At 40.3% G+C, this 70,538-nt stretch overlaps 6 protein-coding genes across 17 annotated transcripts in view; 3 read left to right on the top strand and 3 right to left on the bottom strand.

Annotated features, from left to right (window-relative positions):
• The window catches only part of LOC117430884 (ecto-NOX disulfide-thiol exchanger 2-like), a 117,754-nt gene extending 112,319 nt beyond the window's left edge, over window positions 1-5,435 (top strand). For 6 of the 10 annotated variants that reach the window (XM_059001493.1, XM_059001500.1, XM_059001495.1 and 3 more), the window contains 3 exons: window positions 771-879; window positions 2,295-2,380; window positions 3,073-5,435. In XM_059001493.1, coding sequence (XP_058857476.1) covers window positions 771-879; window positions 2,295-2,380; window positions 3,073-3,204 — 327 coding nt within the window. In that variant the 3' untranslated portion in view covers window positions 3,205-5,435. The remainder of the gene's footprint in view (window positions 1-770; window positions 880-2,294; window positions 2,381-3,072) is intronic. The other 4 variants (XM_059001499.1, XM_059001494.1, XM_059001496.1 and 1 more) reach the window with 3 other exon arrangements.
• Window positions 5,436-11,128: 5,693 nt separating this feature from the next.
• Window positions 11,129-38,483, top strand: LOC117430794 (ATP-binding cassette sub-family C member 5-like). Of its 3 annotated transcripts, XM_034051275.3 has the most exons (29): window positions 11,129-11,518; window positions 13,240-13,418; window positions 14,867-15,022; window positions 20,019-20,166; window positions 21,076-21,309; window positions 22,027-22,200; window positions 22,527-22,674; window positions 24,194-24,342; window positions 24,716-24,823; window positions 25,033-25,392; window positions 25,574-25,645; window positions 25,916-26,040; window positions 26,447-26,519; window positions 26,872-27,075; window positions 27,291-27,416; window positions 28,166-28,277; window positions 28,560-28,744; window positions 29,339-29,485; window positions 30,282-30,411; window positions 31,200-31,353; window positions 31,859-31,987; window positions 32,678-32,864; window positions 33,795-33,884; window positions 34,637-34,826; window positions 35,468-35,627; window positions 35,731-35,809; window positions 36,004-36,117; window positions 36,486-36,650; window positions 36,816-38,483. In XM_034051275.3, exons 1-29 carry the CDS (start codon window positions 11,474-11,476, stop codon window positions 36,921-36,923), a joined length of 4,251 nt encoding a protein of 1,416 aa, XP_033907166.3. In that variant the 5' UTR covers window positions 11,129-11,473; the 3' UTR covers window positions 36,924-38,483. The 3 variants fall into 3 exon arrangements, with proteins under 3 accessions (XP_033907166.3, XP_058857071.1, XP_058857072.1); XM_059001088.1 differs by lacking the exon at window positions 11,129-11,518 and having other exon boundaries at window positions 13,291-13,418; window positions 14,935-15,022; XM_059001089.1 differs by lacking the exons at window positions 11,129-11,518; window positions 13,240-13,418; window positions 14,867-15,022; ... (15 more) ...; window positions 30,282-30,411; window positions 31,200-31,353 and having other exon boundaries at window positions 31,863-31,962.
• Window positions 38,484-39,681: 1,198 nt separating this feature from the next.
• On the bottom strand, window positions 39,682-43,003 carry LOC117430815 (tumor necrosis factor ligand superfamily member 10-like). The gene is made up of 5 exons (XM_034051313.3): window positions 42,696-43,003; window positions 41,624-41,770; window positions 41,024-41,069; window positions 40,599-40,691; window positions 39,682-40,280 (listed from the first exon to the last, which is right to left on the bottom strand). Exons 1-5 carry the CDS (start codon window positions 42,873-42,875, stop codon window positions 39,874-39,876), a joined length of 873 nt encoding a protein of 290 aa, XP_033907204.3. The 5' UTR covers window positions 42,876-43,003; the 3' UTR covers window positions 39,682-39,873.
• Window positions 43,004-44,704: 1,701 nt separating this feature from the next.
• Window positions 44,705-55,068, top strand: LOC117430638 (E3 ubiquitin-protein ligase Siah2). Its single transcript, XM_034050912.3, has 2 exons — window positions 44,705-45,352; window positions 53,385-55,068. The coding sequence occupies exons 1-2, from the start codon at window positions 44,909-44,911 to the stop codon at window positions 53,934-53,936; spliced, it is 996 nt and encodes a 331-aa protein (XP_033906803.3). The 5' UTR covers window positions 44,705-44,908; the 3' UTR covers window positions 53,937-55,068.
• Window positions 55,069-58,866: 3,798 nt separating this feature from the next.
• Window positions 58,867-62,091, bottom strand: LOC117412280 (RNA-binding motif protein, X-linked 2). Its single transcript, XM_034020503.3, has 6 exons — window positions 61,978-62,091; window positions 61,025-61,140; window positions 60,631-60,682; window positions 60,399-60,528; window positions 59,914-60,097; window positions 58,867-59,562 (listed from the first exon to the last, which is right to left on the bottom strand). Exons 1-6 carry the CDS (start codon window positions 61,980-61,982, stop codon window positions 59,036-59,038), a joined length of 1,014 nt encoding a protein of 337 aa, XP_033876394.3. The 5' UTR covers window positions 61,983-62,091; the 3' UTR covers window positions 58,867-59,035.
• A 2,723-nt stretch (window positions 62,092-64,814) lies between these two features.
• LOC117430221 (glucose-dependent insulinotropic receptor-like) lies at window positions 64,815-67,640 on the bottom strand. The gene is made up of 2 exons (XM_034050057.3): window positions 66,594-67,640; window positions 64,815-65,322 (listed from the first exon to the last, which is right to left on the bottom strand). Exons 1-2 carry the CDS (start codon window positions 67,561-67,563, stop codon window positions 65,306-65,308), a joined length of 987 nt encoding a protein of 328 aa, XP_033905948.2. The 5' UTR covers window positions 67,564-67,640; the 3' UTR covers window positions 64,815-65,305.
• Window positions 67,641-70,538: the final 2,898 nt, after the last annotated feature.

Raw genomic sequence — 70,538 nt, 5'->3', positions numbered from 1 at the left:
CTCCTAGGTCTTTTTCATAGTTCCCTTCTTCAATTTCAATATCGCCCATATGATATTTATAATACCCAAAGCACATTTCTGGAACTCTTCAGCATTTCAAAGGCAAAGAGATGAGCACTCCTGTAGGTTGTTGACGTCAATATATTTGCAAATGAAAAATAAATATTAAACTGTGGTGTGGAATTTTAAGGGCAGCATGAGCAAGGTCTTTCTTGTTTGGACAGTGAATATTTTTATAAATAGGGAAGGGTTGTGCAGACAATCCAAATTTTGCAATTCTTTTAAAAGATATATGGCTGAGACACAAAGGGAAATCCAATCTAAGTGTGTCAGCTGCCAAAGCTAATTTATTCCATTGTATCAGAAAATGTAAAGCAGAACTAAAAGTGAGGAATAGGCAGATTCCCTAATGCAGCTTGGACTGGGGGATTAATTCTTTCAATACATTGTATACAATTCTAGGAACAGAAACCGCAGACCAGCAAACTAATCTAATATACTAATATGCGCATATGTGCCCATTTGACTTGATTTTAGTATATTGACATTTAAACTATTTAATTACTTAGCCCAGGGTATTCTTTCTGTAAAGTTACTGAATGCTGAAACAGTTTTCCCTGAGCAACACAACTGTTAAAGCATCTGATTCTGACATTGAAGTCTGATAATTCCAGTATTCTGGTGAAGGGCTTGTGTTATGGGAAGTATCGGAGGACTTTGGGAGATTCACTGTGTTTATGCTAAAACATAATTTCACTCTGTTTGTCTAGCAGGACAGCACTGTTTTAGAAGTTGCTTCTGCAAGTCAAGAGAAGGAAAACCAACCAGAGAAGGGTCCATCCAGCCCAGTAAAGTCTGAGAGAGAGGCCCTGCTTGTGGGTAAGTCTAGAGCAGGAGGAGTGGAAGAACCTTGTTAATTCCAATCAATAATAAAACCACAAAGTGTTCAGTTCAGCTGAGTTCACAAGAGGGGGTGATGTGAACAGTGTTAAGCCTGATGGATTATGCTTTTTCTGAATGCAACAGCTGCTTGTGCCCTGGGTTACCACAGGGATGGCCTAGACACACTCAAGCTAACATGGAGTCTGGATAAAGATGCCAGTTAAACTGTCACTGGAATTGATCTGTCATAACAATCACATTTCCCCAAACTGAAATGATGTGCTCTGTGTCAGTATCCCCAAGCTCTGCAATTAATGATTGCTTTGTCAAAGGCTACATCAGGACACTCAATAAAAAAAAATACAACTACGAGTATGCCTTGTTTAAAAAGTAGAACACTTAATGGGAAAGTCTGTACAACTGCCTGCCCCAGCGCTTCCTATGAAGTAGTAGTGATAGTTAAGAGGCTGCAGGGTGCTGCTGGTTTCATAACCCAGCACATGATTATTTTATTTATTGTGTCGATTCCTTTGGAGAGTGAAACTCATTATACGCCACAGTGATTGCTGTGATTAGCTCCAAGGCAGTTAAGCAGCTAACAGGCTTCTATTTGGAATTAGCCCACATCAGTCACAACGCAGCGGAGGAGAGCTGATGTAAAGATGAAGTTCACCTGTCCTGCTGACAGGTCTGTTGTCTGGGGTCCTAATGTCTGCATTTCATTTCCTGTCATTGCTTTATCCCTCCTTTCTTTCACAATGGAATCCTATATTATTTTATTCTTTCCAATTACAATGTTGTAGAATTGCAAATGATTTCCTTTTACAGATGGTTTCACAGGGTCAGCCCTGTTCTACTGTACCTTGCTTGAAAATAGCTTTATTTATTTATTTATTTATATATTTATTTATTGTCTTGTGTTTCCCTATTTCTCAATTTGTTTTAACTTTTCTGCTGATGTACTGTGTTTTCAGTAGTTCACCCAAAACTGTACGTCTGTAGTCCTAAAACACAAATATAATCAACCCACAGCTGAAATAAGTGACATGATTTATTGCATTTAGCACATATTTATTTATGATTTTTTTTCTTTCACATCCTTCTTTCAAGCCGCATAATCGCTCTTGCGTGGAACAATTTCCATTCTTACCCCACCCCAAAGGCAAACTGTCAGCAATGTGCTCTGAAAGGTGATACAAAATATCACCTTATATATTTATGGTAGTGAATTCATATAATTGAATTAATTTTAATGAACTCAGTTAATTCAGGTGTTGATGTGCAGTTGCAATCAAAGCAACTGAAAGAGGAGTAGTACACATTGATGTCTGACACATACCTGACCCATAATGTCTGCAGAATCCCAAAAACTGTGTAATTAATACCTGTGGGATCCTGTCTTTTGTTTCCAGGAATAATCTCTACGTTTCTCCACGTCCATCCCTTTGGAGCCAGCATTGAGTACATCTGCTCTTATTTGCAGCGTCTGGACACCAAGGTAGGCAGCAAATTTATTTGAGCAGCTCACCACTTTCTGCATCGTCCTTTTCTGCTCCTAGGTTACTGTAGCCATAGGAACAAATTGAAAAGAAGGTTGCATCTTTACAGGGCTACCTTCTAATTACAGTTTTCCAGATTTAAGTAAATTCCAGTCCCAGATCAAACTTCCCTCCACAGATGTGATCTGCGTCTTAAGTCATGAAATTAAGCATAACACATTGGCAGTCAAGTGGTACACACCAAGAAACATGTTCATGAAAACACTAGCTCTCTGCCGTGATGTGTGTGGCTTTCAAACCCCATCACACATTTTTGCCAACAAGGTAAAAACATAGAGAAGTGGAGCCAGGAGCCTTGATATTTAAAATTCAACTCCATTTCTGTGGTGTGCTTTTTCTCATCATCTAACTCCAGAAAGGATGCATTACCCCTGTAGAGCCTCACTGTGCCACACTGCATTATCTTTGCCTTAGATGAATTTGAGTTTGTTCTTCAGAAACCAGAGCTGTAGCTTGTCAGAATCAAGTTGTACTTGTTCACAATCCCAGGTGATCCATCACTGCAATACGATGACCCTGTCATCAGCATGCATATTAAAGATGCAGGGTTGTAGACAAAGTGGTAAATAAACAAGAAAGAAAAAACGAGTATAGTTGATCTCCTTTCACCTGTTCCTCTCTGTGTTTTCAGATCAGCACCACAGAAGTGGAAACCCTGCTGGGCCGCCTGCCAAACACATTCCGGCAAGAGATCTCAGGCGTGGGGGCAAGCCTAGAGAAGAGGTGGAAGTTCTGTGGCTTCCAGGGGATTAAAATGACTTAGATGTTAGTGGTTAGATTTGTGTCCCACAAAGAAATGAACTGGGCCCAAGGGGATTTGATTCTGGTGGTCAGAGAGACTCGCTTCAAATTGCCTTGGCTCAGCAGTGATGCTAGAGGCCCGCTTCACTCCCAGGCAGGTTGCTATAGTGACAGTAGTGTCTGTGCCTTGCAGACAGCCCTGTTTGTGTTTGAGAGGATGTTTATTTCCTCAGGACTGACAAACGGGGAGAAAAATCAGACACCACAGTTTTCTTTCTTTCTTTCTTTCTTTCTTTCTTTTTTATTAACTTTTTATCATTTGAAAACAGTCAGTTGACAGGCTTATTTTCGTATTGTTCCTTGCTAATATATGTATATTTTATCTTTTTAATGTACATAGTGTTAACTATGTCTGAACAGGATGAACAGAAACAAATATCTGTGCTCTATATATTGTATTAAAAAAAAAAAAAAAACTGTTAACTGTTGGTTTTGTTTCTTTTTTTGTTGTTTTTGAAATGTTCTCCTAGCAGGCATATACCTGATTCTGCACAATAGGAACTTGCCATTTTGGGTTGGGGATGTCTTTATGATTTTTTTTTTAGGCTGTACATACATACATACTTTCTGAAAAGTACTGACTCCTGAGCCTGGCACATGTCTTATAAGAAAGGTTGAGGTAAAAAGAAGGACTAACAGTCCATGTGGTAGCCCCACACTTTACTCACTAATTTCCACAACCAAAACTATCTGTCTACACTGCAGTCAATTTCTCTAACCACAGGGCTACTCTACTTCTGAGCATTTCGGATGTGATGCTCCAACTGCTGTGCCCTCTGGCTACCCTCGTTGTATAGCACATTGAAAAGAGATTAATGACTGGCTGGCTGGCTCTCTTCTCACTGCATTTGATTGAAAATTGAACAATTATCATGCTGCTGATACAGTATCTGCTGAATAAAATGCCCGTGTCTGCAGATTTGGGATGCTTCGGGTTATCATTTATTATTTCTCATAAGAAGAGACTGTCCTTTGTGTATCCAACCCTCCTGACTCCTACCTACAGTAGGAGAGAAAGGCTGCAATTTAGATTAATGAGAACTCGCTGTACCCTTCAAGCTCCTCTGCGGGGAAAAAAGTTGCTTAAGTTCTGTATTTGTCATTTATGAGCTTTGGAGATTTTTTTTTTTTTTTTTTGCTTTGTTTCATTCAATACCGTCAAAAACCAAATGTAATAGTGTTATTCAGATAAGGCTTTTTCCACACTGCAGAATAAGATTGCATTTGGGGGCATTTTAAACAACCCGAAAATGTAATTCACTAAAACTGCTTTGTAAAATTCATTTTGGCAGCTAATGTCTATTGCAGTTGTACAGGTAATTCGGTGGCTGTTTTAAGTGTAAAGCTCCAGTTTGTTTTTTGATGTCAAGTAGTTTGTTGCCTGGCAAAGAGGGGGGGAAAAATGTGTCTAAGTTTCCTTTTAATAAAATATATAAATATATATAATTTGAACTGAACTGGAACTGCTCTTGTGAAATGTACTTTGCAAAGATTTGAAACAGGTTTTAGTCAACAATGAATCAATGAGATTAGAGAAACAGTAATGTGAAAGAGTTGCCGGGTTTTAGACAAGCACATTCATTTGGCTAAATCCACTTGCAGTCTATAAAATAGCTACCTGTGACACAATATACAATGCGATACCTCCTTTTTTATGTCTGGCGTTTATAGGATTCTTTGAAGGAATGCTGCCATCTTAAAATGTGATATTGATTTTTCAGACAGCTTAGGGGGGGATTGGTTAGATGGGAGGATATTATGGACTTGTAGTTAAAAACTGATGGCTGGGAGCAAGCAGACATGTTTAGTTGTTTAATTTGATCAAATCAAAAACCCTAGTAGGCAACGATACAAATGTAACACACGTGTTCCATTGGAATGTTATTCCAATGGACATTTCTAGTTTTTACTTCATATGCATACTGTAGTTGGCATTAGCTTGGTAGTGTGTTTCATTCCCAGCATCCCTAGTTTAGACAGATTTACAGGTGCGCGCACACACACACGTTTACAGGTCCAGTCAGTGAGGAGACTGCTCCTGCTCAGGTGCTTTTATCAAGTTGCGGTCCCAGTGAAAAGTCTATATAAATCTTACAAATGTTCAGAAAAGTTATGACAAACTTTGTAAAGCCAGAGATTATCTGTATTGTTGAAAATTGTATTTTTTAGAAAATAAAGTAATTTTGTTTATGAATCTCAAAATGTTTTTGTTAATGTGTGTATCCTGAGTGTTTGAGCTACAACAATCTAAAGAAACCTTGACAGACGTAGCATCTAACACCATACAAATATCCACACAGTAGCCTGAATAATAGTAATTGAAGACACAGTAAGATTATTTCAGTAGAATGAAACAGAACAATCAAGATTGCTGACATGTGGAAGATAAATACAACACCACTGTTTTTAAACAGCTGAATCAGTGTGTTTTATTTGTTATCTTACATTGAAAATGCACATTCTTACAAATTTGTGTAATTAGTCATTTCATCTGAAAAGGAACACTGTCACAGAGTAAGAAAACTGTTCCAGCCCAGTAGCTGGCAATTTCAGTCAACATAAACCATTTTTATACTTGGATACATTCCTGGCCCATTTTGAATTGTAACAAGTTTCAACCAAACTGTAATGAAATAAATGTCCTTACAGTTCAAAGTGCTACCGTATTAATTAAATATGTATTAGCATAGTAGTTACCTAATGGGTTTTGATCTGAGGCTGTTAAACTTAATAAAACAAAGAAATGTATATAAAATCAACAGCGACAGCCAAAAAGCTCAAACTAAATGCATGAATAGTCCCCCTGTTAGGCTTGATTGATAGCCTCGTTGTAAGTCTTATTCCCAAAGGGTTGTAAATGATTTTTTTTTTTCCAGCTGTTTTATTGGAGGCTAAAAGCTCTTAAGTTTCCCTTACTCTGAGGAAAAGCTTTGTTCATTGCAGATTGGTACATGTATGTGGTGTGACCAAGGCACAATGTTTCATTTTATTCTAATTCAGTGATTCATTTTTTATTTATTTTTTTACTAATATTCAGATGATACATCTTGAATGTATAGTATGTGCACATTTCCAGACTTACAGTATAACTATAGTGCCAGAGGACAACACAGATCTGAATGGCTCCACTGCAGACCTGCAGGTGCCCTATCAGCCACAGGGGTCGCTGGTGCGTGGTGAACCGTGGATTGCCCTGCTGACCTAAGCCCTCCCTACCCGGGCAGCACTCAACCAATTATGTGCCGCTCCCAAGGAACCCCTGTTCATGGTCGGCAATGACATAGCCTGGATTCAAACCTGCGATCTCCAGACTATAGCATAACACTTAATAAAACTGGGACAGGTGAATAAAGCGGAGATTTCAATATTTCTGCCGAAAGGGGCATTGTCCAGCACAAGAGGGCATTACGTCACACACAATAGCTACAGGTGTAGACATACACAATCTTGAAAATGTAAAAATAAAATTATACACTAAATGCAGTAAAATTAGAAGGTTTTAAAGGCTTCTACAAAGTAGACTCTTTGCTATGTTTGTTTTTTTTCAGAGGAAGCTGCCAAGGTTATCACTGCAAGCGGGATTGAAACCTGTGCCTTCTAACAAAGTCAAGTGTTACAGAACTGTAAAGAAACTGCTTTAGTTCTCCAACGTCAGCTCAATTCTCAAAACTTTCTTGTGCATGGCTAAAGCAATAGTGAAAAATCAGTGAACTTCAAACAAGCTCCTGCTACTCGTTCAGATCACGGATTTACAGGGAAATTGTTCGGGAAGGCTTGATCCAGCCTATTGATCGCCTGCGTTCTGCACATTTCCCAGCTCAGTAAAGTGAGACCAGTTAAATGAGTTTCTGGACACTTTATTTATGGGGTGTTCTGAAACCTGTCAATCGCACGCTGGGACAGCTAGCTTGATCACATCACTAGAAAAGCTTGCTGCCTTGCATACATAAAAGCAATAAGGATCCCCACTCCCGAATCTCATAAATATGTTGAAAGATTTGGAAGAAGAAATTCCTTGCTTGAAATCCTGATCAGTTATATCATACTGTTGGACACACACACAAGGCCAGTCTATAAAAGTCTAATTTACCCTTGAGCTGTAACTGTAAGCAAAGTTGACTGTTCAGATCATGCTGTACTGCTTAATCTTACACCACAAATATAACAATTATTGCGCTTTTATCCCATGTAGTACTGACCATATGCTAAAATGGTTGTGCTGCATTTCTTCTGGGTAAAGAAAAAAGATAAATACTGCTCTTGTGAAATTGGCTGGTGAATTAGCATGCAGAATGCACAGGCACTCTCGCTCATTTAGAGATGTCTGGTAAGCATACTTTGTCAAGAACAGTCATTTCTTGCTGTGTAGAAAAAAAGCACCAACAGGTGTGCAGTCATTTTATTAATATTTATTTAATATCAGAATGATTTGTGTTGCCAAAACAGTTTGTTTTTGTCTTAGTACCTTTATCCAAGCACTATCCAGTAAACCAAAACACATTTATCATATAAATCACTTGCCTCAATTGTGATTTCACACTCCCTCACTGTACTTTTGCATTTTTCATGGACTGTTCTTGTCATTTTCTCTTCCATTCTCTGTCACGCCACTCCACAAATGCGTTTTCCTAAAGCTTTGCTGGGTAAATGCCAGTCGGATCTGAACAAAAATTATTTCCCAATTCAAAACTAACAGATTAGCCCAAGCACTACTGTAAAATAACATAAAACATAAGAGTCCCTGTTGAGCTGTCATAATGTCTTAAAAGTAGGGGCCTTGTTTCAACTTCTTACCTGTGATTTGTTTCAACATTTTCCATATACTAACTCACAGTTCACATTATTTAACAAGCAGCACGAAAAACAGTTAGCTGTTGCTTGCATTATGGGACCATTTTTATTATTTGGTTTAATATGCACTATTATTTAGAAAGGTGACCTTGATAGGATGTTGTTCTGGAGCGTTGACTAATTAATGGCTTTAGAAGCCAATTCCTTGACTGCAAGTACTATTACTGCAAGGGTAAGCGTGTCCCTTTGTCACACTGAGGGTTCAGCAAGCAAGTAATGGTTGACTCAGAACAATTATAGGGCATTCTTTGCTTCAGAGGTACAACAGTCTGTGCAAGTTAAAGTTCAAACGAAGTCTAAAATGTAGCAAACAACCTTTCTCTGGTAAATGGAAAGTCTACTTTGTCAAGAGTGGTATTCTTTAAATTATAACAAACTATCTTACATCAAATCTTTTTTCATGTCAAGTGCAAAGTCAATGGACAAAACCCATGTATCTTATGTGCAAGATACACAAAAAATATGTGTGTTCCCATTTTAAACCAGCAGATGTCAGTATACCATAATAAGAATATGCTTGACAGACACCCATCTCTCAAAACAAGCCATCAAGCGTAGTGGTATTGGGATATAATAATGGTATACCTAAAGGATTAATAACTAGCCCAACAGTGGACTGAAGGGGAGAAGTGGAGCAGGTACTAATACCAAAATAAACTTTTAGTAGGAAAAGGGATTTAATTACTTTAGGGACTGGGGGGGGGGGGGGGGGGGGGGGTTGACTGCTGTTTGTAATTAACAACCCTAATACTAACAATCTATTATGTAGAAATCTAATGTTAAAATGGGTGGAAGCAATAAATCATATTTGAGCTAGAAAACAACAGCATGATTAATGGCAGCTATTTATATCCAATACTGTTTAGATAGTGAAAATAGACCTCATGAAAACTCCATACCCATCCATACCTAGTCCAAACCATCTGCTTAATTATTGAATTGAACAGTCCACTTATACTGTAGGGCTTGAATTAAACACCTGAGGACCTGGTGAGATCTTTCAAATATGTGTTTCAAGTAGAGTCAACTAAGAAATGATTACATGGCAATCAATTCCACTCAGCATAGCTTCCAATATACTAATGTGTCATGCAAAAGGGTTTTTATTATTATTATTTCTTAGCAGACACCCTTATCCAGGGCGACTTACAATTGTTACATGATATCACATTAATTTTACATGCAATTACCAATTTATACAGATGGGTTTTTACTGGAGAAATCTAGGTAAAGTACCTTGCTCAAGGGTACAACAGCAGTGTCCCCCACTGGGGATTGAACCCACAACCCTCTGGTCAAGAGTCCAGAGCCCTATCCACTACTCCACACTGCTCATATGTGTATTTATGCTCATTTAAACTTGCTCATACAATTAATGGCAGCTCTATAGCAATCAATGTGAATGCAGTCAGATTGCTTTGCTTTCATTTTCATTATTAACACCCTGACAACTTTTTACACTTATTATAAGAAATTAAAATGGACCTTTCCTTTTCAGTATTTTATATGTGTTACTCGAGGACAGGAAAAGATGACATTTTTATATAATTGGTTGTTTTGGTTTCCTTAATAAGACACTACATTATCAAACTCAAACAGCCAGGCTGTCATTAAAAACTGTTGTTTATGAAACAGAAAGTCGGTTATTTGACAGTTATTTCAAACCATTGTGCCAGTGTATTGTGATATAATGGCTCAGCAACACCATACTTTTGTTGTATCTAGATCACCATTACTGCAGCAGTTTTGTTTTTTTTACAAACAGAAACAATGGAACCAGACAGAACTGTAAAGAGTTAATCGCTGAATTGTGATTTGTTGTGTGTTAAGAGCCAGATTTATTAAGGTATTTAATTTGAAATTTGTATTATTTTTTGGTGTTATGAAAATAAAATCGATGCTGTGTTACAAAACTATAGTAACAAGTATCTTAGAAGGGTAAGGACTCGGTGTGTTTGTAATTCTGTAACAAAACAGTAAACAATATAAATATTTTTATAAACTCCAAAGTTAAAGAACGAATAGTTCCACTGCTTATTTACTATCATAATCAATAAAGTAAGAATTAGAGAAACTATTATAGAAAATCAAGTAGATAAACGCTTCAATTTTACAAAGTTGTGTGCTTAATCAGAACAGCGACTGAATTAAACAATCTATCAGTTATAAATTGATTATGTGGTCCTTTTACAATCTATTAAAGCAACTCTAAATATTATTTCCAGTGTTAGTCTTACCTATTGGGCTATACTCGTATGGTGTTTTTATCAGATGCCTAAAGTATGTATTAATAAGTATCCGTTCATGTGTAAATAAGAAAGAGGATGATTTCAGTAATTCATTTTCGTTAAAACGCCCAATGCAAATCACAAAGGCTCTAGTTTTTACGTGATAATGACCTCATAAAAAGCAGGCATTGCTATCACAAGTTTTATTATTTGGTATTGTAATCCAGAAGCGTTAAAGAAAATTGTAGAGGAATATTCTGGGTAAGAGAGTGAAATATTATTACCACAAGACTAAATCCCTGCCGACCCATTCTTTAATGTACACAGACCACGTGCAAGGTATAGTGGGTTTAATTTATAGAACGACAGACATATATATGAATTTCAGTTGAATCAGATAAGAGTTACCTGGTTAAAGTAACGGTTACTGATTAAAAAAAAAAGATTTTTGCTTTCTCAAAAGTTGTGGTAGACTATATAGCAGGGGCTACATTTTGGAATTATGCTAAATATACTAATTACTACATTCAAATAGTACATTCAATACTAAATCTAACGTGACGTGCCGATGTCCTATGTGCTGGTATTATTATTATTATTATTATTATTATTATTATTATCGCTTTGGATACAGTACGGTATTTATGTCTCATGTCGACTAAAAACAGACAGCCGCCCACAAACCATGTGCTCATGTATATGTGTTACCAAGGCGACGGGAGAAGCTACTGCGCGGTTGGTTGGCTGTCAATGACGTTGCAGGTGTGTAAATCCAAACTAGGGATTCTGTAAAGCAGAAATTGACACTTCAGTGAAGGAAGGGACTGAGCTTGATGTAAATTGACGGGTGCAACAGGAAAGACTGGGAGATAAGAGTTACAATTGCACCGACAATGCTGCATCGAGATTAGTTTTGGGGGAAAAAAAATCAACATTCTGGAAAGTCTTCTACTAGTGCTGTGTCAGAGAGTAATACAATATTACGAATACAGTTTTCAAAACTTTGACTGACTACAATTTGCATTAGTTGATGCTAATCCAACACTCGGAGGACGGCTACAGATACTGCATTTACCATAACAGAAGTACCGTGGTGGGAAGTGCGCTGTTTTTAAGAGAAAGACAGGTTCTTGCGGACTGTGGTCTGTACTAATGGAATCTGGAGAATGTAAAAATAATGAGGACAATACTTGTAAAGTGAGTACCCCTTCTTTCTTTCTCTCTTTCTCTCTTTCTTTTTAACCCCAACAACAATAAAAACACAGAAGTATGCATCTGCATCATATATGATATAATAGTTATGCAGTGTGCTGTGTTAAAGCGTTTTAATTATACAACAGTAGCTACTTCCTCGTAATTCAATTCCGCACTGTACTTCCTTGTTCGGTGATCCCTGTAGATATGAAGCCACATTATGTGGTATCGTTTCTATTTATTTTTTATTATTATTCATGCACAAAACCAGGGTATATAGTGACCGTTATTTGTATTTCTGCCAGTAGAACTTTTTCAGCTTAATAATTGCTATGTGCCTTTTAAAAGTTGCGAGCCAATGAAAAAAGTGCATGGAAAATTGCAAAAGGGGAAGCTGTGGCTTGGGTCCTCGAGTGGGAAACAGAATGTCCATCATAAAAAGTGCAGCAGTGGTGTATTTATTGATGAGCCGAGATGACATAGACAAAAAGTTAATCGAAACCAAGTTGCTTCAAAAGCAGCTTTGCCAGGCCTGTAAAGATGCAATGGCCGCTATTAAGTTGTAATGAAGAGCAGGTGTGAATAAGAGTGTTGTTTGTGTGTATATAAAAGTTTCTCTTATGCGTGACACAGCAAAGGGGGACTGGGGGATTCAAACTGGTCAGGCCAGTTTCAAAAAGACAGTGTGTTTTCTGTCTGGCTCAATACTGGTGCACAAAAATAATTTCTCAGAGGTCTTCCTAAAAAAATGGATCCATGCAGTATATAGTTTTTTTTCTGATATTGGTTCAGTCTTCCACAAGTGAGTTGTTCATACCTGAACAATTGTTCATCCTTCCAGTACTGTATAGCTGAACACACAACACACTCAGAGCAATGTTGTATCTGATGCTGACCTCAAATCATCATTGTGCATTCCACAAAAAGATCAGGAACACTTATGAAAGACGTGCACATAGCTCATATCTAGTGTTGAGTCAGTAGCAGGCTTTAGCACTAAAAGCTGGCCACTTTAAATAGATAAGCTGTTTATACTTGCACTTCCCCCTGTCCTAAGAGGGCAGTCAGTCCAGTTACTGTGGGTTGGCTTCATTAGTAAATAAAAATCAAATAAAGAAGATGTTCAAGGGAGTTTGTTTGCAGGCTTCATACGCCCCTCAGTGTAGGTATTTGTGGTTATTTCCAAAGTGAACCCAGAACCTCTGGGTCCTGTTCGAACATGGCTGGAATGTTTTGGTGTGTATTTTTGACGAGTGCACGAGGTCCTGTTATAAATCACTTAGCTTTTAAAGGAATGTATTCAGGTTGTTCATTGAAACAGAAAACCTCCTAATTAGGGCAGTTTCCTGAGGGTTACTGTGATAACATTCCGTTTACTCCTCATTTCTAATCTGTTGTAAACAATGTCTGACGGATTGGGTGGAGGTGGACAAACCTGACAATGCAAGGTGGATGACTAGTTTGTTGGGGAATGCAAATCAGAAAGACTTACAGCACAAGATCGATACAGGTCTCTCCGATTGCCTACCAGCAAGTTAGACACCTGCTCCCTTCTGTATGAGTTTATTGGAGAATTGTGTAGCATTATGTATTTTCTGTTTGACCTTGTAGATGTTTTTTCTAATACAGCCTACCTAATTCCAGGGCTACAAAACCACTCAGCCGTGTCCCAGCCTGGCCGCCCCTGGTGACTGAGCCTCTGCTTTTCTCTTCCCCCCTCGTAGAGCCGTTCCTTCTACCCCGATGCCTTGGAAACAGCCAGTCGCGCTGAGGGCCTGCCCTTCCAAACCTCCGTCCACTCAGACATGCGCATCCTGGAGGAGGAAGAGGAGGAGGAGGAGATGAAGAGGGGGAAGTATCACCAGAGTCTGCAGCTTCTGAAGCCCTTCAGAACCACACACAAGTAAGCCTTGGAAACAATCATCCAACCATTAGCATTTGGTGTTGGCCGAACACCAAATTGATACAGGCCGAAATAGGGAATGCAGTTTGAAGTCTGGTCCTTTTACATGACTAGACTTAAAGCAGTAAAGCTGTATTGTTGTTGAAGCAGGAATCGAAAATACCTGCAAAACAGGTACTGTTACAGCAACACCCCAAAGACTCCTAGATTCTATACACAATGTTCTTTTCTTTATCATAAATTGGTCCCTGGAAAATATCTTTGTAATAAATAAGGAAGAGGGAACACATTACAGTGAAACTAAATCCCAGACATAATGAAACAGCATTTCTATTTGTCAGGTTTTATAGCACTCAACATAAAACAGCCCTTTATCTTTTTGAAGCCCTTGATAGAGTCAGGGTCGACAACAAAGCAAATAGTTTGTTCCTGATGGTGTTTTTTAACTGTTTAACTGTACTGTTAAAAGGAATTTACATCATTTTCCAGGTTCAGTCTCAATCTTTACAGGAATGACGATGCCAGTAATTCACTTTGCATGCTTATCAATTATTCAGCTCTCCTCATCAGTGGAGGAAATAAAACTCCTAGGGCTTCATTCTCAATTGCTTTGTTAAAAAAAAAAAAAAAAAAAACTGAAAAAAAAAATACCCATTGTTTTTTTTTTAGTTTTAGAATTATAATTTGTGTTTTTTTCCTTTCAATAAAATCATGCCAAATAACAGCTTGTAGTAAAACTGCAGGTATCTTATGGTATTCAAGGATACTGGTGTAGCTCTTGCTACTACTGCAAAAGAGTCTGTTTACATTCAACTCCAAAGGGCAATCTTATAAATATTTCAATTTAAATGCATTTTCAATCAAGGCTGGTCTTCACTAAGTGCTGTGTGTTTGGCATGCAGTGTATGAGATACCTTAGCAAGCTTGCCTTGAAGAGCTTCTTCTTTAGACAAACTGGCTGAGCATTTCTCTAATGTGTAACTTTTCTGCAAAAAAAGGATTGTGGATCCATTTTGTTAGGATAGGTCAGCTTAATTTGGGGGAAATGTATATTCATTGTAAGACTATAAATGCATATTTGTCACTAAAATTTTGCATAATATAATTCTAGAATATGTCACAAAACCTCAATAACAGTGTCTACTTTGTCTTTTTGAGTGTATTTAACAAAAAAAAAAAAACTTTTTACAATTAATAATCACTTTCATTTGAAACAGTTTAGTTAGTATGGCGTTCAGCAACCCTCTTTCATGGTCTCACATGTCAGGTTACTCTTAATACAATTCCAATCCATTGAATATAATAATCTTGTGCACATGTTAGTGGGATTATAATGCACCTCAGTTGTGCCTATTACAGTTTGGAGACCCTCTACCCTACAGAATTCGACAGCTGCTCCAGAGAGCAGGTAGATTACACATCCTGTTATGAATTTACGGTCTCCTCAGGGATCAGCACCCAATAGACAACGCAGGACTCTTCTCCTTCATGACTCTCAACTGGCTGTCTCCTCTAGGCTGGAAAGCCTACAAGAAATCCTCCCTGGAGATGAGTGATATCTGGGGGCTCTCGTGTCACGAGGCTTCGGAGACAAACTGCAGACGGTAAGACGCAGGCTTCTCAGTGTGCCAGGTATTGTAAACAAGGGCTGTGCTGAGAACTGTAAAGGGGGTCTGTTGGCTACCTGTGAATCGTGTGATGATGAAGGTGATCCCAACCGGAACGACAACAGGGAGCTTCAAAGAGAAGTCAAAGTGATTAACAGCACCACTCCTTTTTTTTACAAATTCCGTTTTTAAAAATTGAATATATATATATATATATATATATATATATATATATATATATATATATATATATATATATATAGTGATGGGGTAAATGGCAGCTTTAGGACCCTGCATTTAAGTGTTTTTTCAGTTGGGCTAATTGGGATAATCAGAACCCCTTTAAACGGGACAGGGAGAACCTGTTAAGAGTGTGTTTGTGTTTTGAGTTTATTTTGTTTTGATTTGTTTAATAAACGCACACCACAGTGTTTTCATTACATATGTATATATATATATATATATATTAGCTCAAAGAGCCAGGTGCCCTATGTTGCAATTTGTTGTACATGTCTTTCTCAAGGGCATCATGAGCACTTAAGGCATTCTAAAATGTTTCTCCATTAGCGATGAATGGAAATCAGTTGATATTACCTGGTTAGTGGTACACAATTGCATTTCTTAAAATGAATATTTATTTTCAGATAAATTATAGACACTGTGCTCTTTTTCGGTAAAACCGAAAAATTGATAAACTGCTTTATTGTTGTAACTGAAGTCCATTGTGTTCATGAGTTAATTCTCTTTCAGACTCCCTTTTTAATTCTGTCAGGATGCTGTTATTTATAGAGTAGATTAGTTATAATGTCCTGTTCCTGCAGACAGCTTATGTCATTAACATTGTACCACAGTTACTAATGATTTTTATACTGTGGTCACAGCTTTTAAATAGCTGCTGTTTAGCCTCTGTAGCAGAATTCTGGGTTTCTATTATAAAATGTATGCAACCTTTGTTACTCAGAGAGGCACCACAGACTATAGGGCTGTAGTCATGATTACCAATAAATGCTGCTCTTCAGCTCTGTGACACTGAGTGTGAGGACACAGCCTCTTTTCAAAGGGCATACATGTTGGAAGTTTAAGTTTGCAGCACTGGAGTCTGAACTCAATCATCACAGATCTCTATATTGGTCATGCTGATGTTGGTTTGAGTGCTGCAGTGTGAATTATTAAGCAAGAGCTGGGGGGAAAAAAAGCAATTAAGACATAACTGCAGACAGTAATATTTAAAAATTATATGTAAAATGTTATATAAGTATAAGTAAAGCATAGCTGTATTCCTGAGCTTTACATCAATACACAATCCCATATACTGTGTTTTTCCTTGATCCATTTATTCTATGCTAATGCATGAAGGGACACGTGAATTAATTATTTATGGTTTATTATACCATAAATGTGATATAAAGTGCAATAATTAACAACATGAAAAACTAATTATACTTCCAGCAGCTAGCTGGTCAATTATATTTGACTTTCCCAGGGTGTTTTGTTGACTTTACTTGGAGCTGACGTTGGTTTGCCTAAGCCTGATAAAGCATATCAAAAATTACTGGTTATTTAAGTGTTCTTTTGTTTATGATGAAAAGAAAACTCACATATCATGACGGAGCTAGGACATTTTTCATACACAAGCACACTGGCCTGCCTTTAGCATGCATGGGCTTGCACTGGCTTACAGAGAACCCTATTTTTAAAGAATTTAGAAACAGCTGGGCTCAACCTGTATTTGTTGGTATATTTAAACATTCCCATGTATGGTACAGCTGCCACTTAATCCCTGCCTGATAGGGCCTAGAACGAAGATTGCAGAGTGCCGTCTAGATAGTTGCAACTCTCACTACTACATCATAGAGGAAATTCTTGTTGTTGTTTTGTTGATGAGATTTTCTAGCTTTCTGATTTGCAACATATTGTTTACAGCAGGCATTGTAGCCTAATTCTTGGTTCAGGGTTGGAAATAAGACTCCTATTGCATAGCACTTTCATCCATCTCAGGTTTTACTATGAGCTTGATTTAGCCACAGTGTATAGGTAACAAGCTCACGTGTGTCGTATTAAACCTGTAGTAAAACCAGAAATGAATCAAACTGCTATGCAATGGGGGTCTCTTATTTCCACTCATGTCAGTTCCAAGTGAGTGATTGTCTCATGGAACCCTTCTAGTTCTATTTAGAACCATTTAATTATATATTAAACCAATTACGTGTAATTCAGCATATGAAATGGTGGTTCTATAGAGCCCAAACTAAATTAAGGCTCCAAAGCAACCTTCTGCTTATAAGTTTATCATGGTAAACAACAAGGAGGCTGTGTGGTCCAGTGGTTAAAGGAAAAGGGCTTGTAAGCAGGAGGTCCCCGGTTCAAATCCCACCTCAGCCACTGACTCATTGTGTGACCCTGAGCAAGTCACTTAACCTCCTTGTGCTCCATCTTTCGGGTGAGGTGTAATTGTAAATGACTCTGCAGCTGATGCAAGGTTCACACACCCTAGTCTCTGTAAGTCGCCTTGGATAAAGGCGCCTGCTAAATAAAACAAACAAGACACGCCTTTTGAAATACCATTAAGAAACAGAAGAGCTGCAGCAGCTTTGCAGTTGCTTGTTTTGAATGATTTTAACTGGAATAAACCTGTTTGTTTGTTGGATGTGTTTGCAGCTTGGCCTGGGGCAAGAGGCACAGCTGCAATCAGCTTCACACACACGGTTATTCATAGTAACAGCAGGGTCAGATTGGAGGGAGGGAGTGTGACTAGAAGCTCTATATAATGCATGGCATAGAGTGTTGCAATAGAGAAACGAGAGAGAGTAAACACTGCAAGGGCTATAAGGATATAAAGGGCAGGAGGAGGGGAGACATGAGAGGGACTGACGTTGTACAGTGCGTCTGAAATTCCACTGTGCTTATAAATAGGAGGACTTCTTAGGTCAGTTGCATAATAAGAGCTTCCTAATCGCAATCCTATCCATCTAAGAATAAACTGTGTAAGAGCTGGGTTGACTGCAGTTTATCTATGCTTCATATGATTAGTAATAAATACACATCTAGGTGAAATGTGAGAGCACTTTAATGGTAATTGTACACTTTTAAAACCTTTCTGAGTTAAGGATCCGTGGATCAAATTGCCTTCTATTGCTCAGCTTGATCATAGTGACTGCTGCCAAGGAATTAGATTCCCTGCCTGTAAACCCATATACTCCAGGTAATGATTTATGACCGACTAAATGATCTTCAATGACAATGCACTGGAGCAACAACAGCAATTGTACGATTCTGCACAAAGACCACCTGCAGGGTGGCACTGTGGGAACATTTTCACTTTTTGGCATAGGCTGCTAGTGGAATCACAAAGGTATGAATTACACACATTAACCTTCAACAGAACACCTCGTGGAAGATTATAATTACAGCAAATAATGCCGGAAGGTCAAGTAATACATTGCAGAGCTATAGATTTGTCAATCCCATTATGTTGACCTTGCTGGTGATTTCATGGTAATACACTGACTGGTGTGTCCCAATCGTATTTTTCAATTGTTCTGTGGCGTGTTGTTGCATGTATTGTTAATATTTTTGTTATTTTTTAAAGAAACATTAACAGGCACATTCATTATCATTCAATTCTACAATTATAGTGCAAATACAAGAAACAATGAATGATAGTAATCTACACACTCTGTAAATAAGGACATCTGATATTAGCAGAGTCAAATTAAGAGAGATTCATATACACAATTTTTTGGTTTGTTTTCAGTACGTGTTCAAATGTCCTGTAAAAAGACACTGTTGTCTATATTTTCTCTGTACAGACAGAAGAGGTGAGATACAGGCTGGTTTTTACATGGGTTCTATTCAATCTGCTTGCACTTGAGGCCAGGTGCTGCTGACAAAAACTGACCCCTTTTCCCTGGAAACACGACTCATTTGCCAGAGGAGTATAAATAACACCCTGGTAAGCTGCAAGTCACTGCGACACCTGTTGGCTACAATAACCTGCCAGCAGCAACTTGAAAGGTTGAAATGAACATATCTTGCTAGGGGGGTGGCTAACAACACAAAACAATTTAGCAGTGGGATATGAGACCATGGGTTGCTTTCATACAGCGTTTGCATGTTGTATTATAGGATTATATAATACAACATGTTGTATTATAGAGGCCAAATCTGAAATACATGGTCTGTGAATGCACTGTGAATTCTGAAATAACCCATGTACAGTTGGTTGTTGCCCTGTAAGTCTATTTTATATGGATTTGTGGTATATATACAAAATAAACTGCTAGGGTTGTTTCTAATCATAACATACTTCCATTGAAATGAAGGAAAAGGGTGCTGAAGGGAATCCCTTTGGGGATTAAGGGCAGCGTCTGATTGAATTGACTTTGCATTTGAAGGGAATTCTGAATAGGTATGATTTTTCCAGCAGGTTTATGTCAACCATAATGATATAGAGCAGAAGATACAGAAAACACTCAGTACAGTTCGACTGATGTCATGAATGGGACTTGCCCAGGTTAGGAGGGGCTGTTTGTAAATAATTCTGATCATTTTTAGTCACAAAAAAACAACCCCATAACTGTATAATTGTAATTCTGTCTCATAAGGGCGTCTGCTAAGAAATAACTAATAATAATAATAATAATAACTGTATAATTGTAATTATTCTGTCTCAGTCAGATGAAGCACAGAGATCCAAGCACTGACTCATCTCCCTGTGAGGCACGCCCAGGCTTGTCAGACTTCTTGGTTCAGATATATACAAGCTATTGTGTTCGTGTGTATTTGTTTAAGGAGGTGTACTTTGCAGCTGCCTGGTGCTGTACCTGCCCTGTGGATAAACAAGAAGACTTCAGTCATAAGAACTCCATTCAATACAGATTATTAAATGCAATGGGGTTGTTTCATAAGTATCACTTGAGCCCATAAACTCCTGCATAAAATCAACAAGGAATTTAAAAAGAAAGCAATCTAAACTCGTCTGTTTGCAGTGCAGGTTTGAGAAGCTATGGCACACAGAACTGAAGATGAAAGGGAAAGACAGAGCCTCGCTCTCCCATGTCATATGGAGTTTCTGCCAGACCCGAATTCTGGTAGCCATCATCGCCCTGATGGTAACCATGGTTACTGGATTCATCGGCCCTGTAAGTCAATCATCATTCTCCTGCCTCTGCTCGTTCTTCTCTATTAGGATGCCACTGTTTCATGTGAAAATAAGAGACATTTAGTATGATCAACGCTCTTTGCATATGAGATGGAGAAACTGCAGCAACAGACACTTATACACAGTGACAGGACCTTCAAACATGGGCACAAAATAGATAAACTCATCCAAGAAAAGCTTTTTTGCTTTCCAGCATAATACTCAAAGTATTTATTATTGTTATTAATGTAAAGCTACAAGGATTTAAGAGAGCACCAGTATGTCACAGCTGTAAGGCTACAATAGTGCTCTCCTTTCAGACAGCAGCCTATTGTTATTAAGGATAATTGAAAGTCTTTATAGTCTTTTTTAAAAGCTTTTCAGAGGTCATGATTGAGTGAGTGCCACAGCTGCTGTTGCCATGGCTGTGCTCCCAGGTTGTGATGCTCTCTGAGCAGTAACAGGAAGCAGTTCAGCCTCACTGTAAAAAAAAACAAGAAGAGAAACTAAAAGGAAAGGACAAAGCAAAAGAAAAACCATTTAAAACCAAAAAATGCCAAATTTATATACCTCTTAGGGTGTATTGCCTGGCAGCGTTAGAACATTTTTCATTTTTTGTTTTTTATCTGGCACTAAAATACAGTACTGTAGATGCGGGCAACTTTTACCTTGAAATGTCTTCACAACTGCAGTTGTTTAGGGGTCAATACTGGTAGAAAAACTGTTTTATTTGTGCCTTCCTCTGATGTAAGGTCCAGTGGGTATTTGTGCTCAAGTATAATATACATAAAAGCTCTCTCTCTCTCTCTCTCTCTCTCTCTCTCTCTCTCTCTCTCTCTCTCTCTCTCTTTTTCATCCTTCACTTTCTCCCCATGACCTCCTTTTCTTTTCTTTCCCCTCTCCCTGGCAGGCTGTAATAATCCGCAGCCTGCTTGAGTACTCTCAGAGCTCACAGACTCGGCTGCCCTACGGTCTCACCCTGGTGGGCGGGATCTTCATTGCTGAACTGACACGCTCCTGGTCCTTCGCCCTCATGTGGGCACTCAACTACCGGACAGGGGCGCGGCTGCGCGGGGCGGCTCTCACCTTCGCCTTCGACAAGATCCTCAAACTGCGCAGCACCAAGGACGTCAGCATCGGAGAGGTCGGCCCCTATCCAACTGACATTTCAACATGTCCTAAATGACTATTACATTCTCCACTACCCTAAAATGCAGTCTTGGTTTCAATATGCAGTAATACATTGTTCTGGTAACTGCTATTTAACTGCTGTCACAAAATTTAAAAGATACAATGCTATAATCTAATCTCACGCCATAGTTTGACTCTCTTTCACTCCATTTAAACAAGGTGTTTTTTTATTATTATTTTCCCCTTTCATCCCCTTTCATTCGGATTAAATCCATTCGGCACCAGGAAGTTGCAAAACAATTGCAACTTCCTGGTTCCGAATCTCTTCCTTTACTTACATTTCTGTTACATGCTCTGGTTGCAGCCAGGGGATTATAGTGTAATTGACCAACAGCACAAGACGTGATTAGCAGGAAATAGAACCGTTTTTAATCTATAGGGTGGTATTGAAACATGGTCAAATGCAGGATGAAAGTACTGTATAAAAACCAAGCAAAGAACGAAAAGATATTCAACATGAAAAGGGCAGGGTCAGGGTGGGGGCAAGCATTCCTCAGTGTTATGTTTAAGTCCTTCAAGCAGCACAACCTGTTTTAGCTTAGTCAGTGAATACAACATTGACTGGCTTGTTTAAGTAAATGAGGTACTGATCCCAGCTGTTTAACTGCAGGGTGTCAGATGATAAAAGAGAATCGTTTTGCAGGTGTTTAACCCTGTTTGTTGTGTGCAGCTGGTGAACATGTGCTCAGGTGACGGTCAGAGGCTCTTTGAGGTTGCCACGGTGGGCTGCCTGTTGGCCGGAGGGCCTCTCGTGGCTGTGCTGGGGCTGATCTACACCGCAGTCTTCCTGGGACCCACTGCCCTGCTGGGCTCGGCCATTTTCATCCTCTTCTACCCCTCCCTGGTAGGACTCTTTCTAACAGTTATGGGTGCAGAAGGTATTGCATGTTCTTGGTTGCCGATGCTGAATATACAGTAAAAATAATTCCTGTGGATAAGCACAGATCATTTTCCTAATTTTATTTATTTATTTTTGCCGGGAAAATTGAGTTAAATACCATAAAGCACATACAACAGTAAGCCGGAATATTTGTCTGCTTGACTTGAGTTTCTTGTGGTTCTAAAGTTATGGATTAATTTGTTGAGCATGCAATTGTTGCAAACGATCTCTTGAGCCCATGACGTTGTTTATTTGATTTTGCCCTTTACTTCCCTCCCTCCCTCCCTCAGACGTTTGTGTCGCAGCTGACTGCCCATTTCCGTAGGAAGTGTGTGAGCGTGACTGACAGGCGGGTGAGGATCATGAACGAAATTCTCAATTGTATCAAATTCATCAAGATGTATTCCTGGGAGACTCCCTTCGCTCAGCGCGTACAGAGTGCGTATTTCTTCATGCCCTGTTGTATTTCAATTACACTTGAAATATGCATGCATTTATATATGTATCTACAAATATGACTTAAGCAATAACACACGACGAGGCGAATCCAAGTGCCTTCAGCCACCCAGTAATTTTTTTTATCTGTTGCACACCCTGTCCTGTGTTATTGCTTACTTATAAAATTTTATGGGAAGACTAAGCGCCCTGATAGTTCTTAACCACTTGTAGTGGTGGCGAAATTCACTTTTAAAAGCTGTTGACCCAGAAGCGCTTTGATCTTTATACAGTTAATTTAAGTTTTAAGAATATGATGAGGTAAAAAAAAAATAATAATTCCGGCCCATGTGTTAGTGCACAAATTCTTCGCTAGGTTGCCCATAACATTTTATAATGATTAATGATATGCCTTTACAGCCTCCAGGTGTAGAGACAGTGTAACTGTGCTGCAAATCTAGAAGCTAAATAAAAGAAAAGTGAGTGTTAGACTGCATCCCTAATCTGGCTCCGTATAACAATACCGGTTCAGTGGGTGTCCTCTAAAATAGATGTGTGATGTAATAGATGGATCTTCACCTCTACACAAGCCAGGCGAGGGGCAGCGCTGCCTGCTGTATCTGTACACCAGTCCCTTCATGCTCATTCCTCATGTCAACCCTGGCTGAGGAATGGGAAGCAGTTTGACTCAATGATAAGCACTTCACTGGTTTTCTACACGTCCCCGGACAGCTTTGTAAATGAGATGAAGAAACATCTCAACAGCCTTTCATCCCTGTTAACAAAGAAACCAACGCCAGACCGTCAGGTTTCAGTGTTCACACTGGTTTTGTGTTTGTTTCTGTAAGTAGGTGGAGGCAGAACATTAGCCGATTGATTGATTGATTGATTGATTGATTGATTGATTTTCACTCAACTATATTAGTGAGCAATAGAGCACAGAGAGTCATTAATCTTGAATTACACATGATTAAAAATCTTGATTCATATGTGGAGGAGCAGGAACATATTCAATAATCACAGTAGCACAGCTGTCTGTTACTTACAGTACAAATCTATTAGCAGATTGCTCATATATTAAGATGGCAGTGGGAGAAATGAAATAAAAGGACTATCCAAATGCTATTATACATACATGAGCTGTAAAAGAAAGTGATCTCTTGAGAGCTGAATTATATATCCACTGTCTTGGTTCTCTCAACACAACTGTATAGTTTCAGTCTCATACACCAGAAAATAGGAGGCACTTTTTAACACAGAGAATTGTGAGGGTCTGGAACCAACTCCCCTGTAATGCTGTTGAAGCTGACACCCTGGGATCCTTCAAGAAGCTGCTTGATGACATTCTGGGATCAATAAGCTAGTAACAACCAAACGAGCAAGATGGGCCGAATGGTCTCCTCTCGTTTGTAAACTTTCTTATGTTCTTATGTTCTTATGTTTTGTACATGTGTACTGCTGCACCAGTTCTGTGGACATGCTTCCAGTAATCATCGTCCTGCTCTCCTCCTGTCTCTCACAGAAATCCGTGCAGAGGAACGTGGGATACTGGAAAAGGCTGGCTATGTTCAGAGCATCACAGTGGGTGTGGCTCCCATCGTTGTGGTGATTGCCAGTGTCTGCACCTTCACCCTGCATATGGCTTTGGGCTTTGACCTGAATGCAGCACAGGTACAGTTAGAGGAGCACACATCTCATGTGTGAAAGTGTACTGATTAAAGCTTAAGAACCCCAGCTTTATAATAGGAAACAGTCTATAAAATATTAAACAAAGAAGTATTTTATACCTTAAATTCATTACACCTCTCAACGTTAGCAGCTAATGGTTGCACTACATCATTGTGCACCAAAGTCATTGTTTTATTAGGTTTGTTTCCCAGATAGCTTCCCTAAGCCTCAGTCAAACCTTGAACCAGTCCAGCACTCTGCTTTATTTTACCTATAAAGTCTTGTCTAAATGAAAGGCCACGTTTTAACTTCCTTGCATAGTTTACAGAAGTTTGAATTGGGGTTTTGATATGACATTCCTGTTTTCTTTTCTCAGGCCTTTACCGTTGTCACTGTCTTCAATTCCATGACCTTTGCCCTCAAGGTCACGCCCCTGGCTGTGCGGGCCTTGTCTGAAGGCTCAGTGGCCATCAGCAGGTTTCAGGTGAGGTAGGAGGGATAAAACGGAGAGCTCCAGGCATATTTGGTCAATACCTGATACTGCAACAGCTTTTGGCCACCTGGTTAGACCTTGAAATGCAGAAATGAAATCAGAACTGAGTTTAAATTAAAACAAGGTTGGAGAGGAATCGCAGACATGCTCAAAGGAAATACCTACAACTAAAATACTGTGTTTGAAATATTTGTGAACAGAAACTGTTCCTGATGGAGGAGCGTGAGGCTGTCCGGATGAAGCCGGAGGATCCCGAGAACGTTGTGGAGTTCTGTGGAGCGACGTTGGTCTGGGAAGGGGAAGGGGGAGGGAGAGGGTACAGGCATAGGACCTCCCCAAAGACCAAGAGGAAGGGGGGGATTGAGCAGGTCCTGATTAAAGAAAAGCTGAGCCTGTACATTGAAAAAGAAGGGGGGAAGAAAGACAAGGGAGGACAGAACGCCCTGCCTCTGGTGTCCAACATCGAACAGGACAGTCCACAGAACACAGTGACCGCAGGGCAGTACCACTGCCCCCCTCTGCAGAAAACACTACGCAACATCAACCTGCATGTGAAAAAGGTAACTACCTCTTGTGTAATAAAATATAAATCTCAGTTAAAAAAAATAACAATGTGGGGTGTTTAGTTGCCAACCTGATGATTTATGTCTTGTCAAATCAGTCTTTGTACAGCATCTAATCAATAACTGCAGGTGATATTAATAGGTTCTGAGTGAACAGTGAATGCTTTTCTATTTTCAGGGCAAGCTGGTGGGAATCTGTGGCAGTGTAGGAGCTGGAAAAAGCTCCCTGATCTCAGCTATCCTCGGACAGGTAAGGCTCAAGCCCACCTTGGATTTGGTCAGTGTATTCTGTTCATTTTGCCTATTTTCTACCTGGTTGAAATATTAATATCATAATTAGTGAAATCAGTCTAACCTACTAGTTAATTCTAACATAAGACCTCAGCAAGATTGTTGGTTTTAAAATTTGGTAAAAAAAAAAAAAAGAAATAAGCAGTGGGCTCCATTTGCATTTCCAGCAATTATCATACCATAGTTGCCCGCCCCCTACACATACCCACTGATAACCATGTGTCTCTAGATGACCCTGTTGGAAGGTACCACTGCTGTGAGTGGAGAGTTCGCCTATGTGGCTCAGCAGGCTTGGATCCTGAACGACTCACTGAAAGAGAACATCTTGTTTGGGAAGGAGTGTGACGAGGACAAGTAAGAAAAAATAAATAAAAACCTGTCTGTGTGCTGTATGATTTAAAAGAAAATTCCTACCCTTGATTGGCTGCCATGCAACATTCTTCAACCTGTTTCCATGTATTATAGGCAAAAGTCCCAGTAAAGATAACCACAACTACAAAATGCAACAATTATGTCGGAACACGGTTAATGTTTGCCTGCTTTATATAGTTTTACAAGTTTTATGTGAGAATTTTTAGTTTAGGGTTTGAAGTTTATGTGTGAAAAATGAATTTACTGTTTGCACAGGCCTGCTTCTTTCCCTTAATTTGAACTGTATTTATTTATTCTTTCCTTCTTTGTTTTCAACCTAACCCTGCTCTCCTCGGTAGTAGATGCCGCACTGTGGGTGACTACCTGACTTGCTTCTCTCTCTCTCTAGGTATAAAGATGTGCTGGAGGCCTGCTGTTTGAACCATGACATTTCTAACCTGCCATATGGAGACATGACTGAGGTAACTTTCCAACAAGCTACCCGGTTGCAATTCTTCCCATTTCAGACACCTGTGATTTCATCAGTTTAGTATTTACATTCCTTTTAGAAAAAGACAATTTGTTTTGAAAACCTTGTTAAGCCATTACATTAAGCAATTCCTCTTCTTCTTATTCTTCACCTAATATTAATTTGGACTTTTAGACTGCACTCTGATATCCACATAACTTCCTATTTCTGTGGTTCGTTGCTTCTGGTGTGTTAACAACAATGTTTTTCATGTTTTGGATATCATAAAGGATCAGTGGTTTTCTGTTTGTCACAGATGGTTAGCCACTTCCTGTTCCAGATGCCTCACTGTGCTTTTGTTTTAGATTGGCGAACGAGGGGCGAATCTCAGTGGTGGTCAGCGTCAGAGGGTCAGCCTGGCACGAGCGCTGTACAGCGGCCGCAGTGTGCTACTCCTCGACGACCCCCTGAGTGCCGTGGATGCCCACGTGGGGGCTCACCTCTTCCACAGAGCTATCCGCGGGGCAATGAAGGGGAAGACAGTGCTGTTTATCACCCACCAGCTCCAGGTAGGGCAACCTGGGGAGAATCGTTCTAGCTGTCTTCTGAATTTGCATGTCTAAAAACATTTCAGTAGCATAAAAATGAACTACTGCACGCTGTTCATGTACCAGCATTGAGCATATAGTGGCTTAAAAATATGTGTTGGGAAGGCAGATATTCTTGCATGTTCAGATACAGAGCTGAGATGTTTCTTGGTGATTAAGCTGTTCTTCTCACACAGTATCTGGAGGATTGTGATGAGGTCCTGTTTATGAAAGATGGATGCATTGCAGAGCAGGGAACACATAAGGAGCTGATTAACAGTGAAAGCGACTACGCCACCCTCTTCAATAGCATGCAGCAAGAAGTAAGACTTGTTTTCTTTTTTTTGTTACAGCAAAGCTATAAAATAACTGACAAACATGTAGGTAATTTGTATTATAAGCATAAAAGCTGCAGCTTACAATATTTCTTACTTTGTCAATGGTTGTTTATTTGTATTAAAATTTGCACGTTTTTTGGTAATCGTAGAACTTTTTGTTGACTGTAAATCTGTAGTTGTAGTGAATGCACTACCAAAAGAATAAAAAAAATAGTGCAGGCATATTTGTAAAAACTCAATTCTAGCTAAATGCAATTAGAAATGTCTATAGAAGGGTAAGAATGCATGGTGAGTTTGAAGATCAAGGCAGTTATTATTATTATTATTATTATTATTATTATTATTATTATTATTATTATTATTATTATTATTATTATTATTTATTTATTTATTTATTTCTTGGCAGACGCCCTTATCCAGGGCGACTTACAATTGTTACAAGGATATCACATTATTTTTACATACAAGTACCCATTTATACAGTTGGGTTTTTACTGGAGCAATCTAGGTAAAGTACCTTGCTCAAGGGTACAGCAGCAGCGTCCCCCACCTGGGATTGAACCCACAACCCTCCGGTCAAGAGTCCAGAGCCCTCACCACTACTCCACAGTTATAGTGTTCAGACAGTGTGACAGACAGAAGGACGAATAAGGCAGCGTATAGCGGTCTCCATTTTTCTATGGGACCCTAAAAATGACTGTATATTTCTTTCTGTGCCTTGACTGCGTTTCTAGAATCTGATCCGGAAGAACATGAGAAACAGGCCGTTGAAAGGAGAGGAGACGGCCGCGAAGCCGCTGTCTGTCAGCAAGTCTGTCAGCATTGTGCACCAGAGCAAAGAGGAAGGTAAGAACCAGCTGTCTGCTTTCAACTGTATCTCAGGAGGAGGAGAGATGGAACTGGATTTATGTCTGAGCTCTTCAATACGTGCCTCTGTCTAATTGACTAGATTCCAGCCTGTTTTATCTCGTAACCAAGTTCATAATGATTTAGTGGGCCACCATTGTTCAAGCATTACATTTGAATAAAAATTCTGCCTTACAATAACCTAACAGTAGAACTATTACTATCATTGCACAGATTTTGATTAAATAAACTTGAATGTCTCTCTCTCTCTCAATCCTGCAGGTCAGCTGATGCAAGCGGAGGAGAAGGGGAGTGGCTCTGTGTCATGGTCGGTGTACAAGGCATACATCCGAGCAGCAGGAGGAGCCCTAGCTTTCATTATCAATATTGTTCTCTTTCTGCTGACCACAGGGAGCATCACCTTCAGTAACTGGTGGCTCAGTTACTGGATTAAGCAGGGCAGTGGGGTGAGGCTCCTTCATATATTAACTTTCCTGCTACTGCAAAAAAAGGGTTGACCCTGGGCTTGGTTAGTTTCACATGACTACTAAATTAAGCAGGATTCATGCTTATTGTTGATAACAGTTGTAGGGGTGTTGACTAGCTTAGCTAAAATGAACAGTACTATGAATATATCTCAGTAATTAGCAGTCACATGGAAGTGATTGTTTCAGCGATGCTGAGTCTTGCATTGTAACTTCTGTTTGTGGCCCTGCAGTATTTCAATTGAAAATTGATACATTGGCTATCACTGTAACTATAGGTGTTTTCATAGTTCCCTCCTCTACATGAAAACGTGTTCCACTGCCAGAAAACATTGTGCCAGTCTTGGCAGGCAGCACTGTAGAAACACAAACGAAGCACAAATACTCCACTCAAGTCGTTCTGCATTGGCATTTGAGGTTCCCCCACACTTGTGGGATGCCTTTCTTATTGAAAAAAAAAAAAAAAAAAATGCCTGCATTTCTATATTTACTGTCTGTGTAAATGTTTTTTAAAAAGTGTCTGAAATAAACTGCAGTCTGTGCTAAGGTATCGTCCGTGTTGCTCTTTTTCCTTAGAACACCACAGTTGTCTTAGACAACGGGACAGTGGTGAGTGACAGCATGAGAGACAATCCACACAGTCACTACTATGCCGGGGTCTATGCTCTGTCTATGGGCACCATTCTCCTGCTGAAGGCTGTCCGAGGGATCGTGTTTGTAAAGGTATCCTTTCCTTCAGAGGCAGCACCTGGGCTTACTATAATAGAATATTGATTGATTTCAATTCTATTAAAGGGTTGGATCTCATTTACTCTCAGCAGTATCATAAGTGATAATTATACTGTTCAGTGTAAATGTATCACAGTAAACCCTTAATCCATGTGTAACAGTCTTGAACGTATACTTATTATAAATAAGTTGTCATACCAATTTAGACATAACTAACTTAATATCATGTAGCAGGTGACAGTGTTTGTCTGTCTTTAAACTTGTCTGATAGGTATACTTGCCATTTCTTGGTACTTTGCTCTAGGGTGCACTTGTAGAAAGGGATTTCTGCTGTTACACTACATTTTCCCTGCTGATCCTAGACACCAAAGAGGAATGTGCTGTATTTGGGTGGTGTGCTCCATTCAAACAGCTCCCTCTTTAATGTCAAGCCGATTACTTCTTTCACAATAGGCTGACCCTGCACCCATTTGGCACTTAACATCCCTCAGGCTTTGTAAAGGGGAAACTACTAAGCTAGATTCAACAGCATTACAAAAAAGTAGCCCTATATTCACGATTCATGATTTTAACACATTGCCTGCAGGCTAAATCCATGTTTATACACACCGTTTATTCATTTGCATTTACACCTTGGCAGACTGAAGGGCACAGGGGTGAGCTCCCTATGGGTGAACGATTGGATAAGGAGCTACAGAGACGGGCAGGGTGAGGGGTGACTTTCCAAATTTCTTGTATGCTGGGGCTGGCATAATCAAGTGATGGAGCTCTTTGTTTCTGTGCCCCACAGTTCACCCTGAGAGCTGCCTCCAAGCTCCACGACCTGCTGTTTGACAAGATCCTTCACAGCCCAGTGAGGTTCTTTGACACCACTCCACTTGGACGCATTCTCAACAGGTTCTCCAAGGACATGGATGAAGGTGAGCCTCTATCACAGAATTGGGCAATCCTTATGTGCTGGAGCCGTACCTCACTGGACTGGGATCTTGACAGATCTCTAAAGCTAGGCAGAGTGCATTTATAGTACTAGCAGCACTTTTGTCTCCAGTTTTACTAACTAACTGAAAATCACTTAAGACAGACAAGCACTTACACATTGTCTTGTGCACAGTAGTTGTCTGCCTTATAATTTAAGCTAATACGTTGTGTCTCTTCTTGTATAAAATATGTCCTGTCATGCTCAGAGGACCACGAAGTGCCTCTTGCTACTCAAACTGTGTGAAACGAGGCATCTTGTACAATAAGTTGTTCTGTTGACTTTTTATAAATCATGCAAATGAAGATTGTACTCAGGAATAGCTTAAAACTAAATATATTTGTAATTTTGTAAAACATAACTTTTAACGCCACCTCCCCCCCAGTTGTTCAGTCAGAAAATCAACGGCATGTGTTTTTAAAAGTTTGTAGCAATTTCGGTAACATTTTCTTAAGAGAACCTAGTGTCAAGTTCATCAAAATTTAAAGAAAGAATGGTTAATATGCTGATCCATATTACAAAAGGTACCAGGTATGTTTGTTTGTTTGTTTTGTTTTGATTGAACATTGGAATTAGGTGTGGTGTTCTATGCACGGGATGACATCTGTACACAGGACGAGATGTACTGGAATTTTGCCAAATGCTTCACTGTGATTGGTTGGTTTCTGATGTGTGATTTCTAAATGTCTTGTGACTGGGTGTTATGGTTGTGTCTTGTGCTCCCTCCCTCAGTTGATGTCCGGCTGGCCATGCAGGCTGAAATGCTGCTCCAGAACATCACTCTGGTCCTGTTCTGCCTGGGTGTCGTCAGCGCAGTCTTTCCGTGGTTCCTCGTGTCCATGGCGCCTCTTGGTCTCTTCCTTTTCCTGGTCAACAGGACCTCCAGGTAACCTGCTCTTACCTATCTAAAAGTACTGTACAGTAAAAAGCCCCTGGAGATGTCAAAGCACACACATGGTTGCCTTAACAATTGCACAGCTAGGGGGCTCCTGAGTGGTGCATCTGGTAAAGGCGCTCCGCACGGAGTGCAGGATGCGCCCTATAGCCTGGACGTCGCCGGTTCTAGTCCAGGCTATTCCATTGCCGATTGTGGACGGGAGCTCCCAAACTAAATTTAAAAAAAAAACAAATGCACAGCTAAATTAGGTGATAAGACACATAATTAGCATTGGTATATTTAATACATTTTTGCTTAGTGTTGACTTAATTAACTTTCTAAGCTGTCGACGATGGAGACACCTGAAATGTGTTGTCTATCTCCTTTGGCAGAGATTACGTGTGACACTGACACCCTGTTGAAAGGTGTATGCGTTGCTGATAAGTGGTGTTTTATTTTTACCTGGTTGACCCGTGAAGATCTCCCAGCTAACTGTCCCGGTGTCTCCTGACAGGGTGCTGATCCGGGAGCTCAAACGACTCGATAACATCAGCCTGTCTCCCTTCATCTCGCACGTCACCTCCAGCCTCCAGGGCCTCCCCACTATCCACGCCTATGGTAAGGGCACTGCCGTCCTGCATCGGTAAGAGCCCTGTATACATTACAAGCATAACACTCATGTGTTCTTCATAAGCTTCATTGCCTCTGTTGAAGCATGTTTTTCAACTTCATAATAATGCTATGAAACTGCTAACAAACAAATGTCCAGCTTGCTCATTAAAATATTCCTGTAGCTTACTGGCATAGTCTTGTATTTGAGTATAGGTACTGTTAGTGGGGTAGGCTGCTTCATAAGTTTCGTTTTATTCAACTACTAACTCTACTGATAAGTGAAAACATATAAAAAAAATAAGTGAAACAAATTCTGAAAATAAATCTAATACAAATTTACTGTATTAAATTCACAGCTGAATTTGTTGATAACAGACAACCTGGTTAACATTACTATATTTAGTCCATTTTTGCAGAACGTACTCTTAATTAATGATCACATGTGCACGCTGTGGGCGTTGTGGTGACTCTTCATGCGATGGTTATGTCCCTTTTGTGGAGGATGTGTTTGGCACTAATATCCCCTGTTGTAAAAATACACAAGTCAAACAAATGCTAAGAAGAAATGTAGTTTTTTTTTGGTGTTTTTAAAGTTATGGCTGAACAGATAAGCACAGATATATGGAAATGTCTGCATTAGTGCTAGGCCCTATAGACTTCTGAGTCATCGAGGAGTAAAACACTAGGGACGGACTGACAGACAGACTTGTCTCATTGGCAGGTATAGAGAGCTGCTAGACTCCAACCAGGCCCCTCACTTCTTGTTCAGCTGTGGGATGCGCTGGCTAGCCGTGCGGCTGGACCTCATTAGCATTGCCCTCATCACCATGGTAACACTGCTCATTGTCCTCATGCATGGACAGATCCCGCCCGCGTACGCAGGGCTGGCTATCTCCTACGCTGTGCAGGTAAACCACCTGCCTCCCTGCCAGTCTGACGAATCTGTTTCATTTCATTTCACGCTTTATTTCTGCTCCTTCCCATTTGTATTTCATTTTCAGTCATTAATGCTTGGGGTAATGTTTTGGGTGAACTTTGTTACGAGCAAATCCAGTACTAGAAAAACAGTACCTTCTAAATGGTTAAGTAAATTGGACCCACTTTTTAAGGCTGGAATATGCAGAATTGGTATTTTTCTGCAAAGGTACTGCAGCTATAAGACATTTGTGTTTTACAACTTAATTACATTCAAACTTGAATTTACACAATTATGTTACCTGTTTCTGATAATTATTTGCATTCAAACGTTTTTTGTACAGGGATATTGTGTGTGTGTGTGTGTGTGTGTGTGTGTGTGTGTGTGTGTGTGTTTGTATGTGTGTGTGTGTGTGTGTGTGTACCTGCTTTTCCTTTAGGGGTAACTGCTATTCTGGCAGTGATGTAATCGGCCTTGCTGAGTTGAACTAATGGTCTGCAGTAGTTTCTTAAACTACATCTTTGAATTTGTTGGGTTCAATCACAGCCCTTATAAGGGCTTGAGACGAAATCCTGGGCTAAAAAAAACCACTGAATAATTTTGCCCCGCTTATTAAATTAAAAATAGTCAGAAGAAATATTCTCGCTATGCAATCTAGTTTAGTTATTGAGACCAGTGGTGCTGCAGAAACTGTGGCAGTTAACAGGAAAAATATCCCATAGGTGTAGCAGAGATAAACTGAGTCCCTGGAAGATTTGCTATCATTTCAATTAATAAATTTTTTTTGTCCTGAAGTTTCTGTTATTCAGATGTGATCAGTTACTGAAACGACAGCTTTGATTAGATTAAAAGTAAGAGATTCCGAAATGTATTTGTTTGGGAAGAAATTCTTTAAGGTCTCGCCTGTCTGTGTCTTTCCCAGTTGACAGGTCTATTTCAGTTCACCGTCCGCCTCCTTGCAGAGTCCGAGGCCAGATTTACATCAGTGGAGCGGATCAGCCATTATATAAAGGTACAAGCGCAGAATTCAGGGCCACTGGGAAGGGATGTAGAGACCAGTGAAGACATGGAGCTGGGCTTGTATAACCATGACTCCAGCCGACACAGCATAGAACAAAGGAGGAATGGGTTTGGTTTACATAACAGGCAATAACACACACACACAAATCTAGAATTTCCCCCATACCAAATATACTGTGAGTCCAGTTTTCACATTTCATAATGTTTCCCTTTCATTCTTTATTTGTGAGATTTATACAACAAAATATTTTACTGTGTTTTGCAAAAAAAATGGCAAAGTAAGATTGGATTCAAAGTGCCTTATGTATGAGGGTTTATTTTCAGTTAGTTTGTATTGAGAGACCTCTAGTGGCCAGCATGGAGAATTGAGTCTTATAAAGGTAACAGTTTTAAATCCTGTTATAAACTATACAGCTACTTCTGGTTAACTGCCTAGCCCTTTGGCATGATATTCAACGTGTATTACTGTATCATGTAATAATAGAAAACAAACTGTGTACAGTTTAAAGGGTATTGTGCTTAATTTGGTTATGCATTAAAACAGATACTGTTCTTGCAGTAATCAGTGTGTATTTTTAGTAAAGCACATTGTATTATGTTCAGAAAGTACTGTATTGTTTTTGCAAACCAGTCTGAATTCAAGTCCTTCTCTAAATCCTAGAACAGGGGTTGGAATTCATCTAAAAAAAATTCACTTTACCAAGGAATTGCTCAAAAAATGTTTTTTTTTATATTTTTTTGCAGAATCTGGAGTGTGAAGGTATTCGGCACGTTCCTGACTCCACCCCTGCCCCCAGCTGGCCACAGGAAGGAGGAATCCGGTTTAAAGACGTGGAAATGCGTTACCGTGACAAACTGCCTCTGGTTCTCAAGAAACTTACCTTTAGCATCAAACCCCAGGAGAAGATAGGCATTGTGGGCCGCACCGGATCAGGTAGCTGTACTGAAAGACACTTCTGTTGAGACGTTTGTCTGGTGGACTAAAAAGTTTTTTTGGTTTCACTCAAAAGATGGCACGTTTTCTTACAGGGCATTAACAGATTTCTACCAGCATCTGGCTTTTCACAGAAATGTGCAGTACAATATGCTACCTACTGTAATATACTGAATGTACATCAATCCATATATCCAGTATCGTCCGACACTAGGGGGCTAACAAAATAATTCAATAACTCTTACCCATTGCTATAGAAGTCTCAGATGTGCAGTTCTGAAAGAAACACTTGGTATAGAACACATGTATTTAATTATAAAACAGGATATCTGGCACTACACTAAGTTAAAGAAATATCTGTTTGCAAGCTTTGCTTTCAGGCAGTGCTGAACTTCTTCCCTTCCAATAAAAAACAGCTGCTTCCCCTTTTGAGTGACCCTGACGACACAGCTGAGAGGAATTCACCACAGAAGTAAAACAGTAACAGACACAGAGAACCCCTTAAATAAGGCTCACAGTAAAACTTGGAATGGGCCAAACTCTTTGGCAATGGGAGTCTTAATTCCATCCCTATGATGCTGACCTCATTTAGAGCACTTCTGTCTGCAGTTTGTTTGCAATGCCGATTCCTGTGCCTGCAGGTAAATCCTCGCTCGGAGTGACCCTGTTTAGACTAGTTGAGCTGGCCGGGGGTTCCATCACCATAGATGGCATCAATATCGCACAGATTGGCCTGGAGGACCTCAGGAGGAAGCTGTCCATTATACCACAGGAGCCAGTCCTCTTCATTGGCACCGTCAGGTACAGGAATGAACACAGTATATGCTATACGTCCTCACTGTTAATAATTAAAGTCTTGCCATCACCCTTCCAGGTTAATACAACACAAAGTGTTCCATTGCAGGCTCAATCTGGATCCCTCAAGCCAGTATTCGGATGCTCAGATTTGGGAGGCTTTGGAGAAGACTCACATGAAGGCCAGTGTGAGTGCAGGGGACTCCCTCCCATTTCTTATTGTGTGTCAACAGACTAGCTTCATTCTATTGACCTGCGCCACATTGCTCAGCCTGCTGGGAGAATTGTACTTCTTCTAAATCTTTTGGTCAGATCGTTTGGTCAATCTTGCGAACGTGTCTGTCTTTTTGTTCTTACATTGTGCCGTGTGTGACCTCCTCAGATTGCTCAGCTGCCAGAGAGGCTGGATTCAGAGGTGCTGGAGAATGGGGAGAACTTCTCTGTGGGGGAGCGGCAGCTGCTGTGTGTCGCTCGGGCTCTGCTCCGGAACAGTAAGGTAAGAGCATCTCGTGAGCACTGAAATCACAGTGTTTTACAGACTTCAGTGTCAGTGTGCTCTGGTAGTTTGTGATAAGGAACTGAGTCATTGGGGAGTATGTGGAGCAGGGTTGAAAACCTTTGATCTGGTAGTTCAAGCTGAGGAATGGTGTATAATCTAGCAGTTTGAGTTTAAGGGATGAGAGGCAGCATGACCTGATGGTTGTATGCATCTGAGGGAATAGTGCTTCAAGAGTGATCTAGTAGTTTGTGTTGAGGACCGGACGACATTGAGAATGGTTGGTTGTTTAAGCAAAGGGCAAAGAAAATTGCAGACGTTGGCATAGCTTAGGCAAATCAATCCACGCAACTGCTTTCTCCTCCCAGATTTTGCTGCTGGATGAAGCAACAGCTGCCATTGACACGGAAACGGACGGGCTGATCCAGGAGACAATTAGTGAGTCTTTCTGTCACTGCACCACACTGGTCATCGCACACAGACTCAACACCGTCCTCAACTGTGACCGCATCATGGTGCTGGACCAAGGACAGGTATGAATGCAGTTTGTTCATTCACAAAAAAAACAGAAATCTCCAACGTAAAACGAAACTGTAAAGAGCAATTAAGAAGAAACGCTGGTCTCAGTGCTGCTTCACTAAGGAGTTTCTAAATGAATATTTGGTCCGGGTTTAAGCCTGCAATTCTGTTTGGTACAGGTCGTGGAGTTTGATGCCCCTTCTGCCCTTCTGTCCGATGAAAACTCCAGATTCCACGCCATGGTCAATGCAGCGGAAGGTGGAACGAATAAGACAGAGTCCAGTTGATGGCTTTGCTGAACAATAGTCAAGTCCAAGATGCAACTCCCAAAAAGTGGCTTTTAATGTTGTCAAGAAGTTATAATAAGCCAACAGCAGTACATTCTAGGCTTCCAATGTCTGTTTTCAGAATCCTTTTTTTTTTTTTTGTAAGTTTCAAAAGAGTGCAAGGATGTAAAAGGAAGCAGCCTATTAGGTCATTTCTGAAAAAATAGCCTACCTCTGAAAATACACAATGCACCACAACTGAGCACAGTTGTGGTGCATTGTGGTTGGTATTTCATGGCAGCGATTGTTAGTTACCGCCTTTTAATACAGATTTCTTCCTTTGGGGTATGGAAGTCTAGCATGCTTTATGACCGTTTTAAATGAAAGGCCAGCTCAGAGATAGGATTCTGAGCCACAATGGGTGGATAGAGGAGCAATATGTAGGGTCTGACATCCATCATGCAGAATTCTGTCCTAGAGTTCAGCCTGTGAATTTGATTGTGCAATTAACTTTAACAATTCTTTATATGATACAGAAAAAGACAGCACAAATTAATTTTGCACAGATTTGAGTCTTATTCTGTTTGTATTATATATATATTATATTACAAATATAATACCATGTTATAATTATTTATTTTCTATTAAAGCATTGCACTAATAATGATTTGCAGTAAATAGCTTTGAGATTTTAGTCTAATATCTTTAACAAGCCCTTTCTGAGACCTATTGTTTGAATACTTGAACGTTTTTATATCTTTCGAACCTGGGCTCTATGAAATTCATGTACAAAATAATTTTGTATCTTGGGTGCTGCACATGCCTCAGGGGAAAAGTCACAAGCAATGTTTCAACTGGTCTGCTGGAGAACAGACTGGGTGTGTGCCTAATGTTAAAGGTACAGCAGTCACAATGGAATAAGTACAGGGTGCAATATTCTTTCTGGCCACTGGATGGCACTGCTGTATACACTTGTTGTTTTAATTCTCTCAGGGGAGGAAAAAGATACTTAAGGGCTGACCCATGGCAGTGGTCCAGTGAGCTATTGAAATAAATTCAGCCTCAAAAGCCACCACGTTAGCAGGGGTGCTTTCAGATACTGTTCAGTTTATGAAGCCCCTCATGCATAACTACATGTAGGCAAGAATGTATAAGGTAGTTTTGAAATGGGTTGCGTTTGCAAACACACAGGGATGCAGGGATCTAAATACAGTACAAAATAAGTCTTATTTAGTATTTCCTATGCTTAAGTATTTCCCCCAAAGGGCTCTATTTTTGTATGTTCAATAATGTCCAGTGATGGCTAAATGTTGAGTGCTATACCACCTGCAGATATATAATTGACAGGTCCTTCCCAAGTGGATCTATGCTATCCTGATGTACATGAAGCAAGTATTACACAGCATGGCATGAATTCTTCAAAATACAGTGGATTTCACTCCTTGTATTTACTGATTTCTTGTCTGCTGCAATATATTAGGGTGGAAAAAAGCATTTATAATGTGAACGTGCATTTAACCAGACATATAGAATGTGAACAATTAAACAGGCATGCATTTATTGTCATGCACTGAGCTGCTTTATAAAATAATGCTGGAACACGTTCCCTGTAACAGACTATGAATACAGTTGTTCAGTTGAAAGGGCAAAAGAAAAAAGAACTATACGCTAAAATACCAAATGTTTATTATTATTATTATTATTATTATTATTATTAATTATGCATTCAATTATAAAACGTTGCCTTGTAAAGAGTTTGTAGGGGGGTAAATTTGCAATTATGTAATCAAAGTCTATTAAATAATTGCAGAAGCTTTTAATAATAAAGATATTTTTCATACACTGTGAACTGTTTTTAATATTAACCTATTATCCACCATATTATATTTTTTGATGAAATCATTTTATAAAACTATAACATCTGGAAAATTATTGTATACCAGCAGATAGATATAGATAGATCTAAATGTAGAGAACATATATAGAGATATATACAGTCAGCCTCGGGTAACTCGACTAGTGGATAACTCGACACCTTCGCTTAATTCGACAGAGCCTTGGTCCCGGATTTTCTCCATATAAAATATATGCATCCTGCCTCTTAATTTTTTAATTCGACACCATGCTTTACTTGTAACTCGACACTTATTACTATTAAAAAGACTAATGAATAACTTGACACTGTCATTTCACGTGATTGACCACTGACTGGAAATGGATCGTTCATTCATTCACAACTACCAAGTGCAGCTGGTTACAGTGTCAGTTCACAATGAGCGAGAATGGTTTGAAAAAGATGCAACATCTCTTACTGGATGATGCAGAAGTATAAAGAGAAGTCAACGCTGTGTCTTAATTATTTGGGAAAAATTGACAGAACACAAGATTCCAGTCCGTAAAGTAAACGGGAGGTGCCCACCTGATGACCCCTGCGCAATGCCCCACCCAGCCCAGTCCCGGCGTTTGCCATGCTGAGGCGCTAGGCAGGCCACACTTTGATTGATCCCTGGAGCCAGTATCGCCACCATTGTGTGTGCTGATGTGCCAGGGAGACCGCAAACAGGCTGATCCCAGGAGCCAGCATTACACTTCAGCCATCAACACCGGGCCATAGGAAATCCACATTACTTGGGGAGGTAAAGCACTGAAGGCGCACTACTATCTCATTTTATCTTGGCAAAAGCCGAGTCCAATATTAACATGAAGTAAATAACAGCTACTCTCATGTAATAAAAACTACTGGTGTTTTACATCACAATCAAAGAAACAACACAGACAGTTTCTCCCAGTACAGTTTTTAATATATAAACCTGAAAACAGAATCTTCTTTCCAGCTAACTCTCACCAACATTTTTTTACTGAATCCATAAGTATCCTAAACAAAATAATAATATATACTATTATTACACTTGTTGGTCCTTGTTATGCACCCCCCAAAAAACAAAAAAAAACAACTATTATTTCACACACGTTAAAAAACCATAAAGGCCCCGAAATAGGTGGACTCCTTATTGAGACGTACAGTGCTGATGTCAGTCACCTTCAAGAAAAGTCGGTCTCCCTGTGCGAGCTGAAACAGGGCTCCCTGGAAGCTGGAGAACAGGTCAAACTCAGCTCCTGCGTCCCAGCACTTGGTGCCCACAGCCTTGGAGAGCAGAATAGGGTCCTGATAAGAGGTTTTCCGGTAGATATACTGCAGGAAGGGCTGGCTCTGCTGGTCCTTGCCTCGTGGACCGACTCGGAAGTAAACTTGCGAGTAGATGAAGTAAACGCCATCCCGCGGAACGACTATTTCGCCATCCTCGTATCCCATCATCCCTTGCTGCAATGCCATCCCCTCTATGTTGTCCCACTGCAACTTATGACCTCCTGTGTCCTCTGTCATCAGAAAAAAGACCATTCTAAATGGTGGCCAATAAAGTCCACATTAGATATTACATTTAGAAGCATTACACCTGGTCCGTCCCGCCAACCCCCCACCCCTCCTCCTCGTTTTCCTTCTATAGCATGAAATATCTGCATATTACAAAGTGAAGGGAGAAAGTAAAGAACCAAAAGATCTTAAACACAAGAAAAATGGGACTGGTGGTAATGCTGCTAATGCCAGCAAGAGGTAAGAAAAAGGATTTTGAAAAAACGAATTGAAGGTTAAGAGTCATCCTTCTCCATGTTTAGATTTTTAGCTGGGTTTCTTACCGCCAGTTAGCTTCACACGGAATTGTCTTCCGAGGTGATCAGGTCCGAGGTGAATGGCTGGTTTTCTGAAATGGGTCAAAGACACATTTTGTGCTGTGGAGCAGACAGAATTTAATTAGGCAAGGAAATCGTGCCCTGACAAAAGTTTTTCTCTGTCCATAGATAATCTAAGTTTCATGATAGAGTTACAAGCCCTTGTGTTTACCCAGCACTGTCCCTATAGAGCCCCAGCTGCCTGACATCCTCCTGTATATACATAGCACTGCTTCTAAACAGTCAGGGTTAGAGGAAGACACAAAGAGATACAGGACATTCACATCACCTTCATTTATAGCTTCCGGATAAACTTGATGGGGTTAACCTCTCAAAGCAACCTCAGCTGCTCAAAAGCACCTTCAGCATAGACATTTTAATGAATTCCTTACCTGTGAGTTCACGATATAGTGTGTTCCTGATATCTGACTTCAATTGCTGAATTAAAACAAAATGTTTAAAAAAACAATGTTTAGATTTATAGAAGAGCCAACAGGTTAAAATTCTCAGTTTTAGTTCAAGAAATTACTATCATTAACATCTCCTATTCTTTCAATGCAAAATGGTCCAACTAATGTTAATATAAATATACTTATTTAAATATATATATTTTTTAAGCTAATGGAACACAATACCCATTACTGATCATACAATAAGTAAGAAGGGGTGGTTTAATTAACTGTTTATTACCATTTATTTCAAGGTTAACAATTGCACTGTTCAATTCAGCATGATTGGTATTTTCCACAGCAGCGGTGCCTACAGTGTCTTGAGTTTATATCCATTCAGTGTATATGTAAGGATCTCCAGTACAGATATGACCCCATCAGCTTGGAGTTCAGAATGGATTATTAAAATGGCCTCATCCTAATCTAAATCCCAAGCATGGGATCCTAACATACCATATACTATAAATGTCATATCTTTGTTTATAAAAGTGCATCTTAAATACAGCCATTGAAACCAAGGCCAGCCCCCATATGTAGGCTTACCTTATTTATACTGTGCTCTGCTTCCCTAAGCCACTGGTCACAGGCAGAATCTCCGGAGTTGGGCAATTTCCTTTCCAGGAAGTCTTGATCCACAAGATACTGTAGACAACGCAATGGGTAGTCTCCTGATTTCACCAGCTCTCGAGTCTGTGTAAGATGGAAACTAACTATTAACATGGACTCTTAGGTAAATGGAAACAGAACAAGGTCCTGCAGATCACTGTTTATGGACCCCTATTCACATTTAAAATACTCCAACCCTGAAATCTGGGGTTATTCCAAATAATAAATGGAATCCAGTATAGAACACTGGCTCTGTATAAACCAAACAAGACTGAGTTTCCAGAGGAGGGTTCTGTATACTGTACAGTTCCGACAGAGCAACCCCCCTTTTACATAACCCACTGATGATTAACATCCAGCAAACTTACTGTACAGTATATATTGCAAAAGGAACTACAGTAATTCAAAAATGACATACTGAATCATCACCACTTATTAAAAAAGAAAAAAAAGGTAGTTGGCCAATGAACACAAAGGAGCTGTATCCTTTATTCAAATCATGTTTCCTAAACCTTTTTTTTTCAATTAACTTAACATTCCTGACTGCGGTACTGTATAAAACGTGAAAATGTAATATTGTGGTGGATCCCTTATGTATTTCTTTCACCTTTCACTGATCATGACAAGCAATATACAAGACAAGTTTAAGAATTCCACAGCCTCGGCCTATTAGGAATACTGACTTTCTCGTTTCAGGCACAAAACTTAGTACTGTACTTGCAATTAATAAATGCATTTAAAACTCATCAATAAAACAACAGCTACCAGAAAAGAAATACATACTACAGGTACATACGAAACACAAACACACACACTCCGTAGTGTATAGATTAAAGAGGAAAGCAGTTTGGCCATATACAGTTTGAAGAAAATATATGCACGAATTACAATATACAATAGATCGATAATATTTACAGTGGGGAAAAAAACTGTCGCGAAAACTAAACTGTTTACAGACCACAGGCATTTATAGACCGGGACTATTTTTTTTGTTTGTTTGTTTGTTTACCTGTTTGATTTCCATAGCGAAGTGAAAAAACAAATAAGCTGTCCCAAAGATTTCTGCACCAAGCAATAAACTCAAAACAATCACGAACGTGTTCCATTTCCCTCCAGCTTCCTTGTTAAAAAAGAATAGTTTTTCTTTCAGTTGACGATAGTTGTGTTCTGGTGGAGTTTTAGAAATCATGTCACCTTAGCATTATCAACACACAGCAATGAAAAATCGGTATAAATCTGGGAACTTCCCAAACACTCCCCGTTGGAAAGCCCCTGGTGACAGTTCCTGCATGACGTAGTGAAGCTGAGCCACACCACAGCCTATGAATATGGAAGCCATCGTGTCAGAAACGCATACCTAATACGCGTATTGATTTCGACCAATCAGAATACATACAATAGTACGTGTTGAAATACGCTTAAAAAAAACAAGAACAAGAAAAAATGCAGATCATGGCGCCGAGAGATTTTCGTCTACAGTGCAAATATGTCAGACCTGCTTTCAACGCTTAAAATTACATTAGCTACCACGTTATTAAAAGCGATTTCTAAGGTTATGAAACCGCCGGTTGATGCTCGGGAGGGTACAGATCCAGCTTTCACTAGACTTTATCCAAACCAAGTCCATATAGCGCCACAAATTAGTACGTGTAATAATTAGAATTACAACGCGTACTAAAGTCAAATTAGAACGTGTACTAAATATTTGAAACCCGTACTAAATAACGCTTTTTTTTGTTTTTGTTTTTGTTTTGTTTTTTACCCGGAAGGCCTTCAATACAAAAGAGCTAGGCTCTTGCATCCGTGGTTTTAAAGCTCATCTCATAGTATGTTCATGGTAGATACCAGTACATACCGTATCTGAAATAAACATATGAATACATTGTCTGATTGTTGTATGTCCATCGCGAATAGCAGTTAAGACGAGGGGCCTTTCGCTGGTCCTGTACCACTGTTGTACAGTTAGATTAAGGGGTCTTGTTACTGTATATGACAAGAAAAAAAACTTACTACGATTGCAGAATATTAAAGACAGCATGTGTGCCTTACCCTGGTAGCCATGCACATAGACAACAGCACTAAATGATTACTAGTCAGTTTATTATTATGAAAAACTACAAAATAATCTAAAATAACAGTATACCATTTAAGTTTATCTGCATTTACCTTTGTATATTTAATAAGGCAACTCCGCTATGTAGGAAGCGTCTATATCACATGGCTCCATATGGATCCAACATTACTGATATGGGCAGTGAAATATTTTATTTCTAACAATCCTCACCACAACTAGTAAGCCTGACACCACCATATAGGTTAATCCAGGGCGACCATCGTTCTCCTTTTGCAACAAGGAATCAGAAACTGCATATGATTACCTTTTTCCAGAGCCAGTAATAGTATCCATTAACTCTATTGTTAGTGCTATAAACAAGCGAGTGAGAAAGAAAAAAAAAAGCTTAGGTGCATTTAGCATCCATCAAACTGACGAACATTTCAGTATATTAACATTGTTCAAGAGAAAGTATTCATAGGATACAGGGCAAACGTGTACCGTGCGAAGTCCAAGTGATCTCTCAAAAAACAAAATGCATACAATTACAAAACTAAGTGGAATACGGAATTGCTGTGTTCACTGTATTGATCCAGAGGTGCAAAAGAAGAAACGATGTTGTTGAATGACAATGATATTTAGCATTTTGAATAACAAAAGCAGTTGGTATAGCCTATTAGACACATTCAAACACTTCAGAAAAAAAACATTTCCAAGGTTGTTATTATTATTATTATTATTATTATTATTATTATTATTATTATTATTATTATATTTGATTCAAAGCAATGTTGGAATTGCAGTAGTTGTAGAATGGCCCTTTAAATGCACCTTGTGCGCGCATTTTGTAACTATAAAAAAAACTACAGATTCCAGAATGCACCTGGTTGTAAAACCAGTTTAACCCCGCCTATTTTTTTATATTGTGGAGTGGAACTCAGGGAGCGTCTTGTGAGTGGCTTAAAGGCTGCCAATCTCAACAGGTGCGTCCAATCGGCTTACTATTCTTTAAGTAGGTTTAGCCAATGAAGAGGCAGCGGCCATGTTGTGTCCCAGGAGACTCAGAGATTGTTGGGGGAGCAGGGAAGCTGTCCCTATCCGGAGTTTGAGGTGGGGGATCCGGGCTGCGAGACTCTGCTGGAGCACCAAGTAGAACACAATTGATCGCCATGAGCCGGCCGTCCTCTGCGGGCGGCGGAGGCGGAGGACTCGGGGCCGGGAAAGCAGGGAGTGGAAAGCACGGTGTGTCTGCTGGGGCAGCCGCCGCCGCTGCAGCTGCAGTTGCTGCCGCCGCCGCTGCTGCAGCAGCGGCTGCGGCTGCTGGAGTGGCCGGATCAGCGGCCGGAGCAGGCTCAGTTACTCCGGCTGCCGCTGCTTCTTTGCCCACCGCAGTCCTCCCGTGCCAGGCCGCGGAACTTACTGCTCTTTTTGAGTGCCCGGTGTGTTTTGATTACGTGCTGCCACCGATCCTGCAATGCCAGGCCGGGCACCTAGTGTGCAATCAGTGCCGACAAAAGCTGAGCTGTTGCCCCACCTGTCGCGGGCCTCTAACCCCCAGCATCAGGAACTTGGCCATGGAGAAAGTGGCTTCCACTCTCCCGTTCCCCTGCAAGGTAAGACGACAACCTTCGTCTGTCTACGTATCCAGTAAAACAAAAAAAAAGTTGTTCTAACTTTTGTGGTCAGCCAGCACACTAAGGTAATGACAGTGGAAAAAGGTTTCTCAAAAACAGTGTGACAATAGATTAAACAATATTGTGATTTCTAAAACACACCTAGTAAAAGCCGAAAACGCTAATCGTCTAGTACGATACTGAATGAAGTTAATGTTACCAAAGTTTGTTTCGCTTTTGCATTTATGCTGTCTTGAGGACATATATGCAGCAGGGTATTTAGGCGTCTTGTTGCCTAAATTCTTTTTGGGGGGTTGTGGTCTTCCCAGGACAGCTGTTAGTTGAGAAAATCAACTTGACATTTGAGGAATGTGTCCAGTAACGGCTCAGACCTAAGAAACGGTCCTCGTGGTGTACTTAATGAGGCAGGGAATAAGTGGATCAGCCTATAGGCATTTATTAAATTGTATATTTTTTAAGCTACAGTAAGCTTATTTGTTCTCCTACAGCGCTGTGCAGTTCTTCAGTGCTGTTTCGGTTTTCCCTTGACACTAGCAGTGTAAACTAACTCGTGACTTTCAGAAGGTGAATGTCATCACAGCAGTGTTTGATCTCCCTCAGGCACTCGACAGAAATGAACCTACGCTACTGTTTTGCTGCAGCGTCTCTCGTGTTCAGTTTTACACTCCTGAGAATTCCTCTGTCTGTTTAGCACATTTTGCATCATTTACCTTTCTGTGCAGCCAAGCGTAAACAGTGCTTGTTGACAGTCTACAGTTTTTTTTTTCTTTCCTGTAGGGGTTAGAGTAAATTATATAAAAAATACAAAATCTCCTAAAATGCATGTTTGTTGGAATAATTGTGCAATTAAACAATAGAAAGCAATGCAATCCAAAGTGGTTGAAACACGAATCTGGAATGATGTGACCTGGGCTGGTAACTGTAGTTTGTATCCTTTTATCTTTCCTACCCAACAGACATTATAACAAGCTTACTGAGCCCCCAAACCACCCACCCCCTTACACACATGCTGTTTAAACTAGAGTGAGATTAGACATCTGTGTGGAGGAGGAGCGTAGCACTGGTATTGCTTACTAGAACTGTTTAAGACAGTTATGGGGCATGTGGGGTTGCGTTTCTGTATAATCTGAAAGCAAATCAAACGACGGCCTCTTCTGTAATTGATTTGTTATAGGATTTTGATTACATTACTTAAGCATTAGGACTGCTTTTATCCAGACTGGTGGCATTGAGAAACATGATCTCTGCTTGTGTAATAAATGTTTCTTTCCCACTCGCTTGCAGCACTTCTAATGCAACACATTTCCAGAAGATATCTTTACTGTGGTAAACATATTTCCATAAACCTATACGAAGAATATTAATGCAGCTGGGCAAAGGTTATTTTTGAGGGAATGCAGTCTCCAGTGGCATGTCAGGATAGGGGTTAAATGTTCATACAGTACAAGTGGTGCTGCTTAGGACTGTATTCTTCCTCACTCACTGATTCATGTGTTTGATTTGTCATATGCATTTCCTCCATGTTAATATTAAATGTAATGATCTTTAACTAAGTTCAATTAAAGCAGAAACAGTGAGACTCTTATTTCTAGATTGAAATTCTGGGGCATTGCTATGCAATGTCTTATTTACATCCCTAGATAATACTACAGCCCAGTGCTCAATATGCATTTGAGGGCAGAGCAGCTAGAAAGAGACAAAATCTGCAGCATGGAAGGGACATTTTTTTGTATGGAAAGCCAGCTGGTCCCTGCGTGGGTCCAGGTTAGGAGAAATACTAAAGATTGTATGTGGAGAGATGTTCTTTGTGTGTGTGTGAGCTGCATGTGAACAGCCCACTTGTGCCTGCATCCCCTAACGTTGTCTGTGTGTGGTGGGAGGAGGTGAGTGAGTGTTGCTGACAGCTCACTGATTGAGGGCTCATCTGCTGTACATCTGCAGAGATTGGGGTGAAGCCCTTTTATCAAGTCTAAAAAGATTGAAGGTTTATGTGTCTTTTGTATGAATGTGTGTGCATACTTCTTTTAAATACATTTTGAGACATTTATATAGTTGCTCAAACTTTGAAGGGAAAAGCACAGTGTTTGTTAGAGTTGATTGTCACTAGCTGAGACGTATTAGAAGGTAACAAAGGTAGCATTTTATAAACAAGTAAAGCAAACCCATGACTCTGGAGGTATGCCTGTGTCTTGAATCTCAAGAGTAGGTGTGCTACAGTAGTAGTAGATCTAGACTGCTGGTAGATGAAAGGTTCTGAATGTTATCCCTGGCTGACTGATGATGTTTGCAGTATTCTATACTAGAGTAGAGTTTATGTAACTATGCAAGGCACACTTTATAGTTGTGCATATATTTCTTGAATTTCTTATCCACTTGTCCTCTTGGTAATGGCATTCTTCATCACAGAGTGATGGTATTGGAATATGGGGCTAAGCAGATTGTGTCTGTTATGGTATTGCTGCCGTTCCTGTTCTTCACTGTAATGATCTTAATTCTGGTATACAAGGGTTAACGCTGTACTTGTGTCCCTATGAACAAAGTGAAGGAAAAGACCATTTTCATATGCACACCTTTTTCTTCTACTTGTGTCGGTGCTACTGGGCTTTCTCACCTAGTCACACTTGAGCAATCGATCCACTTCTACCCTACTATCCATCACCATCATCACTGCTGTTTTTTGCATTTTTCTACTGCATACTTGAAGCCTGAGCAAAGTGTACGTGGAAGATCTTTTTGTAGACTGATGCTGTATTTTGATAATGCTTGCTAAGGACCATCATTTAGTGCAAATTACTGAGCGTATCATCTGGGAGTGGATATCGCTTAATTGTTTGAAGAATGGTACTTTTATCATGATACTCAAACTGTTACACCAGCTTACCTAGGATATCTCCCTAAGAATCTGGAATACCAATTCTATTGGAATTGGAGCAGCAAGAACTGATTTATCAATTTTTTTGAATGATCAATATTGCAATTTAATAGATCAATTAACGCATACAAGCGTTTAAAAGTATTTCATTTTACCCAATGAAGCAATTTGTGTAAAATAAACAATAAAAAAAATACTATTATTATTATTATTATTATTATTAATAATAATAATAATAATAATAATAATAATAATGCTAGCATGTAGTATAAAAGAACAACTTAATTATTTGGAAATAGTTCGGTTAACAAGACTGGACCAGTTTTAGAATGTTTAATTGATCATGAAAATATTAATCTATTTAATGTAAAATGTGTGATTTTATTCAACTAATCTGATTAACTGAGGTGCAATCTGCAATAGCCTCCCACATTCTCTCCCCTGCTACTGTATCCTAGTTACACAGCATGAATCCGTGACACAACACCACTTTTATAAGATCTGTGATATTTAAAGCAAAACCCTGCAGAGTGATACCGGCAAAGAATTGTCTGAATGGCAGTAGGCATTGTCTGGCTGAGGTTAAGAAGCTAAGGTCATCTGTTTATTTTTTGTCTTCTCGATTTCACACTCTATCAACCTGAAAATCTCATCAGCTCCGCAGCTCAACCATGTGAGGCATGCCTGTCGGGTATTGAGCAGCCCTACAGTGTGTGGCAAGACAACAGACCCCAGAGCCACCTCTACTGGCCTTTGCCCTGTGCTGAGGGGGCTGGGTGGCTGCTGCATTATTTTTTAGATGCTGTATATTCCTCACTTGCTGTGCAATGTATGACACTAATGACAGAGTAATATGGTTCAGAGACGCTGTTAAGGGCAGGAATATATCCAGTTTCTGTTTATAGTAATACATGCTTCATTGATTAGCTGTTAAACGTCGCTTGTTTTGTAATGTATTATTATTCAGGTGAGGGGTGTATCTTGTTACTTGGCACCTGTAATTTTAGACCTGGCATGTGCATGAAACTGTTCTTCATGGCATGTATTTTATCAGTAACTTGTTTCCTTTGACACCTGTGCCCTCATGTTTTGAAGAGTGCAGTTAATTGTTGGTACGTGGAGGGTGCATCCAGCTGTTCCTCACACAGGAGTCCCACCTCTTCTAACCTCTGCTAATTTTACTGGCACTCACTGCTGCTATAACTAGGTAGCCATTTACACTGTTAGGAGTGCAGTATCTGTCAGTGTGTGTGTGTGTGTGTGGGAGCCATCAGGAGCTTGCGATCTCAATATTAACTGCTGTGTGACAGTGATTGCAGGAGCGAGGGGATGCTGCTGTGTGTTAACCAGGCAGAGAGGTGTCTTAATAGCTCAGCCACGGCTCTGAGTCTGCCCGTTTATCCACAATCCCACCGGAGAGGAGGTCGGGGCTTCTGGGGATGGAGCGGCAGGATTCTACGAGACTGCGAGCAAATTGAATGCACTGGGGAGAACAGAAAGATGAGAGAGACAGCCAGGTTACTCTTACTGAATCGTAGTGTCCCAGATCGAGGAGGGTATGGAGGGAGGAGAGAACAGGAATGTGGAGGAGGGCGTTGTACTTGGCGATGGCCGTCTCTCTCTCTCTCTCTCTCTCTCTCTCTCTCTCTCTCTCTCTCTCTCTCTCTCTCCTCTCTCTCTCTCTCTCTCTCTCTCCTCTCTCTCTCTCTCTCTCTCTCTCTCTCTCTCCTCTCTCTCTCTCTCTCTCTCTCTCTCTCTCTCTCTCTCTCTCTCTCTCTCTCTCTCTCTCTCTCTCTCTCTCTCTCTCTCTCTCTGTGCTGCAGGGTGTTGTCACAGCAGTGCTGTGTGCTTCCAGCTCTGTGCGTGGAGCATTTCAAGGATTGTGAGTGGCTGCATGGTTTGGAGTTAGCTGGGTGCTGATTTGTGGTTTGTCACCGTAACTGCGTACAGTAATTGGTATTTAGTGTGTGTGTGTCTAATTATTTAGGATGTTTACAGCTAAATCATTTGCAAAGACTTGTGTGTGTAGAGTGTGAACTAGCCTGTCTGTAGTATTGAGTTGATGTGCTCTAGGAGCAGTTTCTAGTGGTGTGTGAGCGCTGAATGCAATGCTGTGTCCGTCTGGGTGCCTGTCACTCCTTCAGGAGCTCTCTCCACTGCAGTGTCTGTTTGGCAGGCCTCGTCGCAGGACAATGTGTCCAGGGAGACAAGTGTGCCGAGCCTTGCCAGTGCAAGGGAGAAAGGTGAGTCTTTAACACCAGGGTGTTTGTTAACTAGATTAGGCAGGCTTTACTGCTGCACATTTACATCTTGTTTTGTAAGTTTTAAACAACATCAGAAGCTTCAAGACATGGCTTATGATTAGAGATGTTGGCAGTGATCACCAAACTAGTATGGGATCCTACACTAATCTCTGTGTCTTGGTATTATCCTATTGTCTTTATTTTAAACTATTTTCAGGCCCCTAGTGCTATGCGAGTTCTGATCCTACTATAAAATGCCAAGCTTTTTTGTTTAATTGATTAGGACTGTGCTGGATATGCCTGCATGTTGTATGAGGTGCGAGTCAGAGACTTTATTAGGACTTGGAAAAAATGGCATTTTCTAATTAGAATCATGTTAAGGTTCAATTCTCTGTGATGGGCCCGGTGTGATAGAGATGACATGGAATTTTGGTTGTCCTAAACCTAGGGGGCACTGAAACAGACTTTTAGACAAATGTTTTGGCAAGAAGTATGTAAGCTATTTGTGAAGTTTGATGTGAATTAAATGAAGAACTGGCTGTATTGAGGCTTTTTTTTTTTTTTTTTGCATCCTGTGACGTTAATGATCACTAAATAAAATGTTTTTTTAGCAGTAATAATACTATCTTCATTTGCAGAGCCTCTCTTTGTGAAGAGAGCCTCTCGTCCTGATACTGTTACTTTTAAACAGTTTTTAATCTGCTCTAAATCTATGTGTTCTGCACTGCTGCGCTTCTGAAGCGCTTTCTTTTTTCTTTTTATTTTTTGTTCCAACCTCTTAGAAATTCCAGAAGTTCCTTTAATTCATTTCACAAGATTTTCACATCTTTAAAACAGACTGATCTGATAAAGTTTCAATTGCAGAAAGAAAATTGGTGTGTGTATTTTAGGGGTGGGAATATTGGCACTCCCCCCTAGTGTGTTTGCTTAGGCTACCCTTGTGATTCCCATTGAGGGAGCGTGTCTGTGTGCCCAGTAGGAGGGGTTGCTGTCATTGGCTTCATCTCCTTTACAGCTTATTAAAGAGAGCCGTCACCTCAGTCATGCAGAGTGGAGCTGTTGGAAGCCCCCCCCCGGAGACCCAGGCTAATCAGTTAGCTGTAACAGTACAGACTGAGGCTCTCCTCCCTCCCTGCCTTGGGACACCACTCTCTACTAATTCAGTCATCTTGCCTCATCAGTCATCTTGCAATTTCATCGCATTTCATCATGTGAGCACAGCATATGTAATTTGCAGAAGGGCATATTTTCATAAACTTCAATAAATCATTGATTTTTAATAGAATGGTGATGTCTCTTTTTCATAATCCTTCTCTCTGGCGTTTTTATCATCATCATCCTGAAGATCTTTCCCTTTTTTATAGTGCAAGGCTGTGTTGTTTGGTTAAGATGCTAGATGGGCAAACCCAGGAAATCAGCAAAAATAAATCCGTATGCAATCCCCTTACACTCTCACCAATAGTACACATTTTCAGTTTACTTCCTTCTCGGTTGGCTTAAAGCTACAGTGCAGCAGCACAGACAAATCTGTATAGCCCGTATTGCTCCAGTAAGGAGATGCTCTGTGACCTATACCTGACCTACATATTACACACAGCGTTCGTTCTGCCACCCTCCCAGCATGTCAAGAACTAATCCACTAAAGTAGAGGTTTCAATGCCTCCCTTCCCGCTGACTGTGTCTTGAGTTTTACAGCAAAGCGAAAGGCCAGTTAAATCAAGCATCTCTGCCATACATTCTCAACACCTGGGTTTTATGAAGCGCTTCTCTGAATCAATGTGACGTAAGCTTCCCTTTTTGTTGATTTTATGCTAAGAGGGTGCCACCGTTTCATTTACTGAGAGCATGTCCTTTTACAAATCTCCAAATACTGAATTTCCAAAGACACGTTATTCTAGCTATGTGAACAATTTGGTGTATCCCCTTCAGTCACCGTGTGCATCATTGTACCACATTAAAGGGTACATAAGGACCTTTTTATTTTATTGTGTTACATGTTCCCATGTGTTGCTACAACTGTTTACGTAAGGTGTGTGTGTGTGTGTTGGTTTTTTTAAATTTATTTTTTTATAAATATTCACCGCCGCAGCCCCCCTGATAACTCGGGAAACGGAGGCTGGAACACGCGTCCTCTAAAACATGCTCCTGCCAATACGTCATTTTTCGCACTGCGGATCCACAGCGATGCCACCAGACCTGTAGTGCCGGAGGACAACACAGATTTGAATGGCTCCACTGCAGAACCACAGGCGCCCTATCGACCACAGGGGTCGCAGGTGCGCGGTGAACCGTGGATTCCTCTGCCGACCTAAGCTCTCCCCACCCGGGCGGCACTCGGCCAATTGTGCGCCGCCCCCTAGGAACCCCCGGTTACGGTCGGCAATGACATAGCCTGGATTCGAACTCCAGGCTATAGGGCGCATCCTGCACTCCAAGCGGAGCGCCTTTACTGGATGCACCACTCGGGAGCCCCCTTGACCACTTTTTTAAATTGCATTCCCTGCCTCAAGATGGCTTAACATGTACCCTCATGAACCTCTCAGAACTACATTTCCCATCTTCCTCATGCTCACATATGTAACTCAGATGGATTTACCAATGGGAACATGTAACACAATAAAATAAAAAGGTCCTTATGTACCCTTTAAGTTTCCTATTTATGTATCTATTTTGTTATTTTCATCATGTTTTTTTCTCACTCTATAGAGTTCACACAAACTGCTTTTAAAATTTCTGAAAATAATTCCAAAATCGTGACCAACAGTGATATGCTGTAGCGCTAGGAATCTAAGCTCACGATCTGATCTGTGCATGAACCTCTTAGGAGGTGACATCTCTGGTGTATTGAAAGAACATTCTAACATCGACTCTCTCCGTCTCTCATTCTTCTCTACAGTATGCCTCAGCCGGCTGCCTGCTCTCCTTGCACCACAGCGAGAAGCCGGAGCATGAAGAGGTGTGTGAGTTCCGGCCGTACACCTGCCCCTGCCCGGGGGCCTCCTGCAAGTGGCAGGGCTCGCTGGAGGCGGTCATGCCCCACCTGATGCACGCCCACAAGAGCATCACCACGCTGCAGGGCGAGGATATCGTCTTCCTGGCCACGGACATCAACCTGCCGGGGGCCGTCGACTGGGTCATGATGCAGTCCTGCTTCGGCCACCACTTCATGCTGGTGCTGGAGAAGCAGGAGAAGTACGAGGGCCACCAGCAGTTCTTCGCCATCGTGCTGCTCATTGGGACCCGCAAACAGGCCGAAAACTTTGCCTACCGCCTGGAACTCAACGGGAACCGCCGTCGGCTGACGTGGGAGGCCACGCCTCGGTCCATCCACGACGGCGTGGCCTCTGCTATCATGAACAGCGACTGCTTGGTCTTTGACACCTCCATTGCCCACCTCTTTGCAGACAATGGCAACCTGGGTATTAATGTCACTATATCCATGTGCTGAGCAGCAGTTGTGTTGGCAATGAGTGTGGAAGTTGAGAGAGAAAGAGGAACCTGCCTCAGGAGGAGGCAAAGGAGGGTCTTTGGATTTTTCTCACCATGGAAACCCCGTAGGGGGAGGTATCTTGCTAAGCTCTGCAGAGTTCTGCAAGGGTGACTGGCTGCTGCAAACTGCTCTGATGTCAAGTAACCTGTGTGAGGACAGGCATGATTTTGTGTTTGTGAGCCTGCATCTGGCGTTGCTATAATGCTGCATACTTACATTTTTTTTTTTTTTCTACAAATTTGCAGCAGTCAGCTGACCTGTACGGGTATGTTTGCGGGTTCATGCAGTCGTCTTGTACACTGATGTTTGGGTGTGCATGCTTGCAAGGGTGTGGACGTGTACGGCACCTGTTTCTGTGCGTGCATGTAAGTATGCATCAGTGTGGCTGCGTGTGCATGCAAGTGTGTGGAAGCCAAGCTGTGTACTGTGCATAGGTAGTAAAATTGCACAATGTGCACACAAGACTGCAAGTTAATGTGGAGAGCAGGAGAGAGACTGATCATTGTGATTTTAATGGTGATCCCAAATGGTCCCGCTAGGTAGGGTCAAAACTGATTCTGCATTATGTGATGCAGAGCAGGCAAGCTCCAGCAGAGGGCACTTCGAGGCACTTTGGAAATATCAGGCTACAGTCACTTTGGTAGCGTAGTAATAGCAGTGAGGAATAGGTTTGTTCTGAACTGAGAAAATGTTTTCTTCAAAAGGTAGGACCTATGGGCAGAGAGTTTAGGTGCAGAAAATGTCATTCAGTCATTTTAATCGCAGCATTCCTCGGCAATCGGTACAATATTTCTAGAGCTCCAAAATATTCCACTGGGACATTGATGCTGTCACCATAATACCTTAGATGAACGCTCAAGAGATGTGTGTGTGTGTGTGTGTGTAATTACTATGACATCAAATGCCTACAAGTACCTCCACTGTTTGTTTTCAAACACACTTTCCCTTGCCAAAGGTATGTTCAACATACTGAAATGTTGGGAAGTGTATATATAACATACATACTTACATACACACACACTATGTTGCAATGGAAACAGAAAGCTATATTTAAAAAAAAAAAAAAAAAAATACGTTCTTGTAATCTTTATGTACCTATGGAGGTATATGGAAAGTATATTCCGATAATATGCATGATCCTACGTCATGGTGCTTCCAGGGTCAGCAGCTTCATTTAAAAATGCCACTAACACTCTTGCAAAAAAAAAAAAAAAGACTTGGACATTCTACCAAACAGTGATGAAAAACTCAGAAGCAGTGAGGTTCAGTTCAATAACAGAATAATTTAAGGAGATGTTTTAAAAGAGGAGCAAAATAAAAGAACACAAAACATCCATTGTACATGTTTTAATATAATCCCCCCTTTTGTTTTACCATCACTAACGTATGATAATTTCACTCAGTATAGGTTGTGTCAGCAATATCGCATAGTATAGCCATGTGGTCTAAGCATGGCGAGTCTGCCCAGCATCCCCTCCCTCAGTGTCCTGCGTGCATACACTGGGGGCGGATGGAGAAATATACATTGTTTAAACAGTTTATGAATGAAAACAATGTGCTTTAAGAAACATAGGATATATAAAATAACATATTTAAACTGTGGGCAAAGTGAATAAACTAAACTGAAACATGAGTCGGACTATAGATTATTATCACACAATAATAAAATGTTTTGTTGGTTTTGGACTGTTAATGCACTTATAAGTGCATTATATATTCTGACCCATACATTATTTTAGTTCTATATTGCAGTACTACTGCCAAGCATGATGGGCATTCTTGCACTAAGGTTACCTTCTCCCCTTGTACACATGATAATATTCAGGTATTCAGTAATGAATCCGTCATCCTCAGAATTGCAGGCAATCAAGCTTTTTCTGTACACAGCCACTATACAGCCACTATACAGCCACATCTCTTTAGAGTGTTATGGCTGAAGTGATATTTCTTCTCATGTATTTAGCCTGACCCTGATGGTTTAAATGAACAGATTGTATAGATAGCAGGGCCCTATTTACTTGATAGCTGACTGCAATCCGTGATACACTGCACGTTTGCAAGGCAAGCCAGTGCTATTAAACAGAAGGCTTGTCTACCAGAACTAGCTGTAGGAGGTGTACGCTTGAAGTCCAGGAAGTTGTGGATTCTATTTATTCAAACGGGAATTTGCATCGGTCTGGCTTTGAAAATCGTATATATTTGCATTCTTTCATGTTCGTAAATCTTGGTGTTGTTTCCATGCATTTTTGTTCAATGGTTAAGTAGAAAGACGAATCTGTATAGTTTGTTGCACTTCTGTTAACAATGGGGTAGAGTTATTACCATGGATTTTCTGTGAAGGCTTCAGGGATTCACTAGACCCAGGGTGCAATACAGCAAGTTTCTTGTGTCGCTCTTGAATGACCCGCCAACAGCATTGCAGCCTTTTACTACAAAACTGAAAGCCAGGTACCAGTGCCCTGCTATTACCACACACCGCAATTTCAGTAGTAGCCATCCTGGTGTGCTTTGTTTTCAGTTTAGAAAGCCATACATCAATACATTTTGGTTTGAACAGATTGCAGTTATAAATTATTGTATGTTTTGTGGAAGCCACAGTTGCTTAGAATTGTTCTTTATTTGTATCAAATTAGTATTTTCAGTGTATTGCAAAAAGTATTATTCGTGGTTTGTAACATTACATGGGCTAGATTTGTTTTTCCTTTCGTGACATTATTATTATTTTATCGTTATTAATAAATATATTTAACATTTTGCTAAGGTGGGATTTCAAATGGCATTCCTCCTAGTAAAATAAACTTTTTCATATTAAAATTGATGGTTGTCTAAATGGTGACAACAAAAAATGATATTAGAAGAACAGTTTATCTGTGAAACAATAGGCAATTTATTTTTTTCAAATCAGTCAGAACTCGGTTGGAAAACCTATAGAAGCTTGACACTCTTGGACAGTCTAAATTAGTGGTTGATCGTGTCCATGCACTACATTGTATTGACACAAATGTATTAGTCATAATCATTAACTATTCATTCAAATTTGAATGGTCCTGCATAGGACTCTGTGGCATCAGGAATAATCCCATGAAATTATATTCGGATGGGAAATTGGATTTCTTGTAGCATTTAACCTTCTGTAGCGCTTTTTAATATTTTTACATTTTAGGTTTGTGGGCGAGGTTCTAGATTCAGTGCTATAATGTATCATTCCAAATACACAACTGAGTAATTGTTTAATTAAACACTATAATGGTAATAAAAACAGACTTTGGCACATACCACTTTTCAGTTTGGTGTATTAGATGCTTCCATCATTCCTCCCTATTCTGTAGTTTTGAGTTTCAGCAGTCCACCGTGGAATACAGAACTGCAGCCTGTCGCATGCCGTCAAGAGACAGAAACTGTACCAGATCATAGGCTGGGACGTGGGATTGTAAAGGCGAGACACACATGCATGGCAGAAGTATGCGTCTTAGTGTATGTATAGATGGCAACACGTCTCGTCAACAATATATTTTGACATCAGAATAAAAGCTTTTTAAAGTGATACACAACAATTATTTTTACTTCCAGCTGTTGCTCTCAATTTTAGCTATTCCTATATTTTCTTGCCTTTCTGCATCCTTGTGCCCTATGTTAAAGGCATACAGAACTGTTTGGTATATCGCCTATTAGTAATATACCTGAAGCTGTGCATTAAAATGTAAACCAGTTTGAACCTGTGTGTTATGCTTCAGGACTGCCCAATGCCTGGTGATCTGTACATTTGACAAGTGCATTCTGCATTGACTTCTAGGGGAGTGTGTCTCAGCCATAAGAGACGCATCATATCTGTAACATGTACTTTGGAGAACAATGGATAAATACACTACACCTCAATGCTGTCCATCAGTATATGGGAGTGTTAAAGACAAGGTTCTACAAGATGGGAATGTTGCCTACAGTGACAGCCATACATTTACTATGGAAGTTGCTTTCATTTAACTTTTTTTCTATGTGTATTTAATCCTATATCGGCTCACGTCTGAGTGCTATCTTTTAATATCATTTCTTAATATTTATCAGATCTCATAATGCTATACAACATGCTGCAGACTGAATTTATTTTAAAATGGATGCAAAGTAGGAAAAATGACCAATATTGGGAAATATTTACCATATTCAGCCGTTTCTTGCCCTGGTGTCAATGAAGCTTTGCATTTTGCTGGGAGATTTTAAGTATAGGTGCCCACAAATGACCCTTGTGTAAGAAACAATATGTAGTTGTCTACATTTATATCTTAGAACGTGGGCTTAGGGTAAAATTGACTTAATTTTGTGTGCATTGGCAATGAAAAAAATACTGTGGCCGTCCTGTTGAGCAGGTTATTGTTTGTAAAGTAAAAGGATTCTCTTTATTGTTTTGATTTAATGTACTCTTGTTTTTATTTACAAATCCTAATTATGTAGATGCTTTTTTGAGCATCCATGACATTACTTTTCTGTTAAATTGTGTAATATTACAATACGTTTGCTTATTTAATTTTGTTAACATTTATAAAAAAGTCATGTATTACCAGTAGGAATCTAACCTGTTTCTGTCTCAGTTTCACTACAAATCAATTAAATACAATTTACATAGCTGAAGTGTTGGCTATGCCATTGATGGGGATGGGGATGGGGTGCATTGTTCAGTTTGCTGCTTTTTGAACTCACATGCTTACTGTTTGACCAAGGATATGCCCTTAAGTCACCTGAAGATATATGGGTCAGATGTTAGTAAGTGGTTTAGGTAGTTTTATTTATATGTACTTCATACCTAAACATCAGCCCAATTTCTGTTTTGGGTATCTTCATGGTAAGGTGGGGGTAATAATAAACCCAAACAAACTATCATTACCAATGCTTGATATATTTGTCATGACTAGGATAATTTTATTTACACACATACAAGGCTTTCTGATAACTTCAACAAAACATCCTATTAAAAGTACCAGTCTAAAATATACATCTTCTTCTGATGTTATTCTTAACAGTACAGAAACTAGGAGAACCAGACTTTTGAAATAAATCGGTCCAGGTCAGTTCCTCCAGTGCTCCTGGTCTCGACTGTTATCCCTGCCTCTCGCTGATCTCTCTCTATCAGACGGGTCGCTCCGCTCCCTGTTCCGGCTTCCCTGGCTCGAGTGCTCAGAATGCCAGTGTCTGTCCTCTCTCCTGCCCCTGTCAGAGTCCCGCTGGCTGTTATACCACCGATCCCCCTCCTTCTCACCAACTTTACCATCCTGCAGGCTGCCATCATGGTGGCGACTGCTGCTGCTGCTGCCCTGGAGATCTCTGTACCGGACCCCACCCCTCTCACACTCCCTGCTTCTTCCTTCATTCTCCTTCCAGGGCTTCCTGTCCTCCTTAAATCTCTCGGAATCCGGAAAGCGACTGGTGCTGGCATACTTGTCATACCCAGAATCCTCCTTTTCTTTTTTGACGGTGGGTTGGGTCAGGGATGGCATTGCCACCCTGCCATGTGAATTTCGGCTGTCTGAATCCCCCCGCCTCTCCTCCTTGGCCTTCTTTTTTTCTTTTTTCTCTTTCTTCCTCTTTTTCTTTTCTGGAAAAAAAAAAAAAAAGATTAAAAAAATGCTTAAATATAACAGCTGTTTTGCAATACTGATTGAGACTTTAATTTCATTGTTATTAGGGGGGAATCTATAAGGGAGATATCCACCCTATAATATCAAGGGACTAATTTCTTTCTCTATAAGAGATACAGCCCCTGCTGTCACTAAGTATATTCCACTGTTGTACAAAGAATATAATACAGCAATAATCCTAGCGAGATCCATACAAGCGTGAAAACAGTTACATTAAGATGCATGGTCTCAAAATTCATTAAACTTTTTGGTTTGGCAAAAATATGAAACATCTGAAAGTCCAATCCCCGTTAGGTCCCGAGTTCTACCTTTCTTGCGCTTCTTGTCTGGCATTTCACACTCCTCTTCCTCGAATTCTGAAGAGGAAGGAGGCGGGGTTTTCGGGGCACAGCCCTCTTCCCGTATTCGTTTTGTCACTTCATCCAAATCCTCAGAATCTTTAGGGGGACGGTAATTGGCAACATGATCCACACGGATCGTTCTGCCCTTTATCTGTGAAGGAGCAACAAAGGTTTGTGAGGACCAGAAACACTTTCAACTTCCTGCTAGTCTTTAACTAGTCATTTGCTGTTTTTTATTTAGATTTATGTGTCGCCTATTCTAAATCCCCATTTCTGAATGTTCAACAAATGTTATTTCACATAAAAAAAGTCTATTTTAAGAAACCTAAAACATAATCCAGCTGCAACAAATTGGGACACACAATGCATAACATTGTGCGTGTGACAGACTCCAAAACTAACTACCCTGCCACCGAAAGAATATCTGATTCACAACTACTGACTGGGTTTACCTTAATTCCATTGAAGTTATCCACTGCCAGAATTGTGCTCCTCTGGTCCTCATAGCAGATAAAGCAAAAGCCTTTAGATTTTCCCGTCTTGTTGTCTCGCACAAGATTGATATTGGCGATCTCACCGTACCTGCCAGACAAATTCCATCAGAGATAAGCTTGTGGAAAGGGTAGATTTAAATCAATGCATTTTTTTAAATGGCAAACTGTGTCAAGTTAATAAATAACTTACTGTGAGAACACACAAATTATGTCCCCCTCTGTTAAGTCATACGGGAAACCACCTGTCAGAAAGAAACATCAGTTAAAATGGTGAATAGCACAGATCAATAAGAAAACATATTGAAAACAGGTTTACAAACCCAGATGGCTTTTAACAGTATAATTCAATTATTAAACAGGCAATATACATTTTATGAAAAACACATTACAAATGAAGAAAATATCAGTAAAGTTGAATGAAAATAAGATGATATTTTAGCACCCTAGGCTATATATTCCTTAAAAAATAATATCTACTTATTTGACACAACACAAGGAACTCTGCACATTAAAAAAGGGTTTATTATTGCAGGATTACTAAATTAACAAGTTTGAACGCTGCTCCATGAAATGGCTTAACTTACCTATAAATATCCAGGCACTGTCCTTATATTCTGCATGCCAGGAGACTTTCTCATTTATGCCAAGCTGTGCTTCCCTCTGGTTCAGTTCATTGATCAGTTTAACCTTTGTAAGAGGACTTTAAAGAGAACACCGTTTGTTGGCTTCCAACCATATTCAACCCAAGTGCATGTAATCAAAAGATTTAAACACTTAGGAAACGTTGACCGAGTTTATTACTCTTAACTGAATCTTAGCCAATGTCAGACTTTTTACCTGTCCAAGGTTCAAATCCAATCTCATGCAGTGCTGTCCCATTTAAAATAGTGTTATAAAAGTGTCACCATGTTAATTTATAACTTGTTCGTCACAACTTGATGGTAAATAGATAAAGTAATAAAATAAACAGAAATTGTTTTTTTGGATAACAATTTTCTAATCCTACACCAGAAAACTCATACCCGCCCACTATACGCCACTCGATTTTACCAGTACACTAAATGCATACAACTAACTGTGTCTCTATCCAACAACTGGGTAGGAAAGCTTAGAACAAAAGGGAAACTGGTCACACATACAACTGAATTTCTTTAGAAAACAAACACACGGGTTCAGAATAAAATGAGCCCTTAAATTGTACAACAAAGCAGAGCTTTGGAGCATTACAAACTAACTGTTAGTATCACGTTGCAACGGTACATATCCGTCAATACATTTGCATGCCATACAAACACGTTACGTTTTTTGCAGCTCGTCCTAATAATAATAGTTACTTAATTAGATTTAGCAGAATAAAACTCCAATGTTATTACACGCTGCGTTTATAATATACACACAGTACACAAACTGCCTCAGCGCCAGCTTCCTACTCGTTGCGGGTAGTTGGACGAGAGTGTGAGTTCACAATGATCTCCTTTTGTAAAAAAAATAAAAAATATATATAACTACTTTCGTAAAGATTCTAAATTCAACTTACTTCATGATATAAATTCAACCTCGACTTCCTGCGTCCTTTTGCATTATTTCTGCTTCCGGGTCGTGCAACGAGCGAAAAATACCTCATGAATATTTCAAACGGTTTGAATATTCGTGATCGGAGTTGACGTATGTAGTTTAGCGGTCTCTTGCAGAAGTAATTGAAAGCTTTTTTAAAAAATATTATTAAGACCTGCTACAGAGGACAATGTAATATTCGCTTTGAAATCCCTTAAAAATTATTTATAAATAAGAAGACATTCCTGATAGACAAAGGACAGGTTCACACAGCCGTTAAACTTTATTCACAGCATAGTATGCAAACTCCATCAAGGATAACAAGAGATTTTGAATCATTTTACTTTATTTTTATTTAAAAAAATGGACTCTCATATAATTCAAAGTAAATATGTGACACACACCCATATACCCCGATCGTAACCGTCACCTTTTAAATCAATGAGCCGGTCCAGGACGAAGAATTGATTCTGTTAGATTTAATTTGGCTTTGTTTGTAAATGTTCATTTTAAGGCATCAAAAAGGTATATTGGGTCTGTAATTCATTTACAGAATTTGAACGTTTTTTGTTTAACCAGTTTATTATTATTATTATTATTATTATTATTATTATTATTATTATTATTATTATTAATTTCTTAGCAGACGCCCTTATCCAGGGCGACTTACAATCGTAAGCAAATACATTTCAAGTGTTACAATACAAGTAATACAATAAGAGCAAGAAATACAATAACTTTTGTTCAAGCAAAGTACAAGTGTGACAAACCACAATTCAACAATACAGCAGATAATAGTGATAGTTACATCAGGATATGATTAAATAGTGATAGTTACATCAGGATATGATTAAATACAAAGTACTACAGGTTAAACACTTGGCAGATTACAGTATTCTGAAGTACAGGATTAAATGCAGTAAAATAGGGGGCAGATAAGAGCAAAATAAAGCACATTTACATGAAGGGTGATAGTGTCCCAGGATACAAACAGAGGAGTTCTACAGGTGCTGTTTGAAGAGGTGAGTCTTAAGGAGGGACCGGAATGTGGTCAGGACTGGGCAGTCCTGACATCTGTAGGAAGGTCATTCCACCACTGCGGAGCAAGGGTGGAGAAGGAGCGGGCTCTGGAGGCAGGGGAGCGTAGCGGAGGTAGAGCTAGTCTTCTAGTGCAGGCGGAGCTGAGAGGTCGAGTGGGGGTGTAGGGAGAGATGAGGGTCTGGAGGTAGCTGGGTGCAGTCTGGTCAAGGCATCTGTAGGCTAGTACAAGAGTCTTGAACTGGATGCGAGCGGTGATCGGGAGCCAGTGGAGCGAGCGGAGTAGTGGAGTAGCGTGGGCGAAGCGAGGCAGAGAGAACACCAGGCGGGCAACAGAGTTCTGGATGAGCTGGAGCGGACGGGTGGCGGACGCAGGGAGGCCAGCCAGGAGGGAGTTGCAGTAGTCTAGGCGGGAGAGTACCAGGGCCTGGACCAGGAGCTGGGTAGCATAGTTGGTGAGGAAGGGTCGGATTCTTTGGATGTTTCTCAGGAAGAATCGGCAAGTGCGTGCCAGAGTAGAGATGTGCTGGGAATAAGAGAGGCAGGGGTCCAGGGTGACTCCAAGGTTCTTAGCTGAGGAAGAGGGAGAGAGTGTGGTAGATTCCAGAGGAACAGAGATAGAGATATCAGAGGAGGGGGAGGAGGAGGGAAAGAAAAGGAGGTCAGATTTAGAGAGGTTGAGTTTGAGGTGATGCGAGTGCATCCAGGAGGAAATAGCAGACAGACAGGTAGAGATACGGGAGGAGATGGTGGAGTCAGAGGTGGGGAAGGAGAGGAAAATCTGAGCATCATCAGCATAGAAATGGTATGAGAAACCATAGGATGCGATGAGGGGGCCCAGGGAGCGGGTGTAGAGAGAGAACAGGAGAGGACCCAAGACTGACCCTTGGGAGACTCCAGTTAAGAGAGGGTGAGGTGTGGAGGTTGCTCCACGCCAGGTTACCTGGTAAGTGCGGTTGGAGAGGTAGGAGGAGAACCAGGCCAGAGCAGTGCCAGAGATCCCCAGGTCAGCAAGAGATGATAGTAGAATAGAGTGATCAACAGTGTCAAAGGCAGCAGAGAGGTTGAGAATTAGGACAGAGGAGAGAGAGGCAGCTCGGGCACACTTAAGTGAGTTGGTGACAGACAGGAGGGTGGTTTCAGTGGAGTGAGCAGAGCGGAAGCCAGATTGGAGAGGGTCAAGCAGAGAGTGGCGGTGTACAGTCCGCTCGAGGGTTTTGGAGAGGAAGGGTAGGAGGGAGACAGGACGGTAGCTCTGGAGGGAGGTGGGAGTTTTCTATATAGTGTGTTTTTTTTAATGTTTTATTATTCCATTATGGACTTTTTAATTATTTTATTACTCGTTTTATTGCAAGCTTGTTTTCAATAAGCTCTGCTGACGTGCCGTCATCTCAGTCGTATGAGTGGGAGAAGGAATAGCAGAGTGCTCGAGCCGCTGACAAAAAGCCCCGCGTTATCTGCTGCCTGCGGACCAGATTGCATGGAACTGCCTGCTGCTGTCCGCTCACTGAATCAGTCCCTACCTGCAGCTACAGCCGGAAGACATTAGAAATGTTATGGGAATAATGCAAACCAATTTCCGAAGATATTAAACCATTTTCATGAGCAATTCTCAGTGAACTTTACCCCCAGCAGCACAAACAGGTACAGCATGCTGTGATAAGGGCACTGTAGGTTTTGTACAAGACGCAAAGGTGGTCAGACCTATAGCATTAATTGAAACTTAGAACATATAAATAAAGAAAACAAAGTATGTTTAGACAGGACAGTTAGACAGTTCAGCCACAGAAATAAACACACAGGTTTGTGAAAGCCACTCAGAGCCCTTACTTACCAAATACCCTGGTATCCCTGAATAGATATTTGTCTCCTCTTTAAAAATATTCTATACAATTCCATGAAGAAACCGATACAAGTTGAACATAGACAAATATTTGCTGTTTAATATTTCAAATGGAGTATTAAAAATACAGAAACAAATTGTGTACATTCAGTATAATAACAACAGCTTTATGGATAAATATGAATTCTTAGTTGGGCCTTAAGGTTTACTTCTGTTCCCTGAGCTACATTTTGCTTCATCTGTGCTGGATTTTAACCCAGGTTCCAGCTATTAAGACAAAGTCTCTGTAAGGGGCTAAAACACTGAGCCAACCCAGTGTGTTCAGCACAAACTAATCAGAGCTCCTTTTAAGACAAGTGTTTGCAAATATTCTTTTGGTTCTTTGTCCAGGTTCCATTACTGAGTGTTGCAGAATAGCAAATGGTCTGGATCAAACTGCAGGAACAGCTGATGAGACAAGAAAAGAATGGTGTTGTCGATTAAATAATCTGATGTTTGTTGTAGCATACTGTGTACAATGCATGGGTGCACAACCTGAAACCCGTCGCCCGTATTTGTCCCCCCAAGTGTCAACCAGCAGCCCCCACACGCTGTATAAGCCCACACTACAGGGATCCAAGGAATCAAATAGCTCATACACTTAACTGTAATTTTGTACCACCAATAATTAGAAATTGTGACATGAAAGGTTATTTTATTGCCATAAGCCTTCCTATTTGGACACATTTCTTTCAAGTTTGTTTCCTTCATACTTCATTAAAGCAAAGCAGGAGTCATGGTTAGAGGAACAAGGACAGACTGTCTAAAATCAAGTCAATTGAAATGTCAAAATCCTGAGATTAATTATTTTATGATCTTGACAACCAATCCCCCCCGCCCCCCCGTCCTCAATGAGGCACCGTACCATGATGGCTATTAGCCAGGCTCTAACTTCAGGGACTGTATAAAGCAAATAAAGACATCTGTATCCCTCTCCCCTTCATTATACTAATGGAATAACACAGGAAGCCTAAAACAGAATCGGCCTCTGTACCAATTTTTTCTATTGAATGGCTGGCATGAAACATGCCTTATCAATAGGTGCACAAGCCGTAACCAATAGTACACGATTCTAAAACGATTAGCATTTTAAAAATATCATTAAACATCTATGTTTCGGTGCTATAGAACCTGAATGTAAACAGTCATTAATTGTGTATTAATAACGGTCAAAGATAAACTATGTGGTGTCATGTAATGGCTGCAGTGCCAAGGACACTGATGACGAGTGAGGATAGGACACGCACACACATTCCAGAAATGGAAATACAGGGGAAAACAACAGGAGCAAAACCAATTGAAAAATAGCAAAGAACATTTGAAATGGTAATGATGCTTTCAAGATCTGAAAGACAGAAAACATGAAAAATCATGCATATCACCCACGTCCGCATCTGATGCAAAATTTTTTTTTTACAAAAAATAAAACAAAGAAGAAAATGACTTAGTACCTCTAGCTGCAAATTGACAAAGATGTTTAATCTGAAACATAAGAACAGTAAATAGACAATGGAAGCTATTTTATGTGCTAAGAAACTCAAACATTGCAGTCAACCCTGTATCATCTTAAATGCTCCATTTACATTCTTTATAAGCAGGGTTGACTGTAAGAAACACAGAGAAAGGTCGTGGATTATGAAGAGAAAATAATACACAGTAGATATGGTTGGTTCATTTACCTTCCCTCTGGTTGTTTTCTGTGGGGATATGAGCAACGCTGAAGACTCTGGCAATGGTGGCAGATGCTGGAAAGATCCTGACCCTCATTTGGGCAAACATGATTCCTACCTGTTCCCTTACCTCCAGCTGCCAGTAGGCATACACAAGTGGGTTGAGCAGGGAGTTGGAAAGCCCTATGAGCCACAAATAGTTCTCGATCACTTGGTAAAGATGACATCCCTCACAGAATGCCTGTACGACGCTGGTCATAAAGAAGGGTGTCCAGGAGATGGTGAAACAGCCCACCAGGATAGCCACTGTCCGCAGGGCTTTCATGTCTCTTGTGTAGTGTCCAGTCTGAGTTCGGTGGGAGCTTGCACGTTGAGCCACTCTGATCTGCCGCTCGTGCGAGTAAGCAATCTTTAAGATGTCACAGTAGAAGAATATGAAGACCAAGAAGACAGGAAAAAATGCCACGCAGAAGACAATAATCATGTCCTTGGGGCGCACCACTAAGAACAAGGCACAGAAACCGTCATAGTGTTGCTCATTCTGGAGATCCTTCACCATCACGGGCAAAAACCCCACCAAGAAGGAGAATAACCACAGACCAGAGAGGCATGCAGCCAGTGTGCGGGTGGTCATGATGTTAATGTACCGGAGGGGCAGCTTGATGGCCAGGTAGCGGTCAAAGGCAATCAAAAACATGGTGAGGATGGAGGCAGCGCAGGGAGATGTCACACAGGCCATGCGCAAGAGGCATCCGGTCTTATGTGTCATAGAGGCATGGGCATTGAAGAGCTCTGTGGCGATCCCAGTTATGCCGATTCCCACTAGGATATCGGCCACAGCCAGGTTCAGCACAAAGTACCAGTTCATGCTCCCCTTTTTCTGAATAAGGAGCAGCAGGGCTGCTGCAATCAGGAGGTTGGTGCCAATGATGAGGACAGACGAAATGGTCAGGATCCAGGCGATGATGTTAGGGTTCATACTGCTGTTTTAGGAGGCATCCTCTTTTTCATAATCAGCAACAGAAATGCTTTCAGGCCCGTCATGTCCGAATGTTGTTGCTGTCCTGGCTAAGTGACGTTTGTTAAATTCTTCCCACTGCATTTCCTGTGAATTCTCCAGTGTACACATACACCGACACGCCCTCTCACACACTGATTACAGTTTTCAGTGGACATCAGCTGTTTTAAAATCCTGATTACATTGCTGCATTGTGGCAGATATTGCATCTAGATTAATATTTAGTTAGCATGCATGTATCACACATGCCCGCACAAATATGCAATCAAGTGTTTGAACTGCTCTCCTCCTTTTTCTTATTCTTCTATTCCTATTCAGCAGCCTAGTATCTCAAACACTGTTTAAAGTCACTTTATAGCATCTGGAATCCTCTGTGACCTCAAGGGTTTTAACCACAGCCCTCCACAGACTGAAATCTGACAACAGTCCAGACTTCGCCTCTACTGCTGGAATGCCTTCGTGCTCAAAATAACATCTTTTCTTCATAAGTGTTAGAGGTGAAGGCTGAGGAATAATAATTATTTTTGGTTGGTGTAATGGGCGGTTTCTCTCCCTCTCCCTGTAAGTCTGTTGGTTTTGGGCAGTGCTGATTAAAAACATCAGTCTTTGACAGTACCAAATAGAACCCTCCCCTCGCTGGCTACTTCTTGGTTGCTAGACAGCAACACATTTTCTGTGATAAGTACGCTTTTTATTGATCTTGGTTGCTGCTATGATCCAGCGTACAACTGTGTTCTGAGCCTTCATACGTGTTGACACATTTTATCTCTCTAATACACTCCAGCCTCATTAGAACGCATCAGCTCATATTTGTTTACATTGAATGGCTGCCAGTTTGCTAATTAGTCACACCTGCATGCTCTCTGTGTTTATATCTTGAAGAATTCTGGCCGGTTTCTCTTCTGCTAATCATCAGATCACCTGTAAAAAACAGCAAATAGTTAATTTCATTGTGGAATAGCCCGTGTCTACCATCCCATTGGTTAAGGTGGCTATCCTAATTCTAGCAGGATTACTTCCAAAATGACCTGTAATTAATTCCTATATAAAACAGGGAAATCAAGCACAGTAAAACTTTGATTAACAGTCCCTTGTTACCAGAACAGTGCAGTATTGCAGGTTACATTTTTTACAGGTAAAGGGGTGAATAACATCTTTTTATGAGGTTTCTTGATTGGGAAAGTCGGGTAAAACATTTCACTGTCAAAATCCGATTATCAGAACAATTTGATTATCCAGACCCCCCCTGGTCTCAGTTAGTTTGGATAACAGAAATACATGTAATAACAGTAATGCAAATCAACTTAATTCTGGGAGGCCTCAAATATCTGCTCATCAATCACTTTGAGTCATCAAAACCACTCCCAAAGTTTATCATGGAGCTGCTTTACGAAATGATGTGAAAACTAAAACATTTTTACAGTGTCTTTCTCCTGTTGAAAAGCAACTAAATTATTTATGACTGAACAATACATTTCATGAAAGGCTTTCTAATGCCACTTAAAACTGGATGACTGAATTGATCAGTTTTTTGTCTTCCCCTAATACTCAACCCAGTCCATGTGATGCTGGCATACCTTTTCAGCTGAAACACTGAAGCCCCACTTTCATAACCCAGGTCAGAACAAACACAACACTCACGCACAATTTAGGAATGCTATTCAAAGCTACTAGTTTCAGCTCCATTCAGTCCTCTCTATTGTTAGCGTTTAGTGCGATAGTGCTTGCTGTTTCACTGGTAAGAAGAGACTATTACAAATCTCTCTCTTCTCTAACCAGGTCTACACCACGTTGTTGCTACTGTAGATGTATAGGTGTTGCTGGTGATTTGCCATCAATGGCACAACTTGTTGTTGGGAGTAGGTTGTTAGTGGATTTTGGACAGTGGTATTTCCTAACTTGTACATCTGTTCATGCATCTTATTGCTCAGGTGCAGACCCCCACGCTTTAATCACACAAATCTGCTCACAAACGCACACTTGCTGTCAAACACACCTGGTCACAGAAACACATACATATAGTCTAAAAAGCAAGTGATAGTCTTGTTAAACACTAGTTGTTCTGCTAAGTACAGTGCCCACTGTTATCCACTATGCTGTAAAGTCCAAATGTCCTCTAAAATTACAATGCAGGTTGATAAATCAGGTTTTTTTTGTAAATGAAGGTGTGATTTACAATTTCCTCAATAAGTGGAGGTTGAGAAACCAGACCTTTATTTTCAAATTTATTAACCTTATTTGTGTTTTATACAGTACCGGAGAATACCAATTGAGCAACATATCTCATTTTAAATCGTTACTTTACATGCACATTAATGGAGTTCTGACTTTTTTTTGCTCCTAAATAACATCTGCTTTAAGCGTGGATGTCCCTAGCACATTTCTGTGTAACTATACACTCACACTCGGCTTGGAGCAAATGTACCTTTACCTCTCAGCGCAACAGTATTCATTGTGACTAAAACTATAGAAATCACTGAGTCTGGAAGATAAACGGAAGATAAACGATGAGTATTTTATGAAACATTTGTCCATAGGCTGAATTCTGCAGCCCTGTTGCGGACAAAACAAACTGTATCACGATATGTAGCTATCCATACTGCATGTGTCATGACAAATAATATTGTGCAATTTTATTGCCATGTTTTTATGGTGATGATTTCAAAGCCCAGTAAACAGTAAATGCATTTTGTATTGTATGCTGAAGAGACCTGACACCAACAGTATATGAAAATATGACTTTTCATTTTGTATTTCAGGAATCTGTTCTCTGCATTTCACCATCTGTACCAAAGGGCTCTCCGGCTATTGCGGACAACTTTGTGAAGATGGAAGCTTAGGAACAAACTCTCTAGCCGTCATGCCTCCTGAAGAAATATTTGAAATTGATGCGTTTTAATTGAGGTTTCTTTCCTGACTCTGGACTCTTAATACTT

The sequence above is a fragment of the Acipenser ruthenus genome, chromosome 26 (assembly GCF_902713425.1).
Source record: "Acipenser ruthenus chromosome 26, fAciRut3.2 maternal haplotype, whole genome shotgun sequence".
NCBI lineage: Eukaryota > Metazoa > Chordata > Actinopteri > Acipenseriformes > Acipenseridae > Acipenser > Acipenser ruthenus.
Note: the sequence above shows the minus strand (reverse complement) of the source record. Positions and strands in the feature narration are given on the sequence as shown.

Coding starts and splice junctions, on each gene's coding strand:
- LOC117430794 (XM_034051275.3), top strand. CDS start 11,474: ATGGAATCTGGAGAATGTAAAAATAATGAGGACAATACTTGTAAA. Junction 31,988..32,677: donor GGCACTGCCGTCCTGCATCG/GTAAGAGCCCTG, acceptor TCTCATTGGCAG/GTATAGAGAGCTGCTAGACT. Junction 32,865..33,794: donor CTATCTCCTACGCTGTGCAG/GTAAACCACCTG, acceptor TGTCTTTCCCAG/TTGACAGGTCTATTTCAGTT.
- LOC117412280 (XM_034020503.3), bottom strand. Junction 60,683..61,024: donor CAGTGCCTGGATATTTATAG/GTAAGTTAAGCC, acceptor TCTTTCTGACAG/GTGGTTTCCCGTATGACTTA. Junction 59,563..59,913: donor AGACAAGAAGCGCAAGAAAG/GTAGAACTCGGG, acceptor TTTTTTTTCCAG/AAAAGAAAAAGAGGAAGAAA.
- LOC117430221 (XM_034050057.3), bottom strand. CDS start 67,563: ATGAACCCTAACATCATCGCCTGGATCCTGACCATTTCGTCTGTCCTC.
- LOC117430638 (XM_034050912.3), top strand. CDS start 44,909: ATGAGCCGGCCGTCCTCTGCGGGCGGCGGAGGCGGAGGACTCGGGGCC. Junction 45,353..53,384: donor CTCTCCCGTTCCCCTGCAAG/GTAAGACGACAA, acceptor TCTTCTCTACAG/TATGCCTCAGCCGGCTGCCT.
- LOC117430815 (XM_034051313.3), bottom strand. CDS start 42,875: ATGATTTCTAAAACTCCACCAGAACACAACTATCGTCAACTGAAAGAA. Junction 41,771..42,695: donor TCGCTATGGAAATCAAACAG/GTAAACAAACAA, acceptor CATCTTACACAG/ACTCGAGAGCTGGTGAAATC. Junction 41,070..41,623: donor CAGAGCACAGTATAAATAAG/GTAAGCCTACAT, acceptor GTTTTAATTCAG/CAATTGAAGTCAGATATCAG.